Genomic DNA, 72,089 nt, shown 5'->3' on the forward strand with positions numbered 1-72,089 from the left:
AAATGCACGTTGCTCCTTTGGTATGTAGCGTGTCGCGCTATTTCTATATAATTGCTTAATTGGCTAATTAGTCAAGGATAATTAACCAACTTCTGAAGCAAGGAAGTTGCGAAGAAATTCCAATTAGAAAGTTGCAGAGCAGTTGGCAACACGTCCGAATAAACAGTTTCTGTCTTTTTATCTGTTAAGTATTAGTGTTTTTCAGCTTACTGCGGATGCTCGCAAAATACAAAAAGCACCACGTGACATGCCCGCCTGCGAGTCGTGATTGCACGGCTCCTAAGCCTTCTGCGCACAAACGAAAACTTACCATTTAACCGGTGAGAAAACACCCGTCTGCTTATCGCCATCATGAACCGCAGCGAGGGAAGCACGTCGCTGGCGTCAATACCACAGCCAACGCCTTCGTCACTGCCCTGTCGCCTTTTAAGCGGCAACACACCCTGCTCGATGGTATGCTCGTTTGAGAGCGCTGCAAGCACGGCGCGCAAGCGGGTATGTCAAGTGATATTTTTTGTATTTCTCGGGCATCCGCAGTAAGCTGAAAAACACTAACACTTAATAGATAGAAAGTTAGAAATTGCCTAATCGGACGTTTTGCAAAGTGCTCTAAAACTTTCTAATTGGAATTTTTCGCCTAACTTTGTTCATTCAGAATGGCTAATTTTCTTAACTAAATAACTATTAGGAAAAATACAATAGCGTGACACGTGCAAGAGTGAGCAACATGCATTTGGTCGCATCGTCTTATGGTGCATCGGCATATTTTGGCTGAAAGTTGGCTGAAACACGTGTATATACGTCTATGGTTCAAGTAACGTGAAACAACACCCTGTATATATGCAATGGTGATCAAGTGATCAGTAAAGCAACATATATGTGCAAAAGACGCACACATACATATGTGCGTGTGTTTTTCACATGTACTTCGAAACTCAATATTGCTCGTTACTCAGTGTTATTCAACAATAAGTTAACAGCATTTAGTCAACGACTTTATTGTTGGAAACTAGTCAACAATGGTTCAATACTCAATACTTTTTCAACAATATGTCAAGAGAATTTAGTCAACGACTTTATTGTTGAAAACTACTCAACATTGGCTCAATAATACTCAATACTATTCAACAATATATCAACAGAATTTAGTCAACGACTTTATTGTTGGAAACTACTCAACAATGGCTCAATAATACTCAATACTATTCAACAACATATTAAGAGAATTTAGTCAACGACTTTAGTGTTGAAAACTACTCAACAATGGCTCAATAATACTCAATACTATTCAACACTATACCAACAAAATTTAGTCAACGACTTTTTTGTTGTGAACTGCCCAACAACTTTACTGTTGAATTATTGCTCTATGGTTTCAATAATTGTTGAGGTATTGTTGAAAGGCTATTGAGTCAACAGTTCGTCAACAATATGCCAACAACATTTCAACAGTCATTTTCATAAGGGTACTACACGTACGTACATACTTGTACATACTACATGTACGAGCCGATTGCGAAGAGCCGGCCTCTCCAAGAAGAAAAAAATGCTGGTGCAAGCACTGCTTTCCACGCGAACGAAGGTGAAGTGTTAGCATCTCCTTGTGTTGAAAATGTTCTTTGGCCAGTAGGTTTTTTGCTAAGCTGCATTCAGCGTTCCAGTGAGTACGTTTCCGGGCAAACAACTGTAGTGTTATGTTCCTGCATGCCTCCTCGCAGAACGTAAGCGGTGATGCGATCTTCAGCATTTGTGCGCTGCCCCAAAGCTGTCGGCAATCTACACAGATGGTTTAAACGCGGGAAAAGTTTACCGGCTGTTGCAGCACGCGTAGTATAGAACCTTCATCAGCGCGCCATCCGCACGCTACTCGTAACCGGCGAATTCCGTCGGCTACGTGAAATGGTCGGTTTCTTATGTGTGCGAGAGAAGGGGGAGCGCAGCGTCTTGGCGCGAGCAGGCTTTCAAACACTTGCAAACTTTACGCTTGCACTGCGTTATGGTAGCTGCATGCAGGCTGTTTCACAACACACGTGCGAATAGAAAATTCGCGGCGCTTGGTGATGAAACCTGCGTGAAGGGTGGGCGATAAACATGCACCTTCCGTTCAGCGTGCTATTTTTTTAGGAGAACCTTAAGCACGCATTATTGATAAACTCCGGTAGTAATTGCAACGGAAGTGGTTAGAGCACAACACTGTTGTTCGTGAGCGCTTGAAGTTGTTTCGCTTCACAGCAGCCTCCAACTTAGCTGAAAGCTTCTTGTCTTGCAGGAACTAATGGAACATCGGAACATCGTCGCGGCCGCTGGTGTTCGTGCAAGCGTAGGCTGAACAGAACGCCGGCATGATCGGCCTACAAGTTCAATTCATGCTTCGCACGTCAACTACCACTCCTATATACACACAAATAAAGGAATGTAGGGTCGAGCAAAGCAGATTAGGACGGCACGTACGCAGAAATAAGCCCGGTCAGGCACGGTCGCGGAGACTGCGAAGGAGCGGAACACCAGTGTTGACGTCACTAAGCCGCGGTTTCCGGTCTCAGCTCGCGTCGTCAGCGTCAGCAGCAGCGCGCGGCGCTCGATGGGGGGGCGGAGCTACAGCGCAATTTTAACCGACGATTGCGTCGCTCCTAAGTGAAAAATCCCCCCCAAAATTTTACCTTCATGGTTTATAAGGTTCTCGCATCCGCATATGAGCGTCTTATTGAATTCGACAGACTGTTCAGCTTCGCTTTAACGTGTCCCAAAATAAAAAAGCGGGAGCATTTTTTATTTCTCCCCCGTCGAACTGCGGCTGCATTGGTCAAATCTGTGACCTTGAGCAATGTCATAGCCGCAAAGCTATCGCGGCGGGCGCAGAAGTTTTGATTTGACGTAGAACTGCTTGAGTTGTGTCGCCTAGACCTGCGGTGCGCTTTAATTAATGCAGCTCTGCTTCTGCATGCCCTGCGCAAGTTGTCCTCTAGACATATTTGCATGGTTTTATTCTTCAGAAATAAGAGAAATGCATCGTACCGTTAATTGAACTTGAGTTTATCTTGCGCTTCCTTGCCTTCTCACGTCACCATTTCCCTTCCCCCCCCCCTCGTTGTATTTGTAAGAGAACTGTGAGTGAAGAGTGGAAAGGCTGATACGCACTCGTTTCGCGACTGCGTCGGTTCTACTCATTCTCTGCCTCCTCTTCCATTCTTTCTAGCTTCCGTCTGAACATGCACGTTGGTAGATAGGTAAGCGCTTGCCGGGGGTCTTGGATAATTACAGCTGTCAAGACGTTAACGTGGAGGCTAGCCGGGAGCTCCAGAGGGTGTTGTGCACATTCGACGCGGCGCGGACCAAACTAGTTCCGCGTGTCGCTCGTTCCACGTATATACACGCTCTGAACCACGCACCGACGCACCGGAAAGCACGAGCCATCTTTTGAGGCAACGGACTTCTACTGCGCACACACACATATATATATATATATATATATATATATATATATATATATATATATACGTGCATAAGAGGAATGGGCCACACTGGATGGAATGAAACGTACACCCGACAACATAACAACATGGGTAAAGGCAAGCATTTAAAACTGAGCAATAGCCAACTAAATGATAACGCAAATTTTGAGAAGACATATGCATACATTTAGGCAAAAAAATAAAAATACTATTAAGTATCCTACGCTCGGAACCCTAGCAGCTTAAAGCCCCGTACGTTTCAATGAACTTGTGCAGAGCAGCAATCATGAACTGATTGGCTTGTGCCTAATTGACATGCACTACAGAGCAAAATTTTGGTGCTCTACTTGCTGAACCCAGGTTACCAGTTCGAAATATGAGGAACTTTCGGCGGAGAGAGGACAAGGGGCGGAAATAATTAAAGAAATGGTCAGTTAGTTGCGTGTTCACTACAAAAGTTCACCGACGATTACTGTACTGCCTAATGCGCAATTTGAGCGCAGCTAAGTACGTGTTTCCATTTAGCGATATATTGGCTGGCGCGGACAATCTGTCTCGTGCGGGACGTTGCTAACGGTGCGAAGCCTGACGTGACTGCCTCACTAATCTAGAGATCACAACAGACAACAACACGTGGGTGACCCGTGGACGCGATCCGCAGGAGCCGCCGCAGACGGACCTTCGGTCAAGCAGCGCGTTGTTTCTCCATATATGGGATCGTGCGATGCGCTCGCCGGACGCCGTCGGCGAATAGACGTCAGAGCGCTTCTCTGGCTTCCTGTCATTGCGGTTGTCGCAATTACTCAGCGGCCTTACGCTTTTCTTTTCACGCCTTCGCCACACTCTCCTCCGCTTGGTTCCGCTGCTCCCTCCTCTCCGATTTCCTCCTTGCGATTCCTCGCCCCCACCGATCTTTATATCGAAGCGGTATATAGCTACCGTCCGGCACTGGTCGATGTGCGTCCATTTACGCAACGCGTCGACACACACAAAAAATATTGCTCTCTAGTTTGTTGCGAATGCTCTGTGCCCCTCAATAAAATGTAGGTAGCTTGGAAAAACTCACACTCGAGTTTGCCGCTAAGACGACTCTATCGTTACGCCGAGTTTCATTTACTTGTAATAATTGTTTAGTTCACAGTGAAGTTATAAGCGTTACAGAATTCCCCTCTGCTGTCAATGGGAGAGACTATATGGTTACAGAAAAAGGCTGTAACTCTTGTTTTGTCCAAACTATCCCGCGACAAATTATATGACAATAAACCGCTAAGACGTCTTTAACATGTCGCCGAGTTTCATTTACTTCTCGTAATTAAGTGGTTTACAGTGGAGTGGTAAATATGGTGGAATTCCCGTCTACCATACAGCAGTACTTTCACACGTGACTACTTCATAAAATAATAAGAATAAATCAGCCCACATTCAAAAGATATATCCGTTGACTGGATCATTCAACAAGAACAACAACACTAATAATAACAATATATATATATATATATATATATATATATATATATATATATATATATATATATATATATATATATATATATATATATATATATATGTGTGTGTGTGTGTGTAAAATGTGTGTGGGTATCGATTGAGGTAAAACGCACTACAGCTTTGCCGCTCGTTCTTCTTCACTAGAGAAAAGGCTGATCACTATTTTATCCACCCCTCCACTTCGCTCCGCGTTCCTCCCCTCTTATGCTGGGCTCGTTCGCTCGGTTTCGCCGTAGAACAGCGCTGACCCTCGCAACAGTAACGGGCGCCTAAGAGCTGCGCGCTAAAAGAGCAGAGGTTAGTTATGGATTAAGCAGATCTACGGAGGTAAACTTTTGGTTGCAAAATCTACAGCGGAAGCTTGATAACGTCACTTCGCTGTGGCGTTTCACATGTCGGAAGTCATTCGCGGAAGGTGCGGATGATTCATTGCAATTTAGTAATGAACAGCGTTTAATTGTAGCTCCAGTTATTAAAGAGAAATCGGGAAGGAGGTTTGAGACCGGATCATTAAGTGGCGACGATGCGAGTGAGTCAGCTGACTCATTTAAAGAAATTCCACTATGGCCGGGGACCTAGATACAGCGGAGTTCAGAGAAATTGCGAGGTTAGCGCTTCTGTGGTGCGTCACTTTGTTCGCCTCATGTCTTTCCTGAACTATCACACTTTTACGAGATGTGCAACAGGGATCTCTGGGTACGTAATCACCATGAGCACTGGGGTAATGGGGTGTGCGCAACTGGGGTCAACAGGTACGAGACGATGATTGTGGTGATGAAGATAATGGCGATGAGGATTAGGATGATGATGATAACTAATTACAAAAGTTTGGAAGTCATTTTAACATCTACTTGACGTCAATGAAACGTTATCGCTCCATCGCCACTCTCACAATCAAAAATGCGATTCATGCAACGCGTTCCCACTAGCAGCGAGTTGGAGAGAACTGCCTCATCGACTTCGACGAATGGTTGAATCGCCGTAATTTTTTTTCCTTGAACGCAAATGTTTCTCTGCCTTGTGGCCATCCACATTGTGGGCTTCCAAATTTATTACTGGTTACTAAGGTCTGCTTTCGTACAACAAGAAAGAAGAAGACCATTAAATTGGATTGCGATGAGGATTATTGAGATTAATCAGGCAAGCAATTCGTTTGCTGAACCCCCGACATCCTGGGGAAGCGTACCCCGTGGTGTCGAAAGCGCTGCTATGGGCTTTGCGTTAAGTCAACTGCACCTAAAGCAGAATTTCGAGGTATCAAATTCAGTGTATCAAAACTGATAGGTTGCACTTTATCTGGTTAAACGAACAGGCTTCTCGAAAGCCTGTAGAAGCGATTCCTTCCGAATACTTGTTTACAACACTTAGTTCTTCAAGACTGATCCATCACAAGCCGCCAGCAGGTATCACGCCTCTTCCTCGTATTTCCTGATTACATCTGTTTGTAGCATGCTTAGCGAGGTGCTTCAGTTACATCATGCAAGAGACGCTCAGACAATAAAATTACCGGCCGTAGTTGCTACTACAAGCACCACCGAAAGCAATACAGGAAAACATTGCGCTAATGTCTCCGCATGTCATCAGCATTTAGCCTGCAATTGAATAATACTTAGAGCAACAAGTTGTCCAAACTTCATCATTTTGGCTTCGAGGAGTCTTGTGTAGTTTTTTTAACCCATTACAGCCCATGATAAAACTGCCAGTGCAATTTTCCTCAAATCTGTGAATAATGAAAGAATAACACTACTATCTCGTCTTCAAAGAATTATCAAGAAATAGTTAGTGGTTATTAAGTTACGATAGCGTACTACATTTAGTACACTGGGCGCATAGGATGTCAGCGACCACGGTACTAGTGCGCTCATACCCCTTGCTCGGAAATGTTTTAAGTACACATTCTCGAGGTACGAAGTGCCCTTGTACTTCTCACGTCTGCATGGTGCTCGGGCATGACAAGATGGACATTACAGCCATTCTCAGATGTTTTGTGGGGTAGTCATCGTGACCATCGGCCATGAATGTACAATCAAAGCACATAGTAACACCCAGCGAGCACGATAGCGGCAATGCTGACATCGCGACTACAGCTAAGCTGTCCTCAATAATGCTATGTGAATGAAACCATTCCGGTGGAATATTCTTGCAAGTTTGCTAACCTACCCTAGCCACAGACATTGTTCAAGGCGAAAGCATCGGCTGTTCTTGGTCTGAGCCCTTATCCACAGTGGGGGATTGGCCATGAATCGGGTGGGGAAATCAAGTGTAGAAAACAACAACTACGAGGGAGTTATCAATGTGAACGTTGCAGCTTAAAAAGTAACCTTTTTGTGTGTGGGGAAAAAAAACAATCGGAAGAAAACAGTGTATAAAAAGATCTAATAATAAATAAAAGAAAGCTGTGGTGGGGAAGGAGGACGATCACTCTAACATGGTTGCAATTAGAATTTTTGGATTGCCCAGCAAACATTTCTTTGTTTAAACCCAATAATGGAGGCTCCGAAAGATATGGTCAAATGCACTGATAAATTTAGGCCAATACTGCGAAGTGCGACTCCGAGTAGTCGTTTGCTTATAACAGAAAAAGGCCTGCAAGACAAGAAGAAATGGTCTGTTGTCTTCGCTTCGCCACATATTGAGCAAAATGGTGAGGGGACCAGACCAGACCTGTGTAGATAGAATTTCAAAGTAGGTATTCGGCAGCACAGCCTCATGATGGACACTTCAATTTTTCGTGCTTGACAAAAATCTCTGTGCCAATGGCATAGAAGATGGTAATCCACAGATTTCTTAGTTACGGAGTATGATTATGTCTGCATGATGACACTCCTGCGAACTCTAGCAGCAGTAACATGAGCAGTTAAAGCGCAATCCGCATACATTACTGCCTATTAATCTGGGGCACAACAACAAAAACAAATAAACATAGTATTCACAGGCTTTAAAAAAGAATCTTGCGTATAATCGAAAATGTTCCGCGCCGAATGCCTTCTCCTACACTTTTCCATAAACAGAGCATAGTAAAATTGAGAAATTATATTTTATAAAAAACTAGCGACCGTCATCTACAATCACATTAAATAGGACGCATATATATTTCAGGACACCTACTGGCGGAAAGCACACACGTATAATCTTAGGAAAACCACCTATTACAGTGAAAGGATTCGAACCAACTACGGCAAGCAAAAACTAACGCACCTTATTCCTTCAATTTTAAACTCTAACATGACGGCCATGAGCATAGTGAATAAAAGCCGATCAGTAGCAATTTAAAAAGAAAAGATACATGCTTATCTAATGGCGCTTCAAACATGACATTTTTTTTCTCTTTCTCTTCCGTGTAAGACTTGCTCATATTGTATACTTTCTTCCAGAACTGTATTGTGCCTCAAAATTCAGCCATGAAAATTTCTTGTCGATAAGCTGTTCATATCAGTTATGTTCTAGTTCACTTATTAAAACCACGGCTTAGTTCTTTTTTTCTCCTCTGATTTTATGTATTACATGATGTATTAGTGTTGCATTATGTGTCAGTATGTAGTATTATATTTATGTATTGTGTATTACAGGCTGAGTTTACTGCAATAATTTTGTCGTTCTTTTTTTTTTTCTTCCTCTTTTACTACATTGATGTATTAGAGTGACACGGTGAGTGTTGTGCAATATCATGGTCTGGGCGGGGATTGGCGCATTGTCAGGCATTCAGTTGCCTTTTCGCCCCCCTTTCCCGCTGTACCACTGGATATGTATGCTGAACTGATGGTGAAATAAGCTATTCATTGATTCAATAAGGGAGAATCGTGCCACTTATCGATGCCTTGGCTAGCGAATCAGCAATTTCATTTATAATTAGTCCTTTATGACGCGCACCCAAATGAAACGCACGCTTCTCAAGTACCCAGGTACGAATGAATGAAACGTCCTCATTAGGCGATATTCACGCGAAGCAATAAGGGATGAGCACAGTGATAACGAGTCAGTGATTATCCTGGCTGACGTAGTCAATGGTCCTAATTTGCGTAATGCCAGCACCACTGTCATGAATTCGGCTCAAAATATTGGTATGAAATCTGGCAGAGGAAGAGAAAATGCCCAATCAAGAATCGGGGAAAATATTCCTACATCTGACTTTCCTTCACATTGTGAAGCATCTGTCGCAGTTACAATGTTTGTTTGAAGGTTCTTAATTGATCTTGTAATATACTGTCTAAAATACGATGTGGAAGTAATTTTGCATTATTAAGAAAAATCTCATCGAACTGGATATCCATGGTAAGACTTCTGTCGGTAATCGGAAGTACATCGCATATGCACACGTCCAAGTAATCCAGTGACTTTGGCCCGGATGTAATTTGCAGAGTATGTAATCGCGGCCAGTTGACTCCCAAAAGCAACGGAGGCTCTGAAATAAATATGGTTTGGGGATGTCGGAGCGGTGATTCATAAATTCTCGAGAACTTCTGCACTGTCAAAAGCCGGAACCTGCACGAAAGAGGTGTTGTAATGGTCACACTCGTTTTCACTTGCATATTCAATGGTTTCCGGCACAGTCACACTATGAATTTCATAGTCTATGTTTCCGGAAACATTAATGCCTTCAGGTAGCTTGTGTGGGTTTATTCATCGGTTGCTTTCACCAAAAAAATCCCGTTCTTGTGACGCCTGCGGCAGAAAGCATGGTCCACATCCGCCGTGAATATCTGTAAGTCGTGGCGCTCACTAACACTTCCAGGGTTCTACTAGGAAACATAAATACCCAAGAAGGTGGATGGGCAAATGGCGCCGTGGTAGCTGAATTGGTAGAGCATCGCACGCGAAATGCGAAAGATGTGGGATCGTTCCCCACCTGCGGCAAGTTGCTTTTTCATCCTCTCCCATATCCATTTCTTTATCGTTTCTTTATTTCATTCATAAAACACTAGTAATTTCCCCTACGTTGTCATTGGTGTCAGTGTTTGTTGGCTTCTTCTATGAGTAGTAAAAATTGGGCCTCTCGGTTAACCCGCTTTCTTCTCGTTTATCGTCCATGTTTGCCGCACTCACAAATGCATCCAGAGCATCGAGCAAGAGATAAAACGGCTTACTTATGAAGAAAATCCCTGTGTCGATGCTGAAAGAGATTTGAAAAAGAAAGAGAGTAAGGGACACAAGTAAACTTATTTTCGGAAATGGTAATCTGGATCGGGGTCTGGTTCATCCTAACTGGCAGGATTCCTTATTTCAGGTAACCTCTGGCTTGTTGAAGCTTGGGCAAGCTGGTGTGACATTCATTTACAACAGTGACAAGGACTAGGACGAGACGAGTGGACATGCACAGCGCTGTGCATGTGCGCTCGTCTCGTCCTAGACCTTCCTCTGACTTGGGCTGCCTGCTTGGCCCAGGCGACGAGACTGCGTTGGTCGTCCAGGTGGTCAGAGGAAAGCTTGGCCTCCCACGTTTCAGTCGTGGTATAGACCTGCGGTGAGTTCGGGTGCTCTTCTTGTGCTTGTATTAGGCGTTATTCTTTGTAGTCGCTTTGCGGAGCTTGTGAGGTTGGTCCTGTGGATGTGTCACGCAGTGCGCAAGCCTGGACCATGTGTTGCTGGGTGCCTGGGACGTCGCAGTGGGTGCATGTGTACGACTAGTGCGTAGTATGGAGTGTGGTGCATGATTATTCCGTGTAAGTAAGTGTTCGTCTGTGTGCCGCGGAGGATGGCTTCTTCCTCGTTGCTCACATTCTTGTGTGGTGAAGGCTACGACATTCTGCTGAGTCGGTGTTGTTGCAGAAGCTCCGAGTACATTAGAGCGATGTCATCAACGTTGGGGGCCGGCCTGTTGCGGGATGACAGGAAAGCCCGGCTAGTATACTCACGGGTAGTGGCACGTGCCGCCTCATTTCCTGTCGTGCCCTGAAGGCCTGGAATCCAGTTGATGTGAGCTTGCAGCTCGCAGCATGCGCGCGCATGAGTTGCCGGAGCGCGCCGTATGTAAAAGGCAGCCGAGTTGGATGAAGATGGCCGCTACGTTTTCAGCAACAACGGCCTGGGTAGGGAATACTGCCACACCACGCATCGCTTTGAAATAATTCAAATAAGGTGAGCTATTACAAATATTAACTTCTGTTGTCTAAATAAAGACAGCAAAGTCGTAATCTGCCAAGGCGAGACGTGTGTGTGTGTGTGTGTGATAACTTTATTTGGAATCCGGCGATTGGGAGGCCCGGGCCTGGGGCCGCCTAGATGGCCACTGGGAGCTGCTGCTCCCGTGCGGCTTCCTTGGCTCGCTGGACGGCCCAAAGTTGGTCTTGGAGTTCTGAGCTGAGCAGCACGGCCGACCACCGCGCCCGTAGATTGTCTGGGGAGGCTGCCATTTTATTTTGGTATATTTCACATCCCCACAACATGTGTTGAAGGGTGGCTCTAACAGACTTGCATAGCTTGCACATATCGCTCTCGTATATATCGGGGTAGAAAGTTTTTAGCTGCACGGGACTCGTATAAGTTTCTGTTTGTAGTCGCCTCCAAGTAACGGACTCAGCTCTGTTCAGTTTAGTGTGAGGCGGTGGTAATACTCGCCTCCGATTTTGATAGAATTTGGTAATATCACTAAATCTTGTTAATATATCTTTTTCTCTCCAAATTTCCTCCTCCGCGTTCTCCTGACCGATGGAAGTCACTCTTTGCTCAGCTCGGCGAGTAAGACCTCGAGCTTCGCGGTGTGCTACCTCGTTGAGGTTGACTGCGGGAATGTCTGGAGTCGTATGCGCTGGGAACCAGAGCAATTGCCTGCCGTTCTTCTCTGCATCGGAGAACTTCGCTTCATTGACTCTGATGATGTGCCATGCCTCAGGAGAGATCCTACCTTTTGCATAATTTCTAATGGCCGCTTGAGAATCGCTTATGATGTATTGAGCATTCGTGGAGACCAATGCTAGTGCAATGGCTACCTCCTCTGCGGTCTCGGAATGTTTGGTATTAACTGATACACTTGTAAGGGGTTTTTGGGTGTGATCTACGATTACTGCTACATAGCTATTTCTGTCTGGGTATTCAGCCGCGTCTACGAAGATTGCTCTGTCGTCTGACCCAAAGCTTCGGATAATTTTCTCTGCCCTACTCTTGCGTCTGCCGTCGTTGTAACCTGGATGCATGTTCTTGGGTATATTTGGTACTAGGAGTTTGTCACGAATTTCTCTCGTTATCGTCCTCTTTTCCCCGTATAGATTGTGATAATTCATTCCTAGTTTGCTTAGTATATGCCGTCCCGTTTTGGTTTTGGTTAGTCTCTCTGCTTGAGATGTTTGTTGTGCTTCTATGAGTTCGTCCAGTGTGTTGTGGAGTCCTAACTTTAGCAAGAGATCCGTGCTCGTACTGATGGGAATCCCTAGAGCTAGTTTGTATGCTTTTTTTATCATGTTGTTAATTTTACGCTTTTCAGCTGCAAACCAATTGTGGAAGGCTGCTATGTATGTGATCTGACTGATTACGAATGATTGTATAAGCCGTATGATACTTTCTTCCTTCATACCTTGGTGCTTGTTAGTAATTCGTTTGATTAATCTCATGGTGTTTGTTACCTTTGTGTCTAATTTCTTTACGGTTTCCCTATTTGTGCCTTTGTTCTCGATTACCAGACCCAGCACTTTGAGCTGGTTGACTATTGGGATATTCCGCCCGTTCTTGGTGTGTAGCTTGATTTCCTCATGAGCCTTGTTTCTGTCGTATCCTTTGGGAGGCCTGCCTCTACGTGTGGGGCGGTACAATAGAAGTTCAGATTTCTCTGCAGAGCATGTGAGGCCTGTTCGTATGAGGTGTTCCTCTACTGCGTTAATTGCAGTTTGGAGTCGTTGTTCTATTGATCCGTCGCTGCCATCACAGGTCCAGATAGTAATATCGTCCGCGTAGATTGTGTGATTCAGGGACTCTATGTGATTTAATTTTTCGGGGAGTCCCATCAAGACGAGATTAAACAGCATCGGCGAAATGACAGCGCCTTGCGGCGTGCCGGCCCCGCCTATGTCGATCTCGGGCGACTTGAGCCCTCCGACGGAGATGACTGCTTTCCTGTCTGATAGGAAGCTCTTGATGTAGTTATACGTCCGTTGCCCTAGTCCTATTCGCTCGATGTTTTCCAATATGGTTGCGTGGTTGGCATTATCGAAAGCTTTTTTAAGATCAAGGCCCAAGATGGCCCTTGTCGAGCGCGTGTTATAATCGATTATCTGATGCTTAAGTTGGAGCATGGCATCTTGTGTCGAAAGATTTTTGCGAAATCCTATCATTGTATCTGGGTATATGTTATTATCCTCTAAGAAGTTGTCTACTCTGTTTAAAATGACATGTTCCATTAATTTTCCGACGCAGGATGTTAGGGAGATTGGTCTGAGGTTGTCAATCTCAAGCTTCTTACCAGGTTTTGGAATAAGCGTTATCGTCGCTTTCTTCCATTGAGCTGGCACTTCTCCCTTTACCCAACACTCGTTTATGTATTCTGTTAGTTTGGCTATCGATTCATCATCGATTGTTGGTAACGGTTTGCATAAATAATCTCCTGCAAGTGTTTGGCCGGTAACTTCGTTGTCTTCGCCACAGCCTTTCGTTTTTCAGCCCAAAGATTATCCCCACAAGTCACCATTTTCATCTAGGTATCTGTGGACTACAGGAACTTTTGTCGCCGCTCATAGTATTCCAAAGAAACTAACGTGGCACATCTTCGAATAGTGATTGCTTGAATCAAATGCTAAAAAGATAACACTGTTTTATTTGTATTCGAAGTTTCGAATATTCACACTCCCCTACACTACCATGAGGATTCAACAGGCTTTGGTAAAGTATGCGCCATCACAGGCAAGATAATAATGCTTTCTCGCGTCGAGTAAAACAGTTTAAGATTTAGAAATTCATAGATGCTTTGATGGCCTTTAGGCGTCACAGCGAAAGCTTCCCTTTATTATAACACCTTGGATTGGGTGAGTACCTAAATCTGAACATAGCATCGAACGTGGCTGACGTGCGCTGTCTTTTGATGCGAAATGTCTTTCAGATCAGTAAGCTTAGGGGCTCGCATGATAAAACCATATTTATTTATCTTTATTTACTTAAGTATACCTTACAAGCCCCTAGAGACGTGTAAGGCGGGAGAGGACACTCAAAGATTATACAATCATTAGAATACATATATGAATACATATACAAATATATTCTGTAAGAAATGCGCTATGCGCTAACATACAGTAATGTGGTGTTAGAATGATACAAAGGACAAACCACATTTTTTGAACGTAATACTTTTGTCACTCATATCTTTCCAACCGTAACATCCACGCGCTAGTCATAAGTATTGTTTTGTAGAAGAATAAAGCAATATCTCGATTATGCATCGTTCGCTTGCACAGATGGCGCTATCGTCACGCCACGCGCGACACAATCGGAGATAAGTTTAGCTTCTCGCTGGGGCCTTCAGGGTTCCACAGCTTGGCAGCACGTTTGTGGATCCGTGCAAGAGCGGCCGCTTTTGATAAAGCTCACTCAGCCATTGTAGGTAAAATCCATCAATCTCAAACTTTTGTTCAAGATGAGTTCAAAGGCCGACAAGAGGTGCAATGTCTTGTACCAATTTCCCGTGTGCTCAGTCATACCACACGTGCGTTCAACACGCAGGATACAGAAATAGCGTGGAGAGACTCCAGCAGCAAGACAGAGGGGATGTCCATTCGCGCCCACCGGCTTCGATCATGGTGGGTCAACTACGAGCACGATTGCCTGGTTAGAATCAGCGACCCCCTCCTACCTCCATTTGTATCATAAGTTTATCATGCAAGCTGTTCAATGAATTAGGTTGTGTAGTTTGTTGCATCATTTCTGTACCTCAGTGCGCAGACACCCTCCGAGCACGCAGAGCACGTTGCACCTACTCCACGGCGGCTCCAGCCCAATACAGCCTACCCAATATTCCTTGCTCTTTTTTTTTTCTGAAGAGCGCAGGAGCATCGCAGAACATTCAAACATGAATCATAGCTTTTTCGCCTGGCTTCAGCAACTGTGTTCTCCTTGTCGGCAAAAAGTGGGGAATTTAGCCATAGAAATGGTTCAAATTTCTTTTAATTTTGTTAATAACTTCGTTTGCTCACTTTAGCAGCATGGCAGTGAAGGTCACCCGACGACGCCAGTCATACCATCCCAGGCTGTGAGCATAGATAAGAACAGTGAACTAGGTAATCATATGTTTAACCTACAGTTCCTATATAGAACGAGCAGATGGCCGGATATATCAGCATGCAGACATTGCTTACGCTGCAGACAATGCTAGCCTAGCGAACCAGCTAATATAGCACGGAAGTTTGGTCCACAAAGCGGCGCCAGTTCTTTGTTCTTTCTCACTTATTCTGTTTATCTAAGGGCACATGGACCGATCAATTTAGGAGAGCTTGAAATTCAACTATTGGCGCAACATGCGTTGCCACAACCGTTGTTACGAACTGGGAAAAGGCACGAATGTTAGAGCACTTATCGATGACACACCTAAAATGTGCCGGCTCGTTTCTCGCCTTTATGTTTATTACTCTCTTTCCTTGATTCTGGGAAGCTGCCACAAGAAAACACAGTACTTGAAGAAAGGGACAGCACGAAGTGGTTGTTGTCTCTTTCTTGATCGCTTTATGGCTTGTTAAGTGCCTGCGACATTGTGGCTTGATGACAATTTTATGACTCTGTCCCCACATCTACTCTCACAAAAGGGTCAACGCGCCGCAGCGTCCCTAAGTACTTCTTGAGTACACTCGCGGGGCGGAGCTGGATTGACATCCTGGACAAAGCGACCTCTTCAGTGAGTGCGTACGTTACACAGGGCGTACGAACAACAGACGAAGGACGAAAGCAACACAGGACCGGCAATGCGTTGCTCGTACGTGCTGTTGTAAAACATACGCGATCATTGCAAACAAACAAGCGTGCAGTTTTTCTCAAGGGTATTTCTGCGTGGAGCATTTTCCTGCACCCACCTACCGAGCTTCACGATGAACGTCTCAAAGCCATCGGCATACGGGTGCCTACTTGGACGTGGCACTTGATAGTAAGTGCCTGTTCGCTCTCTCGTGCCTTCGAATGCGACTCGTACCGCTAGCAGGGACCTCATATGCATACTGTTGGGACTACGGAATTGCGCGTTGTACCATTTGCAACCAGCTATAGGTTTGTATGTATATCGTACCACGAGTAGTGTCTTGACTAGTTTTTCGTCCCTTTTTTTTGCTAAATGGATTTCTGAGATAAACCTTGTTACTGCGTATTGCCGTGTACGAAAGCTGGGTGAAGCAGCCGCCGTTGCCTGCGTGCAAACAATGGCTTAGCTCGTTATGGCGAGGTTGCTTTACGGGCTCTCACATCACTCGATCCTAGCATCACGTTGTGTTCTGGTGAACTTAAAGCACGTAAGTAAGTGTCATCGGTGGTCTCAACTGTTTAGGATGAGGCACATTTAAGTCGACATTGCGCATATTTTGGGGTTGCGTATGTGGATGTCATAGTTCCCAAAATATTTTGTATAATTTTATTCGGTATACCAAACTGGCGAGACCAAGATTCGGTGTCCTGTAGCAAGCCTCCGCAGCGCGTAATGAAGTAATTTCATGACACATTTGTTTGATGGGATATAGGTGGTACTCTGTTCGAAAAAAGTGCGTCTGCCTTAGGAAGATTGGATGTCTTGCTCTTGATTGCAGAATACGGATACTTAATATTCACAACGCCCCTTCTATGGATGTACTAAATCCATCCTAGTGATTGAAAATAGTTCGGTCACTGGAAGGGCGGCGGGTGGGGGTGGGGTTGAGGGAGGTGGTCTCAAGCTAGTTACAAAATGTTCTTACGCCAAAATTTTGCGTGAAAGCAGGCGTGAACCAATCGTGATGCCGGGCATACTGTTGCCGATGATAGTTGACAGTAAATGCGGCTCCAGCAGCCGACACCTAGAGTCGAAGACCGGACGTGGGCCTTAGTATAAGCTATGATCCCAAAAGGTACAATTAATGCACCTGGAAAGAACTGCTTTTTCTTGTAAAATGTATTTCGCATTCCGAACGCTATGTGGTGTTGCATACAGCGCAAGGAAAAAAAGGGAACATGCCAGAATTGTCTAAGCAGAGCCGAAGGCAGATTCTGCAGCTATTTTTATTAGAGTGAACCATCACACACTATGTAGGTTACTGGCTACCCCTATTCTGAGAACAATGAGCAATGCTGGGGATAAAAAAGCAAAAAAGAACAAGGAAAATCATGATTGTTCATTCTTTTTGTGACCACTTCTTCGAATACACCTATATGATTCTGAGACAGGAATCGTCATCATCATCAGCATGGTCACGCCCACTGCAGGACAGAGGCCTCTCCCATACTTCTCCAACTACTCCGGTGATGTACTAATTGTGGCTATGTCGTCCCTGCAAACTTCTTAATCTCGTCCGCCCACCTAACTATCTGCCGCCCCCTGCTACGCTTCCCTTCCTTTGGAATCCAGTCTGTAACCTTTAATGACCATCGGTTATCTTCCCTCCTCATTGCATGTCCTGCCCATGCCCATTTCTTTTTCTTGATTTCAAGTAAGATGTCATTACCTCGCGTTTGTTCCCTCGCCCAATCTGCTCTTTTCTTATCCCTTAACGAGGCACATATGTCATAGTGGGGAAATACCGTCTTTCCGGTGGTACGGATGCAGCGACAAATAACGGAGTTATGCGATGTACGCTTGCAACAGCTTATGTAGCTATCAGAAGTGCGCATCGAACCCTCGTTCATATCCTGAGGCGGGATGGGATTTGTTTCTCTTTCCAGGCTGGTGGCGGATTTTCATACGGAGGTAAAACACCATCGTGAAGATTTACGAGTTCGTTGGAGGCGCCTTTATTGTCTCTAAGAGCGACAAGAAAAGACCACTACAATCCCTTATTTCACTGAACTCTTTCTGTGGACACCAAGCCCTTGTTCTTAACGGACGAGCAGATCTGTGTCCCATCGCAGCCAGCAAAGACTAGCAGCTATGTTACCATCGCCTGCAAAGGGGCGCAGGCGAGGACAGCAGCCATCAGTTGCGAGTTCCATGTTCGCGACTATAGTCGCTTTGCTTCTTATTTTAACGCAAGGGACTAGAGCAGAGACGGAGCTGCCGACGGAAGTATACAATGACCAGGAGATGGCAGGCATGCTGTCGATAGGTACAACCACCGACAAGCCAAAGGAAGGAATTGAATACGCGCGACTGCTGCGAGACATGGTGGGCTGCGGCTTCTACAAGTTACCGCGGTCACTGCTGCGAAAGATGTTGCAAGCCGAGGTCCAACCAGAGTGCAGCTTGGCGCTGCTCCGGAGCTACAGAGCCATCCTAAACTTCGAGCCGTCGGCCCTGAGACGTGAGTACTTGGGCAATATAAGTGTTCCTTATGCCAGTTATGTACTGTCATCATTATTTTATTAATCAAAAGACTAGCGCAAATAACAGAGACACAGACGGAGGAAGCAACAGGACGAGCGCTAATCCATCCTGTCGCTTACTCCGACTGTGTCCCTGTTATTTGCGCTAGTCGTTTCATTAATGGTGTCACACCAACTAGCCCAGCTTCCTGCCTTGATAGCATTATTTCCATCGCGAAAAAATAGGAAATGACTGGACTGAGTCCTTGTGTTACCATGTTCACCTGCGATTGTAGAAGCGGCACAATTCAAGTTTGCAAACATACATTCCGGACGGCACCTGCTGTGGTTGCTTAGTGGCTTTGGCGTCGCTCTGCTAAACACCAGGTTGAACGATAAAATCCCGGCAGCGGCGCCCGCAATTCAATGGGGGCGAAATCGAAGAACGCCCGTGAACCATGCATTCGGCGCACTTTAGAGAACCCGAGGTGGTAGAAATTAATCAGCCTAACGCCGCTGATAGCGGACGTCCCGGACTCAATATACCAAATGCGCATGAAAGGGAGAAGGAAATGAGCGGGTAGGTAACAAATAATTTTTCTCTCATGAACCTTGCTCCACCTTGCGGGTGGCCGAAGAACTGATTTGCCACATTCAGTGTTCCTTCGACTTGAATTTGACCTCACGCTGCGATATGCTAGCCTCCTAATTAGCTCTGAAAGTAGCGCGACCACCTCGCAAAGGCGTTGGCCCCAGGTTGGAATCCAGGCTCAGGACGAATTTTTCTTCAACTGTAAAGCTTTCATTACGAGAGGCCTACCTGGGTTTTTTTGTGGCTTCGCGGCTACAATCGAGCGGTTGACAATTTTTCTAGTTCATGAACTATTCGCCACTTATAGCAGACTTCTACAGAACTGATTTCTCATAGAGAGCTTTTATAAGGGAGTCAATATGCATCAGTACGGGTCGGTAAGTTTCGCGTGTTTGTAAGAAAGAATAGTTGTCTTTACTTGGTTTCGTTTCATTGGCGTGCGGCTATTGTCAAACAACCTGACCACAACTACTACCTGTTGTTCGCGGCTGCTTTATTAACTGCGGCTCGGTCGCCGAGTTTATCGCTTTATGTAATTTTTGATTGACTGCGGAAAGAAAGCATTTGCCACTATCCAGAATGTGAGCGTTAGTGATATTCTCTATTATGCTTCGTTTCCTGCTAACTCGTGAACTTACACTGTCCGCACGCCGCAATTGGAGGCATAGCGGAAAGCTAGACTGTGTGCCTATCAGTAGGAAGGGCGTTAACTAAATTATGGTGTTTTACGTGCCAAAACCACAATCTGATTACGGGGCACGCCGTAGTGGAGAACTCGGGAAATTTTGACCACCTGGGGTTCTTTAATGTGCACCTAAATCTAAGTACACGGGTGTTTTCGCCTCCATTGAAATGCGGCCGCCATGGCCAGGATTTGATCCTGCGAATTTGTGCTCAGCAGCCCAACACCATAGCCACTGAGCAACCACGGTGGGTAGGAGGTGCGTTGATAAAGTTAGTATTCACGTTACCATGCATTTAGAACAGGCGTGGATGATAGATACCAAACTGAGGGAACGTCTATGTTGGTCTAGCGGATTAATAAACTTCTGTTCTGTGTACTACCAAAAAATACGGCTGGCACATCCAAACGAAAATAACAGCTTCCATCGGGAAAGTTGGTTTGAGTACGAGCACTGATTCGGCTTTCTCCATTTCAAGGGACACAATTCCCAAGAGATTTTTGCGGAGACCCTCACCGTATACCAACACCAGCTCCGCACGTACCCAAGGCAAGAGTGTGCCTTAGGCACAATAGTCGAAAGATAGCCGCACAAAGGCCTACCATCATCTAGCTTGATGGGACTCGTGGACACATGCGAAATGGTAAGGGAAATCACGTCTACCTGCGGCACCAAACTGAGAAGTTATCTAGTTATAGTTGACGACGCTCAGACTTCACAGAGTAGTTTTCGTGTTTGGTTTTTTCCTTACGTGAGATATTTGCTGCGAAACGCTGTGATTGTGATATTAATCAATGGCCCACAAAATGTTACAAATAAGTTTCGCTCTGCGTGCAGTGTTCGACGCGTCGGGGAAGTTCCCTACGGGGATGTTCCAGGGCACACACACGGACGCCGGCGCCTTCGACCAGTGTCTGGAGACGGTGATCCGCCGTGACAGCGGTGACGTGATTTCGCGGGGACAGTACTGCAATCTGCTAGCTTACTCCGAAAACGCCACTGCCCTGAAAGACACCATCCAGTCCTTCTCAAACAACTTGCACCCGAGGGTAAAGCGTTTGTCAACGCGGCAGCTGCGTTATGCTTCCGATCGAGTGTGCGAGTTTTCCGAGTGCATTCAATGTGTCTTGAAAACGAACGCGTGATATGCGTGATATGCGAGTGCATAACAAGGCTGGCGGTAAATTTATCCTTAAGCATGCTCCACGCTGCTTTGCTCTCGGCGCACCCAATTACAAGGACAAAGTGGTGAACGATTCGCGCCCGCACACAGTTTCACACATCTACGGCAGCGACCACAACGAATGCTAGATACAGGCAATTTCACCACTCCCGTTCACGACAACAAAATACTGCGTCAAATATGAAAGAACGACATAAGGACGCGTCGTGTAACTTGATTTACCACAAAGTTGCATGCCTTTATATGACAAAATATGACGTGTATATTAAGTGAAAGGTGTCAAAGATCTCAACCTATGGCGCACCGCTTGCGCTCGCGACGAGAACGTAGTACATCGAGTAAACTGTCACTATATATGTGCACAAATAATGCGTGATGTGACGTAACCTTACATTAACAACTTACGCTTGTAATGTATTAAATAACTGTTTTGCAGAAAGCATAGCGGATACGAACCAATTGCTGTGCGCAACGTGCATAGTCATTCTCAATAACCTCACTGGTTTTCTTCAGAAACGGTGCCTTCTAATTACATGAAACAGTGTAGAGGAACAAACGATCTGTTGTTTTTCTCGTGACTAAGCCCAGTCAGCTGCGGGAGGATGTAGTGCAGATGCTCCATTGAAGCTTCGCAACGTTTGTGGGTTTTTTTCCTATTTTTTGCGCAGCCCACTACATCCTGTGAATAAGGCCAGGGATGATCCTCCTAGGCCGCTTGTGTCTGTGCGGCTCCCGTCAATTACGAATTTTTCTTTATAAGGGAGTCATACACGGTGCTGTTGTGGTTATGATTACCGTTCTCACTGATGCTGCTCGTTGCAGATTCTTTTCTACAAGGATTACTTTTCGTCCGAAGATGCACCTATCCTTCGCGTGGGAATTTGCTTCACTGACGAATGCAGTCGCGACGATTTGCAAGCGTTGGTGAACGTAGGTATGGCAAGTTTCTGTAGAAGCTTAAACACCTGATTTTATTACGTAGTACATGTCTCCCATTGATGCGTACTGTGCGAAGGGTACAAGGCGTTAAAAAGTATATTTTGTGGGATCTTATTACCCCATACCACCGCGTAGCAGACCACACTAATGCATGACATGCCACTTTAAACGGAAAAGTATGAAAGAACCAAGTGGGGCGATACCACGTCCAGCAGGTGTCGGTTTAAGCGAAACTTTATAGGCTGTGAGTATGTAGCCACCATTTGCAAGCATTGAGCACACCGCCCGGTCGGCCACATTTTTGATCGGCAAACGCCTTGCTAAACGTAGATTTGTGTTCCAACATCTAATTCCGCGTATGACAATGCAGGAATGACGATGACGCTGTGATGATAATAGCGTGAAAACGACGGAATGACAACACTGGAGTGACTACGGCAGCATGGAGGTGACAGAATGAGACAAAGGTGTGACGATTACGGTATGACCATGCTGCAATTACCACGACTAAAGGATGAGCCTGTAACGACCACGATGGTAAACGACGACGGCTCGATGACATCGACGCAACAACGACGAGAACATGACGAAAACACAATGACGACAATGGTACAGTGGCAAATGCATGAAAACGACCGGCGACAACGTGACGACAAGGGATGACGACGATGTTGTGACGAGGATGGCGGGACCACGATGGCATGATGACAACGAAATTCTGACGCTGGAATGACGGCGACCACATGACAATGACGGCATGACGATGGCATGACATTTTGGGATGATGGAGCTGTTATGACGTCAACAAATACGTCAACAAAATGACGAAGCAGCGACCACGATGGCTTCGCCACAACGCTTACCACGAATGCACGACGGCGACTGTATGACAAAGACGGTATGACTATGGCACGGCGTCGTGAGATGATGAAGCTGAAATTACGACGATGGAACGAACAAGACTGCATCATGACTGCGGTATGACCCCGAAAGCATGATGATGACTGTATGGCGGTAACGCAGTGACAACGATGGCATGACAACAAGAAAGTGGGGGCGAGGGCAGGATGCTAATAGAATGACGACGGATGATTAAGGTAGTATGATGACGACAGGAGGTCGTCATCGTACAGGAGGAATACAACCAACACCTATAAAAAGTTTTTATTCATTAGGAGAACACGTTTGATTCAGTCAAAATCTCAGCAGTCATGCAGGCATTGCGGAATCAGGGTGTAGACGAGCCGTACGTAAAATACTGAAAGATATCTATAGTGGCTCCACAGCCACCGCAGTCCTCCATAAAGAAAGCAGCAAAATCCCAATAAAGAAGGGCGTCAGGCAGGGAGATACGATCTCTCCAATGCTATTCACAGCGCGTTTACAGGAGGTATTCAGAGACCTGGTTTGGGAAGAATTGGGTATAAGAGTTAATGGAGAATAGCTTAGAAACTGGCAATTCGCTGATGACATTGCCTTGCTTAGTAACTGCGGGGACCAATTGCAGTGCATGCTCACTGACCTGGACAGGCGAAGTAGAAGGGTGTATCTAAACATTAATCTGCAGAAAACTGAAGTAATGTTTAACAGTCTCGCAAGGGAACAGCAGCTTAGGATAGGTAGCGAGGCACTGGAAGTGGTAAGGGAATACATCTACTAGGGCAGGTAGGGAACGCAGATTCGGACCATGAGACTGAAATAATCAGAAGAATAAAAATGGACTGGGGTGCATCTGGCAGCGATTCTCACATCATGAACAGCAGGCTGCCATTATCGATACCTCAAGAGAAAAGTGTATAGCATCTGTGTCTTACCAGTACTCACTTACGGGGCAGAAACCCGGAGGCTTATGAAAAGGGTTCTACTTAAATTGAGGACGACGCAACGAGCTACGGAAAGAAGAATGATGGGTGTAACGTTAAGGGATAAGAAAAGAGCAGATTGGGTGAGGGAACAAACGTGACTTAATAAGATCCGAGTTGAAATCAAGAAAAAAGATGGGCATAAGCAGGGCATGTAATGAGGAGGGAAGATAATCGATGGTCATTAAGGGTTACGGACTGGGTTCCAAGGTAAGGGAAGCGTAGCAGGGGGTGGCAGAATTTTAGGTGAGCCGATGAGATTAATAAATTTGCAACGACCCCCCAATCACCAATTCAGGGTGCCTTTACGGTAATAAGGTGAAGTGAAGGCAATAAGGGACAACACGGCCACAATTAGCACATGACCGGGGTAGTTGGAGAAGTATAGGAGAGGCGTTTGCCCTGCAGTGGGTGTAGCTAGGCTGATGATGATGATGCTTATACTGCTGCTGATGATGATGACAGTATTATGACGGCAGTCTGAGGACAGTATTATAAATACATAACGATGACGACTGCATGATTACGGTAATGTAAGGACGACGGCGTGATGATGATGAAATGACGACAATTTAATCATGAAAACAGAATAAAGATGACGTAATTACAATGACAGTTTGGCGACGGAGGCGGAATGACAAAGAAATGACAACTCACTGGTGACGACAGAGTGAAGACGGTGGAAAAATGGCAACAGTTTCACAACGAAGTAATGATCACAATAGGGCGAATGCAATTAAATGAAAAATATGGCATGATGACGGCGGTATGAGGATGATGGCATGCTTCTGTGTGAGCTCAAGCATGCACCTACGTAGATCCCTCATTGGCTAATTGCGCAAGAGGGCAGCCAGTTTCGAGAACCTGAAAAACTGAATTTTTTTTAATTCTGATCCTTTATGCATATCCAGCGCACTTTAGGAGGTGAAGACACCTTAATTTGATAAAAGCAACAAGCCAATGTTAGTTGGCGTGTTGCTATTTTGCAACAAAGGCAATAATCACGCATTAGTGTTTCTGTGCTTGCCTAAACAATATTTCTCACATGGTGACGGTCTGTGTAAATAGTCTCGTTCTTCAAAAACAGACGTGGTACCTGCATAGGCTGAAATGTGCATCTTCTCTACTTTCAGTGAAGCCACCATTACTGCGCCTTGAGGTGTCGAACTGTGTGACGGCAGAGCCGCAACCTTGGGACAGAGCGCAGATAGCAATCGTGTAAGTTGTCTCCTATCATGTGTTGCGGCACCACAGATAGTTGAAAACATGCTGGGAGCTAGACAAACGATTAGTTATTGTTTATTTATTTATTTATTTATTTATTTATTTATTTATTTATTTTGAACTTCGCAGATAAACATACGCAGTCATTGACAGCAGTATCGACGCATGTGTGCATGAGTGGGGAAGAGAGACATAGCAAAGAAGGAAAAGCAGGGAGGTCAACCAGACGAGCGTCCGGTTTGCTACCTTACACTGGGGAAAGAGCAAGGGGAACAGAGAGAGGAAAGCGGGATAGAGGGAACACTGTGTGCATGCAACAAAGCACCTTGAGATCAGTCGAGTCCAAGCAAGGGCCCCACCGATACATTAGGCTGCAGTCATTCTGCTGCCTAATGTTGGTGCTTCCCCATATCTGGTGATGCACGTCGAAGTCACCTGTAAAGACCAAGGAGCCACTGGTCGTCAACAGTACGTTGCAAGTACATGGCAGTATATCGTTAAAGTAAAACCCAGCTTTTTTTAGTTCAGTGCGAATAGAGAAAATACTGACAAATCTATGCATATGCCGCGAGCATAACAACAAAGCATCAATACGTGAAAAAATGTAAGCACATAGTACCCCCTATAAAGCTAGAACAGATTAACCTTCATATTAACTGCAAGCACCGCGTAATAGACCACACTAGTGCATGGCATGCCACTCTAAACGGAAAAGTATGAAAGAGTTAAAATATGCCGAGAAGTAGGAGAACAGCAGAAAAGTAGGAGAACAAAGCTTAAGAATATGGGCTATTACCGTATTAAGTGTATCCGATAGATTGTATGAAATCGGACAAAAGGCAATGAGCGAAATCTAAACTTAAACATGTCAGTGGGTGCAAAGAAAGACGCAATAAAAAAGTATCGAGAACTTAGGTTATCGACAGTTGAGCAGAATGAATGTTGCTTCTATCGGAAAATTGACACAGTGAATGTACAAACGAAAGCAGTACTTTTAGTGACTGAGTGTGTCGTCTTTCGAAAAGTAATTCTTACATAGGCGAGCAAGAAATCGCCGTCCTAGCACCGACAAATGAATTTGAGGGTATTTCTTTAAAAAAATGGGTGGAGCAGACGGGGGCTCCTTCTACGGTATTCATATCGTCCTGCTTATTATGATTCCAAACTAGTGAAGCACGGTCCAATATGGAACGGAGCATTGTTTCATGATATGGTTTCGTGTCTGTACATTCGTACAATACCACAATAAAATAGCGCATAGTTATTTCAACTTAGTTTCGATGTTGTTAGGCTGAGGAGCTGTTTCCGGTGGGCCGGCTGACAGTAATATTTCTCGTGTGCACTTCTATCTTTTGCCTGTTTAAAGGGCCCCTCAACACGCCCCACAGAAAATTTTGTTTACACGCTGGAAGTTGCGACGTGCCCTCTGGGCAGCGTTCTGTCACAAACATTTTTCAAATCGGCTCATTAATAGGCGAGATGGAAATATTTCAGTGTCGCGAACCGACGATTTAAGGAGGCGAGCTTCTCCGCAAAAATATACGCTCTCCCCACTTGCCCCGTGTAGCTTCTGCAAGCGAAATTCCTGCCCTGCGTTATCCCATACCGGACCTCGCTAATCGCGTCACGCATACGCCACGGGCCCCGTCTTGATTTTTTTGCTCCCCCCTTTTTCGCAGCGCTGCGCACTTCCGCTGACGGCGACGCGTGCGAGCTGTTGCGACTGTCTCGTTTCGAGCGTCATATGATTTTGCGCAATGTGCATGATGGCACCTGACTAGCGGTATCAGTCTGTGCTGCAAGAATACTGAGGCAGACATGAGTGGATCACAGAGCATGATCCCGCGCTGGAACGTGGTAGAAAATGACATAGTGTCGGTGTATGCGCGCGTGACTGCACGACGTGGTAACAAGCAGACGAAATGGAAGCACATCTCTCTTGCTGCGGTGCGAAGTAAAACAAGGACGTGCCGACATTCGGTTTGTGTGTTTTATCATTTCTCTAAGCTTTAATTCGTCTATTCTAGCAACATATACTACTCTAGGAACACTAGCTTGGAGCGCGGTGGCAGCGAGGAGAAGGGAAAACGGCGTTCGGTTTGATATGCCAGATCTTTCCCCGGCGCGTAGCGATGTAGTACTTTGCAGACATGATCGTTATCGCGCATCCTATACTCTCCGCTTCTCAGCTCAAATGGGCCAGACCTAGTGAGAGCTTACGTGAGGGCTTTATGTAAGAACTTACATTTCTAATGAGGCGCAAAAGCCCGACACAGCAAAGGCAATGCACAAAGCGAGATAGTGAAATTAAAAGTGAAGGCAGGGATGTTGAGCAGAAAAGCGCATGGTTGCCTACCCTACGCTGGGGAAAAGGGAATCGAGAGACAGAAAGGAAGATTTGACGCTGTTATTGTATTCACGTGCGTGGACAGCACCACTTAGTCAAAATGCATTCGCACAGGGCAGTTCAAAAGCGAGAGAAATACGCAATGTGCACGTAGATCTTCATCGAGCAGCCGACTAGTCTAGAGCACTTGACGTCACCAGAGCGAAGGACTTGGAAGGGATGCAATAAAAGGAAGTACCGGATGGTACAAAAAAGGAAACGCACCAATATGCGGATTACATCTGGGGCCCGATTCACAGAGCTCTTTGTTTTTAAGTTCTGCTTGCCACTGGTCCGGCGAATTTGCTAATGATATATCCAACCTGATGATCGTATGGTATTTACTCTTACGAACACTCTCAAGGCAAGAACTTTTTTGCGTATATGGGACCGCATGTGTTGTGGAGCATACTTTTCGACAATAATGTTCCAATTATATTATGTTCCCTCCGTTTCGTACACATATTGGGGTATATATTGTACGCTATTTGCACTGACCCTCTTAGGGAGCATGCTTTATTTATGTGCTCATGGAAGGCTAAATTTTTAACTAAGACTAGGAACAGAATCTTTCGTCAGTTTAGACATATCCTTTAGGTGTTCTGTTTTCCACATTTTTTTTTTCATAAGGAAGAGACGCTGACGTTACGTCAACTGTATAGCAACGAAATGTTTCGCCGAAGAGAGTATGATCGCGAGCAGCATGAACTTGACGTATGCCAAAATTTGAAAATTATAGTAGGGGCAGTCCTGGCCTCGACTGAAGCAAGAACCTATACACTAAAGTATAGTCGGCTCACGCAAAAAAAAAAATACTCTCGTTTAGCTCTGCTAGACTGTGAACGCGTTGCACGAACTTACGAAGCTATCAATCCTGAACACATGAGGCCAATGCTAATTCCGTCCTTGTTGGATGGATAGAGTGGTTGCAAACTTGCACCCAAGGGAGAACTGTTATTGACTTTGTGCCATGGCCCGTCCGTTCCGGTAGCTTAGTAGCTATGACATTACGTTGCCGAGCTCGAGGTCCCGCTTGCAATCCCGGCTGTGGTCGGAGCGTTTAGATGGGGGCGAAATGCGAAAACACTCGTGTTTCAGGTTGAGCTGCTTGTCAAAGAATAACAGATGGCGAATTTTAACCGTAGTTCCCCACTAAGGTGCACCGTATATTGAGATAACAGTTCTGGCACGTAAGACTCCAAAATATGATCTAATTTTAAAAACCTTTATTTAACGAGGCCCCTTAAGTGCCAACCATGGTGGCTTGCACTGAGATGGATCATTTGAAAGCGTCCAGGCCACAATGAGGATACTTTTTGTGGTTGCATTTTTTCTGAAGGAAAGGCCTGCAAACTTGACATAAAAATTGTAACAGCGCAAACACATGCAACCACAAAGTACGAAGGACGAGACAAAAGCGCTGTTACAATTTTTATGTCAAGTATGCACCAACTCACCCAGAAAGAAGTTTTAGTGAAGGCCTGCAAACGTGGCAAACACTTCCAAATAGGGACGTCACCAGCGCCATCTATCAACAGAAAGGTCGCAGAGTTGCGTCTGACAGTACGCTAGGAAAGATGTGCGCGACAGTGCGGAGAAAAAAAAAGGCCGACCGAAATGCAAGAAACAGACGTTATGTAAAGCACGTCACCAAGTTCCCCGAACGCCATATCGGCGTATTTTGTTTATAAGGCTCAATATAGCGGCGGTCGTTTTTACGTAGGGCTGCCAAGTCTATCATCGATTCAGTGAGCCTAAACGTTTGTTTACCGGTGGAACACAGTCTAATATTTTTTACGCTGCCGCAATTTTAAGTGGACTCTGAAATTTGCAGAGAACACAGTTTCGTTAATTCACGTAAATGCAGAAGCGCGTCTTGTGGCCGGGGCCAACCCTGGTAGCTTAGAGGCTATGGCGTTGCTCTACTAAACTGCAGGCCGCGATTTTGGTTGTGGCCGAGGCGGACGCATTTTTCAAGGGGGAGAAATGCAAAGAAAAAGAACAAAACCGTCGTGTACTTAAATATAGGTGCCCGTTAAAGAAACCACAGGCAATCAGGTCACTTCGGCGCGCCTGATAATCAGATCGTGGTTTTGGCACGGGAGCGTCCAGAATGTCATTTAATTTTTTTTGTACTGCCAGTATATGACATTGTATTAATAGCGGTAGCGTGTGCGCAAGTAAGGCCAAATCTCTCTTCCGCATAAAGGAATTGTCGTACCTAACAGTTATTACCGAGTCCCTGCGCGGGTCATTAATTGACGGGCTAGCTCTGTTTTTTCTTCAGTATGCGCGGATAAGTCTTGTTTGTTCCTTCTTTACCGCCAGTGTGCGACCTTTCGTTGGTGGTGGACGTTTTGGCTGTCCGTTTCGTTCCTCTCCATTTGTCTGTGTTTGGGCATCTCCGTTTCAGTTACATGAAACACACCACCCTGTGTCTCACTATGTGTCGTTAATTTTCTGGTAAGTGAACCGAATTGCAGTTGAAATTTTAGTGATTTCTCTGCTTGTATTATTTGACCGTGATCATTAAAAAAGACTACATGCAATGCGAAGACGCCCTCATCAGCCATTGTCCCTCAATGTTGGTTCCCTCAACGAGGGTTGCTTTAAAACATGGTTGTTAGGTTCCGTAGTCGAAGATACACTAAGCCTATGGGATCGGAATGCACTGAGAATTGTTGTTTCTTAAGTTCCGTAACTGAAGTCAATCGCTGTCTTGTTCACTGACGAATCCACTGACCTAATGTGACTTTCGCCTGCAGGATTTTTTTTAGCGTGCTGCTAGTGATTATCTTCGGAGCTACATGCGTGGACGAAATATTGAAGAACAAACCAAAGGACAAGAAGGAAAGGAGTACGTGTTTTCTTCTACATTCAGTTTTCTACGGTTTTCTACACCCACATACATGTGCTGTCTTTGCCGAACACTTCATCGGCTTTGTGTATTTCCGAATTTCTTTAATGCCTACCTATTCGGCAATTCTAAATCGCGCGATCTTTCTTCGGCATTCATAAGGCTAACTCTCGCTCATACCGTCATGCAATACTGATTGCAATGAATAAATAAGCGGGTTGAAATGTTTTGGTATATTTCCACAAAAGACTAGAAAAGCATTAGGCCAGGCATGTCACCTGCAAAGAACTTTTTTTCAGGACATCACCGTAAATTCTTGTACAAACATTATGGAAAATAAAAGGATAACAAACTGGTTGAGAGTGCTTGGATGCCCAACACAAGTATTGGCTGTATTAGGGTAGGATACAATTTATACATGCACACACTAATGTACACATGTAGGCCTAGAAATACTTGTGCATTGTAGTGTTGAACCAAGAGATGAGGTGCAAATCAAAGCAGATTCCTGGTGTTAACATCGACTGCCTCAAGGCAGCAAATTAGTTCTTTCTATAAAACTTCCTGTACGTTAAACTTCAGTGTTAATTAAATTCTGGTGGTTGCTGTCGTTAGCGGTAGAAGTTAAAGATATTGTATTTCATTGTTAGTACAGTTCTTAAATACATGTCTTTATTCTGATTGACTGATATTATAGTTGGTGATAGTGTGCTTTTGTCTATATGGTATGCTGAGCCTCATGTCATATTTCCTAAAGCAAACTTCCATTCACGACAAAGGCTATGATGAGCCATCGAACAAAGCGAAATATGTTTTTCAAAGAGATTAACATTGTAAGAAAGACTCGGTCAAAAAACGCATTATAAATGAATAATTTGCTGTAGAAAAGCCTTTAGTTCAGTTCTTTAAATATTTTCCGTGTTCTTGACATTAAATTCGCATTTTATTGATTGATTGATTGAACCAGATCCAAGAACGATGATTGCAGAAATAAATAAAGAAAAAGATGTAATTACGTTGTATGATGTTCGCAGGTAAATGGAAAGAAAAAATTGGAAGCTTATCAAGGTTAAGCACAGGATAACCACTGGGCTTAACCTTAGCGTATCCTTAGCGTTTGGAGGCATCTTGACCGCATACACGCCCGGCGCAAAGACGCTGGCGCGGTTGCGGGCAGAGAGACTGACGCGACGGCGGGCGCGCGCCGCTTCATCCCTGGCGTGACGTCACATATCACGTGATGCAGCGATGGTGGCGCCGCCGCCGCGTCGCGCGCGACGGCGCGAACCGAAGCGTGGAGGCCTCCGCCGGGCGACGTCCGACGGCGCGATATGAGGCCCCATCTGCAGCTGGTGTGACGTCATCACGTGACGTCACATCATGTGATCTCACTTCAGGGTCAATGGTGGCCACCGCCGGGAGGCGACCGACGGCGCGATATGAGGCCCCATGTGCAGCCGGTGTGACGTCATCACGTGATGTCCTGTCACATGACCTACTTGAAGGTCAATCGTGTCACCGCCGGGAGGCGACCGACGGCGCGATATGAGGCCCCATCTGCAGCCTGTGTGACGTCATCACGTGACGTAATGTCACGTGACCCCACTTCAGGGTCAATGGTGGCCACCGCCGGGCGTCACGCGAAGGCCCAAAACCTACGTTAATATGCTTCGCATAATAACATGCTGTTCGATAGCTGTAATTGTCATGGAGAGCTTACAAACAATGAACTGGGTTGTTAAAGAAATCTGGTGCGACCTCTGACCCCTCCCCCCCCCCCTATAAAGTTGTCAGAACAAAGATATGACTGAGAGGAGGGAGAACGTACGTTTTCCTAGATTCCAAAACACGCTCTAAGGCAACGGTAATATTTGTTGAGATTTTTTGAGTGAAAAGGTTTTAAACGTTTCTTTGCGTGAAGTAGCCCTGACGTCACCTTTTTTTATAACGAATGACGTTTTGGCGCATTCATCACAGGCATCCTGCTGGAATTCGTCACGGCTTTCTCCATCACTTCGAACACGCGCCAATTGCTCAAGGTGGCTGACAAGATTGACGGCGTTGATTACCATCTCCAGTTCTTGCACGGCATGCGATTCTTCTGCTGTATCCACATCGTATTGGGACACTACTACACAAATCTGTCGGACACCTGGTGTGAGTCTTCAGCATAAGTTGTGTTGCACCTCTGTGCGTTCTTGTTTGAGCGTAAGTTGGATCGTGTAAACAGACGGCACGTAACGGAGTGGAAGTATGAGGCTTCCTCCATAAATGTGTCAATGTATGAAAGCTTAACATGCTTGAAAGTGTTGGTAGAATTATGTGCAAGAACCACGTGAATAATAATAACATCTTGAGGAACCAAAGCAATCATATGAATCGACTAAATCAATTACCTTCAGCGACGATATGTACGCTTGGACCGCACGGCAGCGTTGCATGAGTGTCCTGCACTGCACAAGGCCTTTACATTCCTGGAATACACTGACCTTAGCGATATATTGTGATTAGGCTTAAATGGGCCCGAGTATGTGTGTTGTAGTGGTGTTAGCGCGGTGTGTTCTGTGCCTCATACGTCATCACATGCACCTTCATTGGGATACTTGGCTAGCCGCTACACAAATCACTCCACATATCGTTAATGGCCGCCTTGAAGTTTAGAGTCCCGCAAATCTAGCCTGGTCGGACACGATCATAAAGAAAATAGAGCTAACGCTGATAAGGCAAAAAAAATGGCTGTGGCTTAGGTAAGGTTAAGCCCAGGATGCGAAGCATACTAGCCTTTATTTTAGTTGTTGAACCACTGTTTAGCCTGGTGAACTGCTGTTGCTTGGCTATATTTGGTTCGGCTAGACGAAGAAACAACTCATGCATTACTGCTTCGCCTTCAAGAGTGGAACGCGACAGCGTTCCCGTCGACCCGCCAAGGGGTGTAAGACAATGGGCTACAGGGCAGCGACTACGCGCCCCGCATTGGACGCGGTGAGCGTCGAGCAAAGCAGCGTTCGGCGCGGCAACGAAATGTGCGCCTGAGCAAGAGACGCACGCCTTAGAAACAACTCGTTTCCAAGGCAACACCGCATTCACTAGAGGCGCTTTTGTACCGCTTTGAAGCATCGTACTCGTGGCTCAGTGGTAGCGTCTCCGTCCCACACTCCGGAGACCCTGGTTCGATTCCCACCCAGCCCGTCTTGCAAGCGTTGAGCCAAAGTCACTTCTCCTCTGTCGTGACGTCACGGTGTCACGTGGTTTCAAGGCGACACCGCCGCGCCTGAGGAGCTGGGTTGAGCTCTCGCAATATGCTTCGCATAAAAACGATAAAAGTGTGCAACAACTTCTAAAGAAAAGCTTCTAAACTAATAAAGGCAATGAACATTTCTTTCAATTCGGTCGACGCCTGTTCCGTTTTCTTCGTGATTCTTCATTACTTTCTAACCTCTCTCTTTCTTTTTGTCAAGGCGAATAGACAACAGCAAGTTGGTATTGATATACATGAAGAAGAGGGCGTAACACAGAACAAAATAAATATACACAATGACCGTTGAAAGCTGATAGTGTCACTAACATGATGTGATCATGAGGCATTCAGCAGTGCGGAACTACGGAGTAATTGTGGTTGCCTGGAGTGTTAAACGTGCACCTAGTTTAAAGCACACAGGAATTTTTTTTTTTTCATTTCGCCCTCTTCGAAATGCGACCGATCCTGCTGGTATCGAACCCCGGGCCTCGAGCTATGATAGCTACGTAGCTACGATAAGCTACTGCGGTGGGCAGTGTTAAAAGTGAACACCTTCTTTCATCTTGTCTTCGTTATCGTGCTACTCTTCAGCCATGTAGCTCGGCGAAGAACGATTGATGTGTTGGTATTTCTATTACAATCAAAAGCTTTATACACGATGCAAAGGGGCTAGACTAATTGTGTTCGGTGCAGAGGTTCAAACGCGGGGATTTATTATTTGTCATTTGCGGTATGGTAAGCTATCCTTGACAACAGGGAGTTCGGAAATCATTGCGATGATCACCCATTATAAGTGTCACGCTGACTGATTCATACATTAGTCACCATCAAAATTGCGCATAACATTTATTTTCAGAGTACAGTAATAATGATGTTGCTTTTTGAACAAATACTCAATTTGTAGTCAGTATGCGCCCAACTTTCTCTTCCTAAAGGCAGTCATCTGCTCGGTGCTGCTATGAGCATATCGTAAACTACCTCTATCAACGATCGCCAGAAATCAGAGATCCACCACTTTCTTGAACTTGTCAAAAACCAACCTGTGCCTTTCTTCGGTAAGGCGTGCAATGGCACTCACATGAATCGCAATTTTCATATCTACGCTGTCACATGGGCAACCATCCGTGCCTGTGAGACGTGAAAAACCAAGGGAAGACCGAAAATATGAGGTAAAAAGCAGAAAGTGCCGCCATGTATATATATAGTGACCATCTCGTTGGCTACTCAGCACTGGCGGAAGAAGGTATATGGTAAATGCGATGAGAAAACGGAGTAGAATTGATGGGATGGACGACCTTGAAATGAACCTGTAGTTCTTGATCGCTGTTAGCCTAACAAGGGTGTTCAGTCATGGGTCTGCCGCCGTGGAAGAAGCGCCGACAACCGAGCAATTTGTATTTTAATTTGCTTTCGCAATCACATCGCTCGTTCACTGTAGCCGCACGTGGAGTACATTTTTGGCAGCGGATATGAGAAAATAGTCTGTTTACCGTGGCAAGTTGGGCACGCTCCTCGCCCATCTTTTCATCGTATTGAACAATTGAATGCAAAAGAAGCTGATGTGCTGAATTTTTACAGGCTACTGACTAGAAGTAAAGCACAGAAAATGTCGAAATATCCAAAGTGTGTAACTGTCAAACGGGGGACACTTGAAACAATTTGAAAGCGAAGAAGATTTTCCTTTCTCTATAATGGGGGTCTATAACTACCTGACCACATCCCCAACATTGCCCCCGGCCAGCTGGACATTCTCAAAATGTGTACTGTTAGGTTCACTAAATTCATGTAATGACGTAGTGAAATTGTTTCTCCTTTCTCCAGCACGTCTGCTGAACTTATTAATCGCTTCTGACCAGTGGCCGCAACTCATTGCAACGGCAATCTTCAACAGCGTGGACACGTTCTTCTTTCTCAGGTAAGTTACGATACTTGTAACCGAAGAGGTATGTGGAGGCTGCAATAAGTACAGTTAAGTTTATTTATGTGAGCTCTCAAAGGAACTCACGAGCACACAGGCAAGATCCGAAACTATATTTCAATTGAAGAAAACCACTCTGGTAAGGTGCGGAGTTTCCTACAAGCGCTATAGGACTTGTTGGGAGCTCGGTTTGACGGAGGCAAGGAATACATGTTTTGAGAGGTTGAGAACAGAGAGTAGGCGGGCTTTATTCAAAGGTATCATCGCCTTTCGGGTGAGAGAAGCTACCAGTTCTACCATTCTTCTGCCCCCTTCTCAATTTAAGGGTTATCAGAGGCCGTCGAAACGCCTATGTAGTTTACCTAGCCGAGCTTACGGCCGCCTGCGCACTTGAGATTCTGGAACTACGAGGTGAGAAGCGTATAGAAATCATTCTATATTGAGTTACCCGTTGCATCTAACACATTTAACGCGGATAAATTAAGGAAGTTTTTGCGCACGTAAGATCATCTGGGCTAAAATTCTCCTTCATAAGACAACCTCACACCCTGCAGGGTTATCTGACTGAGACAACTTGTATGCTCGGTTGTCGTAGTCAAAATTTCGAATCCGCGAGTTTTTTAAATTGGGAATGTGGTAATCCGGAATTCACCATATCTTGTCCTCAAACATCTCCAGGCTTGGAGTGGCGCCTGACATCGACTAAAACACCGAGAACCAGTGAGGCGGTACTAATTGAATTAGGAAGGCCCACTAAGCTTCAACAAAGTCACTCACTCACCAGCACAGGAATTGGCCTCCCTTGTGCAGTACTCGGCCACTACTTCCCTCGTGACTCCTACAATTAACCCATAGCCCTCAGTCCCCAGCAGCGGCGAAGCAACTGACCAAGGCGGCGGTCAGATTTGTAACGCAGCAGACGGTGCTATGAATCTCTGGACCCGGACAGGCAGCCAATGGAAACCGACCGTTGCAATCTTTAGCACTCGAACTATTTCGTGTGAGGCCAACTTAGCAGAACTCTTTGAGGAACTATCAGGCATTGTTTGGCATATCATTGGGCTTAGTGAGGTTAGAAGAACTGGTGAGGCTCATACAGTGCTGACTAACGGTCACGTCCTCTGTTATAGAGGACTCCCAGATAGGGAGTTATACGGGATAGGATTCCTAATACATAAGGACATAGCGGGCAACATTGACAAATTTGACAGCATTAGCGAGAGATTAGCAGTAATCGTAATAAAACTTAATTAGAGGTACCAAAAGGTAGATTAAAGGTGGTACAAACCCACGCTCCAATCTTTAGTCATGATGGTGATGAAGCAGATCAGTCCTATGAAGAAGGGAAGTTAGCCATGAGAAGAGCGCAAACTAAGTGTGCTGTAGTAATCGGCGACTTCAATGCAGAAGTGGAGAAAAAGTAGGCTGGTGAACAAGCGATTCGCAACTACGGTGTCGGCTCTAGAAACACAAGAGAGATGTTGGTAGAATTCAGCGGCAAAGGATAAGCAACGAATAATGATGACCTTCAGAAACCACAGCAACAAGTGGCCCTGTAACATAACTAATAGTCAAACAAGGAATGAAATCGATTTCATACTTTCTGCAGATCGCAGCATAGTGCAAGATGTAGAAGCGTTAGGTAGGGTTAAGTAGGTTAGTCAGGTCTATGATTCACTTGAATTTGAAGAAAGAAATAGCGAAATTGGTAAGGAAGAAAGAGGCCAGCCTAGACACAGTAGGCATAAAAGCTGACCAATTCAGACTGGTACTTGCAAACAAATATGCAGCTTTAGAACAGCGAGATGTAGATGACATACACGTAATGAATGAAACCGTAACTACGCTGGCTTCAGAAGTAGCCCTTGAAGTGGGAGGTGGTGCAGCAAGGCAACCAGAGCATAAGCTCTCCGAAGCAACGAAGGACCTAATAAATGAACGACAAAGAATGAAACAGTCCAACTCGAGAGATCAGATAGAATTCGCGGAATTATCAAAACTGATCAACAGGGAGAAAATAAAAGATATTGAAAATTATAACACAAGAAAGACTGAGGAAGCAGTAACAAATGGACGCAGCATGAAATCAGTGAAAAGAAAAGCTGGCATAGGGCAAGCCAAGATGCATGCACTGAAAGATAAGCAGGGCAATATCATCAGCAATTTCCAAGATATGCCAAATGCAGCCAAAGAATTCTACAATTACCTATGCAACACCCAGAGCAGCCGGCACACCTCCATTGAAAGTATTATTGAACAGGTTACACAGGCTCCTTCTATAATTTTTGATGAAGTTAGAAGGACCTTAGAAGACGTGAAATGAGCAAAGGCGGCAGGTTAAGATGGAATGACAGGTCGGTTTAATCATAGATAGAACAGACATCATGCTTGAAAAAATTGCAGCCCTTTATACGATATGTTTCACGCATTCAAGTGTTCCAGCGAACTGGAAGGATGCCAACATTACAGTAATCCACAAAAAGGGAGACGTCAAGCAACGGAAAAATAATAGGCCCATTAGCTTACTTCCAATATTATATCAAATATGCACGAATATAACTTCCAATAGAATAAGGGCAACACTTTTCATTCAACCAAGGGAGCAGGCTGGCTTCATATGCTGTAAAATTGATCACATCCATGTAATCAATCAGGTAATCGAGAAATCTGCACAGTACAGTCAACTCTCTAGATGCTTTTCATGATCTATGAAAAGCATCTAGAGAGTTGACTGTACTGTGCAGATTTCTCGATTACCTGATTGATTACATGGATGTGATCAATTTTACAGCATATGAAGCCAGCCTGCTCCCTTGGTTGAATGAAAAGTGTTGCCCTTATTCTATTGGAAGTTATATTCGTGCATATTTGATTCAGTAGAGATACCAGCAGTCATAGAGGCATTACCTAATCAAGGAGTACAGGCCACTTACGCAAATATCCTGGAAAATATCCACAGAGATTCCACAGCTGCCTCAATTTTACACAAGAAACGCAGGAAGATACCCATAGGGTCAGACAAGGAGACACAATCTGTGCAATGTTATTCATTGCGTGCTTGGATGAAGTACTTAAGCTATTGACACGGCTTAGGAGTAAGTATCAAAGGCAAAAATCTATGCAAACTTCGGTTTGCAGATGATATTGTCCTATTCAGATACAGTAGGGAAGAGTTACAACAAATGATTGAGGACCTTAACAGAGAGAGTAAGAGTTGGGTTGAAGATTAATATGCAGAAAACAAAACTAATCGTCAATAGCCTGACAAGGGAGTAAGCGCTCAGGACTGCCTGTCAGCCTCTAGATTATACGAATAAATACGTTTACCTAGGATAATTACGCATAGGGGACCCTGATCATGAGAAGGAAATTTAATTTACAGAATAAAGTTCGGTTGAAGCACATACAGCAGACACACTCAGATTCTTATTGTGAGATTGCCATTATCACGGAAAACATATGGGAACAATAAATCCATTCTAGCGGTGCTAACATATAGGGCAGAAATTCGGAGACTGGCAAAGAAGCTCGAAAACAAGTTAAGAACCACACACAGAGCGATGGAACGAAGAATGATAGGCGTAACGTTAAGAGACAGGAAGAGAGCGGTGTGGATAAGAGAGCAAACGGGCATAGCCGATATTCTAATCGACGTTAAGAGCAAGAAATGGAGCTGGGCAGTTCATGTAATGCGTAGGTTAGATAACCGGTGGACCGTTAGGGTTACAGATTGGGTGCCAAGAGAAGAGAAACGCAGTCGAGGACGGCAAAAGACTAGGTGGGGTGATGAAATTAAGAAATTCGCAGGCGCAAGTTGGAATCCGTTGGCGCAACACAGAGGTAACTGGAGATCAGAGGGATAGTCCTTTATCCTGCAGTGCACTTAAAATAGGTTAAGATGATTATTCAAAAGTAAAAGCACGTTTGCCTAGTGGCAGTGGTTGTGCCACAGGCGGACAGCCGCTTCGGTTCCAAGAAAAAGCAGGGGGCAATGACCCCCACGATGGGGACAATGAAGTGACGGACGGTCGCTACAGCCCCCCCTCTCCCCCCTCAGAATGACGAAGGCTTTGGTGTGAATTGCGCAAGGAATGAACAGTTAAGGTTCAAGATAGGCTGGCTTCCCGCGTTCGCAGGACGCTGTATCTCCTTCGCCGCGAACGCCAATCTTCAAGGTTACTACAGACCATTTTTTGAATGATAAAAATGTTCTCGTGACGTACTTCCGCCGAAAAAACCCCTCTACCCTCACCCGGCGGAAGTCTCTTATTTAAGCCGCTAATGTCCTTAATGTCCTTAGGGATGTCCTTGAAAATTTTCGGAAACTTATGGAGCACTTCGACAATTAATCATTCCGTTAACTATGTCTGTAGGCTCTTTTCAACGAGGTACAGGACGAAAGCGTTCTTTACGTGTTACGTTACGTAATTCTCCTCGTTCTGTCTTTACTTTTCAGAATATAGTTTGATCAAGGGGTCACCATAAAGTTTCACATTGCATTGACTCGCCAGAGTGTAATTTTCTGTGTTGTTGATTAATTCATGCGTTAATTTTCTCCTAGCTTAAAGTACAGTGAGAGAAGTGCAAGAACTCACTTAGTACTTCTCGTCATGAACCAGAAACAAACTGAGCCTTTCAGTCCATTGAAAAAAAAAAAAACGTTTCTAGTTGATATTTGAAGCGTGATACCCCTACTTTTTGCTCTTCTCAGCGTTGCCTTTTCGTCTGTCACGTTATATTTACTATGTGCACACACTTCTGCAGCGGTTTCTTCCTCTGCTTCACCATGAATAAACAGAAGAAAAACGGGCTGCTTGTATTCCTCACCAACGTTGTTAAGCGGCTGATCAGGTAAGCAACCTCGTAATTGCATTCTACTGGTTCTTCTATTGCAAATGAGAATACCCCTAAACAGAAATTGATGCGAGCCAGTACATAACGCTAACTGAAATTATTCGATCAGAAAACATGTCGATATATTTGAACCGAAGTGTTATGTGCGATCCGTCTTCAGCAGCATCGCTTAAGGCATCGACGAGCGAAAGACCACAAACATGAGCTGTTCATGTCGCTTCTCCCTGTATAAAGTGGTGCTGTTGAAGGTGGATCCTTACAAACTTGCCCAATTTGTAATCCCTAAAAACGGAAACGCCGAAAACGCTGCAATCAGGAAAGCAGGCGCTTCACGAGGCAGATAGGTGAGAAAAATATCCAGCTGTCACTGAAATGTAACGCTCGCCGAAGCATTTACCTAAAAGTAAGTGACGATCACGAGCATGTTTTCTGTGTAATATTTCTGCAGCCAGCAGATGATAACAAAAGACGTGAATTGCTGTTGTTTGAGTGTGAATTCAACGGAATAATTCCGCCGAACACTACAGTGCTGCCCCCTGCGCTCTATCTCTACTAAAACCTTATTCCGGAGAGACTGCGACGTTGAACATGGTTCATCTCTGCCGCAGCTTCACCAAAATAAGAAAGCGTAATTAGCTGGCAGCTACAAAAATTGTGCTTGACTTGCACAGTGGTGTACTTCCCATGTATAGCGTACAGCATTCTTAGGTTGGCAACGACTTTGTGCACAGCGCTTGTTTGTCTGGGTTCTTAATTCGATGTATTGTCTTTCTGTTATACATCAAGTTTATTAACTCTTCCAGGAGCCGTGTGCTCAGTTGTGCACGCCAAGATAGTGCATAAGCATTTAAAGTATCTTGTGTACATATCAAAATACTTAAATCTGGGCCTCTGCTGCAATCTCCGTAAGCTGTCGCAGTAAAATCAGTTAGAAGGTTAATGGCTGAGTGTTTCCTTTGGGTGTCAACATGTGGTGATGTAGCAGGTTAAAAATTCTTTTTCGCGATAGTTTACATGTCACATTTTTCAACTTCCTGGATAGGTGCTTTCCAAGTATCCCGGATGAGAAAATAGTTGCTCTTATACATGGTTATCGTTTAGAGAGTTGTCTTATGGAGTCTACTTTGGAAAAAGTTGAGAATATTCACTCATGAAGCGAAAGTTATTAATGTATCTGACAGTTGTACGCGTTTCGTGATTCCGAAGATGCATGAAATGTGGTTAAATAAAATTTTCCCGTCGGCATAATAATTGCCAACGAAAGGTGTTATCAAGAGAGATCACCCCGCCCCCCCCCCCCCCTGACCTATATCACCGAACAGATCTGGATTGGTCAGTGGTTCAACTTTACGTCTTTCTTCTGCGCAACGCCATTGAACACATTTTGGACAGATGTCGCCGAATTTAATGACAGAGAAGTACCATATGACCCAATGACGTAGGTGTCAGATCTTCCGCAATCGCTGCCCAGGAGTAATAATTTTTACAGCGAAGCTGTTAGCCTTTCAGTGGTCGGCATTTTTTCGTGCCTGTCCGCGAGGAAAATTATCAACAGCACCAATGGATCATAATCCTTTAAGCAACCAAAAATGCAATAGCTCATCCTTCTCGTAATGCAGAGGACACAAGCACTCAGCAAAGTGAAACCAACAGTGCATACATTCATTGAAATCACGCATACAACGTACAGAATAGCGTGCGTTTCAATAAAGAACAAGCTCAAAACAAGCCTCTCATCATCAGCAATGGCTCATACTCCTGTAAGCAAGCGAAAAATGCAATGGCTCATACCCTCGTAAGGCAGAGGCTACAAGTGCTCAGCAACGTGAATCGAACAAAGCATACATTAATTGAAATCACCCACACAAGAAAAAGAACAGAATACGTTTCAATAAAGAACGAGATCAAAACAAGCACTCGAACTATCACTAAAGCATTGCATACCCACCTCAACAGTTGTAGTGGTAGTTATGCAACAGCTTCGCTGGGCATCCGCTTTCGCAGGGCCGGGAAGGCGAGCCAGTTTTTCACCTTGTTTAGGCATTTTTAATACCTCCACCATTTCTTCCGCAGGTTTCTCTCTCCTCTGGTTTTCATCGTTATGTGCTTGTACCTGCTCCCGCACTTCGTTGATGGTCCCGACGTCAAGGCATTCTTTATAAAGTTATACGACGACATAGACATGCACTGGTGGCAATTTCTACTTCACATCAGAAATTTCTATGGAACCACTGCTAGGGTGAGTCTCACGGAAGCAAAGATATATCGCACGCATGAACATTTACGTAGTGAAGTTAACAAGGAAATGCTTTGCCTTCTTTACTGGGCTGCGCAATGGCATGAGGAAAGCATGTGTAAAACGCCGATTGGAAAGGTGGAATACGCTCTTTAAAAGCAGACGCATCCCCCGCAGCAAATGCATCACCTGGCAAAGCATTTTCCGGCGTTTGTGGACGCACATTGGACAAGCATTTGCTAAAATCTACGCCGGCAAGTCAACTAGGTTACTATTGAGGTGGTCTAAGTTATTACCTGACTGATGGTAGAGAGAAAGAAACGAAGAGGGTATGGTAGGGAGGTTAACCAATGACGTTTTCAGTCGGAAACCCTACCCTTGGAAAAGGGAAAAGGAGTAGAATAGATAAGAAAGAAAGAAGAAATATAATGAAGTTGACAGGGTGATGTTTTAGGTATGGCTTAGGGGTAAATATAAGTTAGTGTGAGGGAAGGAAATCCAAAATTTCCAACAGGAAAACTCCCTAAACAGTTTTCTATATTTGCGATGTAATTAGATGTCATTACTTCTGAAATATAAGCCCAGTTTTTATACATACCACAAATTGAACAAATAGCTTTTATTTGAGTCATCTAGAGTTCGCGGATGTCATTACTTAAGGAGGGCTCCTAAACAGCACTCTCACATTACGGCTGTGGCTTTGCAAATGAATTGTGTGCCAACAAGTTTACATGACATGATGTCCACGTTCCTTTGTGTTGAAGAAAACGAAGTTTCCAGGATGCAACGAAACAAATTTTGCTGGCGTGGATAGATTAAGTTAGGTGGTTTGTAGTGGTTATAATATTCTACTTGCATTCAGCCAGCGTTTTCTGGTCGAGATGACATAAAATAGCATTTTTATACCGATTCTTATGCTCCCAAGTGTTAATGCGAATGTCAATCACCTGAACGCGCTAGCTGCAGCGATTGAGAAATCGTAAAGCACACTATTTGGCGCGCGTTAGAAACCTGTAGGTATGGTGCAGTGGTTAGAGCATCCGGCTGCTGTATCCGGGGACGCGGCTCAAGACCACATCGTTGCACGCCTTGTTCTTTTTTTGATTGTCATTGCTGTTGACCGACAGCTTGTGTAAAAATCCTGCTGAGCCTACTTGGAAAGAGCTCTACAGACTCAGACCAAACCCAATAGATGTAGATGAAGAAAGCTTTGGTTTAGAAAACCCTGTCTCAACTTGCTCATGTACTTCAAGATCTCCCGTAGTTAAGTATTTCTACTTGCCAAGAGCTCTTCAACAACTCTCGAGATCTCACGGGGCATAAATCTGTTGATTATTCAACTAGGCTAAATATCTTTATTTTGAACATAACCAAGACTTGATCAACCGCTGTCATAAATCAATTAGTACGTCATTGGACGCGTCATGCAGAGGTAAGGGATTCGACTCTCACACCATCGGCGAAGTTGTCAATTTTGAAGGCACAAACATTGTACCTCGCACGAGGCAGAAAATCCGGTGCTATCAAGCGATGGTTGTAAATAATATGGGCGATGGCGCAAGGAGTTAAGGCACATGAATAAATGCTCGGATTGGCTGCACAATTCTCATTATGGTTCCTGTAAGCAAAGTAGCGCCTTTGAAAAGAAAATTTGTTATGTGTCGGTCTGAGTGGGAATTGAACCGGAGCATCCGAGACAAGCTGGCTTTTCCGCTTTCCCGCTGGCTCCATTGTTCTGGCTGACTAAAGGTGTGCCTAGTGCGTACGTCACTCCACGCGTGACGTCGTAGCCATCTGGCTGACTAAAGGCGTGGCCTAGTGAGTGCGTCACTGGGGACGTGATGGCACCGCCAATGGAGAGGAAGTGATGCTATGTCCTGAGTGTATAAAATGAGCGCGCTGCCTCTTGCGTGTCACTTACTCTTCGGATTTCATCGGTGTTATGTCTGTGTGATGGGCTCTCGACGCCACATCATGAGTCTCTAAATTGAGCCGGTCTGTGGCCAGCGTATGCGCAAACATATAAACAAGGTATCAGGAGAAACAAGTTTAATGGCTGTAGAAATTATCAACCTAAACATTTCATTAGAGGGACTATAATGCTTTCGCATTCGCGCACGTAAGCAATCGTTTGTCTGCTAAATTTCTTAATAAAACGCTGTTTTATGAATTGAAGTACAAGAGTACCAGGAACGCCCATGAATTTCGCGCAACATTTTGAGAAATAACATATAGAAACTGGTGTCGTCCTGGAGATTTATTTCATGGCAACACGTCTTGCAATCTCACCGGATAAAATTCGTAAATTGCAATATTGGTCATAAAATTATTGAGAAGTTAGTTTGTGAACTTTATTGATTAGGTGAATGTGCGCTTCGTTTTCTCGTGGTAGTAAATTCCCTCTCAGGATATTCCAGCGCAAGGATAAGAATTACGCTGTCTGCCACATGCCATTTTCAAAAATTCCGGAAATCCTAAATATGATCACCCCGTATAGTGCGCTCAATTTTCGGAAAGGTCATTCCACGTGAACTTCCGAAGCGCTTTAACTATTCTGGGAATGTTCACTACAATGTGAACCACTTAAACTTGGCCTGTTCAAGCAATGTGTAGGCCAGGACTCTAATACGTGAATAAATAAACGTCTTAGGGCCCATTATTGTAAGACAATTCTTATCTGTTTTCATTGCAATTTCCTGACGCCAAATTCACCTAACCAAAGACAAAAACATCGGGGATGAGCCACAGCATTGCTTGAAAATATGCGAGGGTACCTAAGCATTTCTTACAAGTTTTGAGTGCGAAACGATTGATGTTCAATTGAATGGCGCTGAGCGGCCTTTTGAGTTCTGCGCTGCGAGTAACGTACCATAGCGGTACGTGCCTCCTGATCTAGGAAGCAGCAGCAGGGTGCAGTGCCAACGCGGCATGCCCCCGACGCGGCGATGCATTCTCCGCAGACGCAACACCTGGCGCGCCAGCGCCACAGCGTGCGTTCCCTTTGGCCTGCTGTGCCAACGCCTCCTGGATAGCTGCAGGCCTGTGCACTTCGATCCATGTTATCATGCTGCCTTGCCGGACTGCCATAGGATCAAATGGGCGTGCTCCCGAGTAAGCCGCGATGATTTTGACGTCACCGCTTTCATCACGGCGGGCTTGGCGGTATAAATGTCTGTCCAAGCAGCATGACGTCATAAAGCGGAGTGTACAGGCCCGCCATTTACAAGGTGCTGGACCCACTCCTTCGAGGAGCGCTCGTGCCAAGAGCGAGGGCGAGGTGGCGTCGGTGCGATGCCCTCTGCCGTCGGGCAATACTTGGCGCAGTAGCGGGGCAGCTGGTGTTCACTTGCGCCCGCTCTGCTGCGTTACGGCGCAGCTCGTGACTTGGCGTCGCAGCCAATGGCAATGCGAGTTTCGGTGCCATTTCGCTGTGAAAAACGATAAGCGCCGGCTTTGTCGCTCGATGAGACATTTGACACTTTTGCATCAAAGTACATTCACACGCTCTGCTTGTTTATAGGAGGTCACGTCAGTTTGCATAAGTGGGCAAGTAAATTGCTGCCTTGCGAATGAAACACGCTTTCTGCAACCCCACAGTCAAGGCTTCAATCACCCAGTCAGCAAGCTGCATTGGATGTGGCCATAGATTTTGCTATATATATAATTCATTCAGTCACCATGGAAATCACGGGTAGTGCATGGATTCGTCTGTTCTTCGAGCTTGTGGCTTCAGACGGTCTTGTGGCCTTGCTTATGATGCTGTATCTGGGCTTAAGTTGGACTAAATATAAAAGCAATATACACTTTTGGGGCAAGCTGTCCTCACTCTGTGACTCCACCTTGCTTCTTTAGTGCAGAAGGTAATAAGACTCCGAAAGCACGCATAATCGCAGCAAACTGTAGCCGCCCCGTTTGTCTGTGAGTCTGTGGCGGAATTGTTTTAATATCGGGATTCTGTGATAGATCTCATGTGCTCGGATCCTATCATTGGATAATTTTAATTATGTGTATTTAGTTACTTAAAACACAGCACTTTTTTAAATATGATCGCCTTGCAATGTCATGTGGTGCCCATTATTCTCATGCTTTCTGAAATGCTTTGCTTAAAGCTCCACCAGCTCGTGTAGACGCTGGCGCCAGTTTCCTCTGGCAATTGTATCTCTCTGTGGCTGCCGCAATGACGCGAATGTGCGTACGGGAGCCACATGATGCCGCTTCCTAGGTCATAGTGCTAGCAGCACCGGTGCCACCTGTGGTAGCCCTCGAAGCCAATCACGCTCATGTTGCATTTCTTTGTTTGAATTTCAATTCTTTGTGCCGAGAACATGACTATGCACAATCTGCAAAGCTGTGAAACCCCACCCATGTCTTTCTTTTTTTATATCTCTATTTTATCACTTTAAGGATATGCGCGGAAAGGGAATCTCAGGTGGGGCACTTTCCGGCCTAGACAACCAAGTTAACCCTTCCCGTGGCTACATTGCGACACCACCAACACCGCCCTCACCGCTGGTGCACATGTGGTACCTATCAGCCGATTTCCAGCTCTTCCTGGTCTCTCTAGTGGTGTTGTCAATATTTAAAAGGTAAGCGGGTCTTACAGCATCATTGCAAATTTACAAAATGGCTACTGACGCATGTCTTCGAAGAATTGCTATAGTTTTTTGACCATCGTCTGCTAGAGTTAGGTTCCATGATAGTGTCATGTTCTATGGTTCTGATTTGTTGGCAATGCGAATTGACTGTGAAGTGCTTGTTACCTTGGATTTCAAATAATGTATAGTTGCATTACAGGTATGTTACTTCTGCGGCCGAAGGCTATGCATAAAAATGTACCGCGTCTGATATTTGGTTAAGTGTTTTACGCGGTTATATAGGGTGTACGGTGAACTTCATAACGAAGTGTGCACGTGATAACTGCGATGTGTATAAGACAAATAAAGTAGGTGCTTGCTCCCATTATATTCATATGGGAATTGGAAAGCCTACCTCTAGCTCAATGGGGCATGGCGATGATGATGATTTATTTGCATCCCCTTTAAGGCAGGCCGGTTACAAATAGTCACCTGGCCTGCTTGAATTAATCAGGTATGGTATACATGCTTCTCATCCTACCATTTCTATGTGTCTCCTTAATCTTTTTCTCTGCCTCAAGACCTCTGCCTACTTTGTACCGCAGCCTATGCCTGTAACGGATCCCGTCATCTCAATCTCTTCCCTGCTTTTTTTTACAAATTTTTTAGATGTATATTGCTATACTCGACTGCTGACCGGTTGATGCTTCATTCTAATTTGAACCCTAGCGCTTCTGGAATGTGTAAGTTACCGGTACGCTATGGCACCTTCATTGCACCTGTGTTATTGGTACTGTATCCCATAACCCCCACGGGGTATGCATGAAAACCCTACACCCTACACCGTACGCGATAACTGCGGGAGGCGTCCTAAGATAAAAAAACGCACACTAAGAATATATATTTTATTTTATAATCACGCTTAGCATTCCTAAGCAAGTGCCCTCAAAGCATAGTTGTTCAATGAGAGTTTACGCAAATGGTCAATGTGACAAAGTATATGACAGCAGACGTTTGTGTTGGGGTGCGGCCTGTCTATAGAGAAAACATTACGGCAGAACTCATCACCCGATGACTATCGACGCTAATGTGAATAGCATTCGAGCAAGGTTGCGACCAGCCGTATTCCTGGAGAGACGTTGATTTAACGCGTGTAGTGAAATTTCCGAGTCTTTCGTTCCTTCGACTATGCGCCACTTGCTCCAAATTACTCCGAGTTTGTCCCACTTTGCTTTAGCATACGCTTGCCGAGGCCACCCATCAGCATGGCGCCATGAGGCTGAATGTATGATACTGACACTGTGACGATGGCATGACGATGCAGGAATGACATCAATGCGAGGACAAATGTGGTGTAACGACCACAGCGTGATGTCGCCGCCGTCAGTGCAAAAGATGGCGATGATGGTAGGATGAAAACCGCACGAATACGCGGTAATGACGGCGATAACGCGACCATGGTGGCATGGCGACGAGAGTACGGCATGAAATTCATGATATCGTTTGTCTGACGATGACGCAATCGCAACGATTGCACGACAACACAGGCATAATGACGATTTGATAATGACGGAATGATTACGACAAATTCACGAACTAGAAATGACGTCGACAGATAAACGAAGGTGGTATGATGATGGCGAATTCACCACAATGGGATGACGTTATGAAGCGGTGACGATGGGGAAACGACTATGTGACGACGATGGTTCACGGCGACGGCATGATGAGAGCCGGATGTCGAATTTAGAATGACGGCAATGTAACGTCTGTGACGGCACAACGACTACGGTGTGACAACGAATGCAGGACGACGACTGTAAGACGACGCGTTGACGACGATGGCTTGACAAAGCCATGAGAACAATTGGATGGTGACGAGTGTATGATGACAAAGACGTAACGATCACTGTACGATGGAACCTGCATGAACCTGCTAGCGTGATGACGATGGCATGACGAGAGTCGGATAACGAAAATGGTGTGACGAGGATTGCGCGTCCGCGACGGCAAGACGACTGTCTGACAACAGATGCATGATAGTGACTGGATGACGAAAAGGGCACGACAAGGGTGGCATAATTACAATTGAATGACGACAGCACAAATACGATTGGCGTCGACAGAGTGACGAAGGCCGCATGACGATGATGGCGCGACGACAATGGAATAATATCACTTAAGTGATGACAGTGATAAAATGACAGAGTGAGGACGATGGCGTGATGACGATGACTTGACGAGAGTAAGATCACGAAGCAGCAATGACGACAATGGAACGAGCACGACGTCAGCAAGTTCAGGAGCATTTAAGCGGCCCAAACAAAGAGACTACTTGGTGAACATGGTCGACGTAAGAGGCTAGATGGATAGATAGATGGACGGACGGACGGACGGACGGACGGACGGACGGACGGACGGACGGACGGACGGACGGATAGATAGATAGATAGATAGATAGATAGATAGATAGATAGATAGATAGATAGATAGATAGATAGATAGATAGATAGATAGATAGATAGATAGATAGATAGATAGATAGATTCAATACGGCTGAAGTAGGCAAACACTGCTATTCGCATTAACAGCTTGGCTGCCAAATGTAGGGATGCATTTGGCATCCACGCACAAGGAGACTGACACTAAAAGTATTACGTTCAATGGAGTATACGTATGTTACTCTCTAAGAACACTATTTAGAATGTACAAAGCGTTGCTGGCAAAATCGCATCTGGATAAACTCCCGAGGAATAAAAATAGTATGCGGCTGCTGTCGTACTTTATCCTCACAGGGAAACATATTCCTACTATTGGAGTGACACGGTGCTCGTCCGTTAAATGCATGAATGAGTAATTAAAACAAAAAAACAAGAAACAATAAATAATAAAAACCCTCAGAAACCCTGAGTGGCGGGACTCGAACCGACAACGCTTGCATGCAATTTTTTGAGTGGTCATTCAACTATAGCAAAAAATAAAAAGAAATACGTCTGATTCTCAGAAAACCAACTACCGCTTTCGAGCACGAAAAAGCAAGTTGGTCCGATTCACCAAGTAAAAGCCGCTGCCATATTAACCGCGGTGTACGATGTTGTGCACGTTATTTTTTTACAGTCGGAGGACACTGGCCATAAGCATGTTTGTCCTTCTCGCTGGAATTTGCTGCTCCTTTGGAACGTGGGTCGTGGCGAGCTCTCATGTGCTTCCGTTCCTCATATTTCCTGGTCCCCGTTTAGAGTAAGTGCCAGAGATGATTAGTCGCAAGTATTGACAAAGTAATGACGAGAAGGAAAGTCTACTGCCTGCTTACTAACTAATAATAAGACCTGTAAATGATGTTGGCAGTGGTACACATTGAAAATAGCACTGATTTCCCGACTCCTTACATTTAGGTACCTCTTTTTTTTGCATACAGAGTTAAGCTGGCAGAAAGGGATGATGCTTGAATCGGAGCGTTTAAAACACCTCGAAGAAGGTTAGACGAGTGCAATGTTTTCACAACGTATGTGGTTAGAATTCTAGAAGTCATCTTGAAAGTATCAGTGATTATTGACTATGTTACTTGCTGCCTACTATGAGAACATACACTTGCTTAAGGTCACTGTTTTTCTTGTTTAACATAGAGTCATTTGTACTTCAGTTCAAACTACTGCTCGTGTTTCTAACACGCCTTCATCGTTTTTCATGGAGCCGGCTTTTGACGGCGCGCCTAAAACGCTCAAAAGCAAACGTTAGCGCCAAGCTCTTTATTGGCTTTTTTATAGCTTTGCCATTTTAGACTCTCAATAACGCTCCACCTACGTCTCAGCTATAAGTGAAAAACCTTCTCAAGTGTTTTCAAGTTGCCCAAATAAAATAGCGTTCCATGTAATTCTTTTTAGTTTCCTTAACGCTCAAATATATTTAACTGGAACTAAAGGGAAATTGAGAATGATCTACACATGTTTAATGTTTAACCGGTATACTGTTTTGCGCGCCTCTACCCTGAAACAACCTTAAAGTATGTCAGCATACGTAGCGCCCCCTGAAACATTGTTTCAACTACGTATGCGGGAAACAATGTCCAGTGCAATGGGTGCAAGTCTACAGAACACCGTTCAGGATAACAGTGGCTTTTTCACTGAAACACGGTTCTACACATTTGTTCTTAGGGGCATTTAATATCTACAAAAATACAATATCTGACACCCCCGAAGAGGTTTGTTTTAAAAGAAATAAACTGATGTGATGTGATCTGAAATTTTGTGATATTATGTGAAACGCCGTTTCATTAGTTAAGTGAAAAACATTCGCGAACATTTTCCCCTTATAGTGAAACCAGATTGCGATAAAGCAAAATTTCTCGCTTATTGAATGCCGTTGCGCAAGACGAACGAAAAATTTCAACAATGAGCAGTAGCCAATAATAAGCAAGGAAGGTAGGAAGGAAGGAATGCTTAAATATCCATCGATGGCTGAATTTTCTGCTGCTCTTTTGGGGTTCACATAATGAAACAAACAAAGGTGTGCCATTTAATAAACGTAACAATTTATGCACAAACACATACTAGTCTGGCTTTTGAGATGCACAGTTCAAAATTTTGAAGCATTTGCCGGAACCTTGCGCCTATGTATAACAAAATACTGTGGTCAGCCTCCTTTAGTGACATTGCCTTGCGTTTTGCTTCGTTACAGTACAATGACAAATACGCTCGAGAAATTCTATATGCACCCGTATTATCACGCTGTGTGCTACTTCAGTGGCTGCATAGCATTCTATCTCGTGGAAGGCTTCAGGCAGCGTAAGATTACCAAGGTAGGTCCAGGAATCCGTTCTTTTTTATTCGCCTGTCTATCCTTACAAACGCCACCCTGCTATGAAATGGAAAGGGGAAAGGAAAAGGGGAAGTGTAAAATCAGCACCGAGCTAAAAAAAGTCTTTGTTAATTCCTCAGAAAAGAAGCTTCGTACTGGAGAAATAGGCTACCTGTTCCGGTGATTGCATTGCGCAACACTGCTTTTTCTTGGGGCAATAATTTTAGCAGGGTAGCGAATGAGGGCCCCTATTCACAAAACCCTCTTACGCTAAATTTATACTTAAGACAAACTTTCAGGCTATCTTGATGCTGAACATATAGCGATTACTAACGCTAAATATCGCTTACTAACGAAATGCTTTGTCAATTTGGCCAGAAGACTCCGGCAGGTGGCCGAACGATTGCTAATTAAAGACCAGCTGATATCACTGGAACATGGAATAATCAAACCAACCATATGCCTCGTCGCCTATAGCTGTCTCTCGCAGCGAATGGAAACAAGCTAATTTGGGATGGACTAAGGCATTTATCAGAAAGTTCGTACCATTGACAAAGTAATCGCTCGGGATACTTACGTTCAGCATCAAGAGTCACGTGAATGGTTGCCCGTTGCTATGCTTCTTGACATCAGAGGATCATTTGGGAATGTTGCTCACGATGCCATACTTGATGCTCTTGAATCAGCTGCTCTTCAATGCTCTTGAATGTCGCCGCTGTCGCTACCAATTGGACATGAAATTTGTACACGCCGATTATGTTCCAATCTCTCAACACTGCTCATGCCATGGTTCCGAGGTGGTGCCCGTGAGCCTCATAATCCCCCCTGTACTCAGCGGTCTTGTAGGAGGCCTTCCAAAGACTGTCACATTATTGCTGTAATACGCGGATTACACTAGCGTCCGCACGAACATGCTTATATGCCTTTAGACTTGCGCGACTTTAGTACTGATATATGTTAGCGAAGAAGGTCTTGAATTGCTATGTTTGAAGCCATGTTTCAAACCATGTTTTGTCATGTTTTCTGCAATACTCTTGAGGAACTCGTATGTAATAGATTGGGAACCATATAAATTTATGAAAGGGAAAAGATTTTGACTAATATTTCGTACTTACCTCTATCTAAATAGTGCTTATTTATGTCACTTTTCGTTGTCTTGTGCGAGTTGTTCTATGGGTTCTATGTTTCTCGTTTTCCGTCTTTCCTTCCCCGCTCCCTTCCCCTAGAGCAGGGTAGCAAACTGGAAGCTTTAACTTATCTTAAGCTACCTGACTTTCTCTCACTGGCATCCCTCTCTCTCTCTCTCTCTCTCTAGCTCTGTCTCTCTCTATCTCTATGTTTCTTGTGTGAAAACGACTAACGGGCAACCTCTCTTGGTCCCAACATCTTACGTATTCCTGATAAAATAAACGAGAGAATATCAAATTTTATAAGAAGACGCGTGTCTATTCACGCCCCCACCTTGGTTAGCACAATATTCTTCCGCACGTTTTGTCCAGAGCATGCTGGTTGCGGGATGGTGCGTGTCGCTCAGCTGTGGCCTCGCCTCCGTGTTCGCTAAGCTTCCCTGGTACCGGAGTGCAAACCCGACCACGGAAGAAGTAACTCTGATTGCTTCATTCTTTGACCGCATCTTCTGGTCAGTCTTCCTGATCTGGATTACGCTGGCGTTTTCGTCTGGCAGAGGTGGTAAGGATCGTTCAACTTTATTTATTTATTTATTTATTTTCGCACAGGAAGAGAAACGGCCTAAAGGCTACGTAGCCTGACAAAAGCTTTTGCTCGAATACAGAGCGGCGTGCAGGTTAGCATGCCCACTTTTGTAACATTGTCTCATCTATTAACACATTTGAAAGTAACAAGAAGAAATGCCATAAAACATTATAAAAAGGATAATAAATAATTTGGCATGTCCGTGGGTATTTGAAAAAACGAGATAAGAAATAAACGCATATGCGTTGGCGAGCTCATTTACAGCCATGCGCACTTTGACAATACTACCTTTACACTATTCTGTAGAATCAGTTGTAAAGTTGCTAGAGCTGGCGCTTCATGCTTAATTCTAAGAAAGTGAAAAATGCGGAAAGGGCATGTAAAAGGAATTAAAATGATAGCGTAGTAGCGACACGAAGTAATTTTGTGCTGAATATCATTAAGGAAACGAATAGGCACTTTAAAAAATTAATGAGAATTCAACTTTATTAGAGATTGTCTTTAAAATTTGCACGAAGCACGCTGCACTTTACCTAGAAAAGTAGGTGCGTACCTCATGTGTAGTGTGTTCACATCCTTATATAGTACGAATTTTTGGAATCTTGCTAATATGGGTGTGGAAACGGTGCCGAGGATCTTAAAAAGTTCGCAGCGCACCTTGCGTTTTCGTGTCAGCCAGGTCTTGCGCAACCAATGCTACTTCTCTCGCCATGTGTCGCGAATACAGAATATTGAATGGTCGGCTAGCTACGTGGCGATGCTGTAGCGCCTGCAGGGCGTGTAGCCGTGAGAAGGCGGCATGCTCCAAACACGTCTCAGCGATGCCGACGTTGGTTAACGCAGCGGGGACTCGCGATGTTTGTGAAAACCGAAGCCTCCTTAAACGCATTTTCATGCATGCTTTTCTTTTTTGAAGTGTACTTAAATGAGATTCTAGCAGATATTTAGATGGCGCCGGTTACCCTTAGTCACTGAGAAAACGGGAATAGAAAGCAAAGCAGTCACCGAAAAGATCAGGCAGGTGCCGAAATCACCGTACGCACAAAATTCCGATCCAGTCACTGAACTAAGCATGATTAAATACAACGCACCTTTTCACTTGACCTGCAAGACCACTCAGTGGGGACGCTGATCTCATGCGAAGGGTTAAATGTTTTGCAAATTACAATACGACGAAAAATAAAACCATTGAAAGCATGTAGGGAAAGTTATTTGTTATACTCAATTAAAAAGTAGAAATAATAAGGGAAAGGGAAGTTAAAGTAGACGAATAGGCAGCTTTCTGCATTTGAGAGGTGAGCACACATCTTTTGCATTAGGTGTGCAGTCCTTCCTCAATTACGCCACCGCGTCCGTCATCCACCCTTGAACATGCTTTTGTACTTTTGCACTTGTGCGATATTGGCCTACAGAATGCTAGCTACCACCGATCACGGCCGTGGCAGCTATCACATCCAGGGATATATTCGCGTGGCTCAAGTTACAATACACAGCAGATTATGTTAAAGTCGTATTGTGTACGTGGTGTAATCTGGTGATCCTCTCTGCTTTTCTGTTCACTTGCCTCTTCCCCATGCATGGTGCCAACCAGAGCGACCTGCATGCATGTTTACACATAATCTCTATCTCTCTGGCGCACGTGGCAGCTTTGAGAGAAGCTCAGTATCTTGCCTTACGGTCTATGGTGTATATTGTCAACCGACTTTTCGGGTCATGAGTGGCAGGAGAACTTCAGGCACTTCAGGCCCCTGTCGCAATACTGTAATTGCAATCGTCACGCGCGCTAATGAACGCGGCAAGCGTGGGGCCAATCGTAATATGCACAGGCGCCTTCACAGCGTGATCACCAATTATGCGTGGCTAAAGGAAACAGAGCGTACTGTCACGGATTGCGCAATCATACGTCGCTAGAGCAAAAACTATGCTACAGCAAGGCCGCAGCATTGAGCGACGGCGAGAGTTCCATGAGTCGCTTTCAGCATCCCTTGTTTGAAGGTCACCAATTTTTGCAGGTCGCTAAGAAAACAAATAAAGTAAAGGCACCACATCTCATCGAAGACTTACAGCGTACATTGGAAGTGTTTATCTTTGCAGGGTTTTTGAGCAAGTTCCTGTCCTGGAATGCCTTTGTGCCTCTGAGCAAGCTGTCGTTTTGCGTCTACCTCATTCACTTCCCGTTTATCCAACTCATGCTGCACGCGTCAAGAGAACGCATATTCTGGTCTCATTTCAATATGGTAAGTTGACTCGCATTTACAACTGACTTTTTTCAGAATACCAGGTTGGTAGTCAAAGAAGCAAGGTGCAATTTCAGAAGCGTCGAAATGCTGCAATTACAAACAATGCTTACGTTAACGACTGAGGCCAGCGATTCCTTCGATACGTTTTAAGAGATGTCATGTTATGTAGATTGCGCCACTGGCACTGATATCCACAAGTTCATTGCAGCCCTCGCTGTCTTATTGTGCCATTTATTCTGCGGCTTCAGCGCTTGGCACATGCTCCAAACGTAGCCATTGCTACGATCTGCCGAGGTTACACGCCTATTTCTTTGGGGCTAGAGTATTCCACTGCCACGTTGCAAGGTATTTATGACACTGTAATTTTTATTTATACTTCAAACTTTAATAATCACGGTGACATAGATCGAAAGGAGAAAGCGGGGACTCCTTTCAACACTTGTATATGATCCACGTTCGGTAATGTTTCAACCAATGTGCTGAGTTGTAACAGGACTCCGCAAACACCGTAAGTGGTCCGCGAAAGTATGCGAAGCATTCTATAGGCGAATCTGACTGACTGTTGCTTAGGTATAGAAAATAAATGGCTCGGGCGACGGCATTTTGTGCAACTTAGATGCACTTTTAATGTACTTTCGCATAAGTTCCACTAAGTGTGAAAATTTTACAAATGTGCATGAATGATTTAATTCTGGTGTTTTACGTGCCCAAACAACAATTTCATTATCAGGTACGCGGTAGTGGTGTACTCCGGATTAATTTGCAGCACAAAGATATTGTTATCGTGCTCCCAATGCACGGGACATGGAATTTTGCAAATTTGTTCCGCTTACTTTATGGAATGTATTTGTGGAAAGAGATTACGAAAGATGTATAGTAGCAGAGGCTAGAAGCTCCCCACTAGGAAGACCCAATGCTAAACGTAACTTCTTCAACACCCTGTACCCATGTAGTAAGTGGATAATTCCTTTCGATTATGTTTCGACCAGTTAGTAGGACCTATGTAGAACTACAGATTAGGATATCTACTAATTGTGCGTATGATATAGGACTACATAGATAAAGCTGTGAGAATCCATAAGAACTGTCTTGGTTTTGTGATTTCGGCAAGGCACCTAAAGTTTTAACAATAGCAAGCAGTTATTTTACAAATTTTGTCATGAACGTGCGTATGCCAGTACATTTGTTCATCCACGTATATTCTAGGGAATTTGTTGTTTGCGACTCTTTCAAGTGCCACATTATCAAAGAACAAGGTTCTCGTTCTTTGTGTTCTTAGTATTTGTTTTAGTGTTCGTGTTACAAATCAGTTTTTTCCAACTGCCAGCATGGAGCCTGCCGCACTTCAGTCAAGATGAATGTTTATTTACCAGGTCATTACCATTAGCACGCAGAGATGCTTCGTTCACTGCTATAATTATTCTCATGTTTCTGCTCTTTATCTGGCTTCGGTTTTTTAATATTCATATATACACCGGTGGGCACGCAATCAGCTTTATCGCAAACGGTGCGACATCTTCGCTTGTTTTGTTGTAAATGTATTTGGTATTGCAAGCGTGCTATGTCAAGCATGCGTTTCGAGTCCCCGGTCTGTCCTAAACGCTTCGGTGTTAAGAGTTTGTCACTTGTTTTGCAGGTCACGCTGTGGTTCGCGACGCTGGTTTGGAGTTTCCTTCTCGCCTATGTTGCATTCTTGGCATGCGAAGCACCGTCAACGATTCTGTGTAGCCTCATCTTCGGCAAACTTATTGGGAGGCGAAGTGCGTCTAAGCGGTCGCCTCCAAAAGAACCCGTAGAGTGCGACGCTAAGCAACCGAAAACAATGGAAGGCGCCATTTCTTCTCGCTGCTAACCGTGCGAAGCACTTCAAGCTCCCCGACAAATGCAAACGTCGGTGTAAGAGAGGACGGGAATTGCCGACCCACTAAATGTTGCTCGCCCTAGCGCACGCACTGTCACTTGCTCGTCATTACTTTTTCATCGTACAGCTAAAGACTGGAACGGCCTTCTCCACCACGTCGCTGCCATTGCCACCTCATTTGCCTTTGTGGAAGAAGTAACAACTGCTCTCTCTGTAAAATAACATTGTGGGCAACCTCCTGTATTTTTGTATACCCCCCCCCCCCACCCACCTGATGTAATACACCGCAAGGTGTCTTTAAGGTAATAAAATGAAAATGAAAATGAAATGACGGCTCAAGACCCGCGAAGCCAATGCCTCACACGTCTACTGGATGGAACACCATCGCCTTGCACCAAAGCCGACGAAAGTGTACGCAACAACGTGGCCCGCACGGAATCTACGACGTTCCTGCCAGACATGTCGACCAATACTACTTAATATTGCCGCGGTCACCGATACAGTCGAGTGCTTCATCCCATGAAGACGAAACGGCATTCCTCGGGGTTCTTGACACGACCGCCGTTGTTCGAGCAACTGTTTGAGGCGCTTGAGCAACTATAATTGTGCGATGCTCACACTCAGCTACATGAGAGGCATGTTCCATTCCTAACAGAGCTGATGCCTCCTCAGCTTGGGGCACCAGCTGGAGGAGAACTAGCTCTCTACCAGTCGCCGTACATGGATACGCAAATGATTGTGTGTCCTCTACTTGCTGCCACGGAGAAATAAATAAAGGACCTGTAACTGGCAGCGCAAGCAATTTCGAATGTAATGCTTTTATGTCGGGCAGACGGCCCTGGTTCAATAATTGGTCATATTGCTGAGTGTGTTATCCATCAGAGTGCACACATTCCATACAGACTGTGCTGCTCAACTTGCTTATATAGTATCTAATGGCGAATTCGGGAAATAGCACCCGTGCGCTCCGGGGTGCCCTGGGGCAATGATTATTGGATAAATAGATGCATTGGGACCGAACAGGCGTATTTTCTGAATCCGCCATAACTTATACGCAACCACATAGGCTCACGAGCATTTCAAGGACCGCGTGCAACGTGCAAAAACATTGATAATCATCTTGATTGTACTAACCTCCATCGAGCTGTGCTAAGAGTATAGTGCGATCGTAATAACAAAGCAGTATAAAAATGCAGCTCTAAGTACGGCGGTAGCACGTGGCATAATCATGTCGCTCGTCTTTAAAGGAAAGAAAACAGGGCCGGTATTTTGTAGCGATGCCTTTTCCGATTCTATGCTTTTTCAGGCTTTTCGCGCTTGGCGAGTGGTCAGAGCGACGGTCTGCCCACATTATCAACGGGATCAGGAGGCCGTGTGTGGTGGATGATAAGAATAGCATAGAATAAGGCATAAGGCATCGCTACAAAATAGCGGCCCAGAAAGCAAGTACAGGGGGGCTATGACGTAAAACTATTCCAAAGTTTTCTACTCCAATTCTGCAATAAGTCCTCCGCGATTGGTCAAAAACTTTTTTGGACCATCCCCACTTTACCTTTCCATCACGCGACGTCACGAAAACCGCTATGGTTCTCCATCTGATATGACGCGTACACACTGATTATCCATCGTTGAATCGAACAAAAGAAAAATAGTTATTTCTGATTCGACGCCTTTTCGCCATTAGCCCTCGGCTATCGGTCAAAAGTGTTCGGGCTGCACCCACTTCACCTGCCTGTCACGCGAAGTCACAAAAGCACAGAAGCTCACCGCGTCAAAGTGACGTGTATGCGTTAAGGATGCATTGATATGCCGAACAAAACTGAATTTTCTACTTAATACCCGCAGGCTGCCCCGTTCCGAAAAGAATAAAAGATTGCTGCCGCCGATCGCTCAGACACTCGCTACTCGCACCTGCCAAAGCGCATGGGTTTATTTCTGTTTTGACACCTCAAGCTGGGGGAGTTGGTGATTGAACGTGTTCCTTTGGGTGGGCAGCGGAACCCGGACGAAAGACAAGAGGAAGTATACAATACGAACGCAGATTAAGAATTGGTTTATTTTTTCAAACAAGGGACTAAAATATACAGAAACTGTAAACACGTGTAGAGTTACGCCTACAAGTGACGCTTATTTCTGTATAATAAAACTTTTTGCGTGGCCGTGTAACGTTTTCGAGCAGTTTGAGAACGTTTACGACCATGTTCCGCCAATTCTTCTTTGCTGAGGATCCGTTTTATATATCTATAACGTCTTTCTTAAGTTTCCGTTCCATGCCGCCGTGATTTTCGACCAGCCACCGCAAGCTAAGTAAGGGAAGCGGACCAATCGCTGAAGCCACCACTTCCCTCTTCATCCGGTTACCGATTTTCAGTGCAGTGGCTCGACCCCATCGAATCCCTCTCCACTTGAGCGTGCTCCTCGCCTCTCGTCAGCCGATTAGATATGACAAGCCGCTCAGTGTAGGCAATGTTTTTTTGTTTTTCAAACAAACAAAAATGACCTCCTATGAACGAGGAGAGTGTTTGATTGGTCTGTTCAGACAGCCCTGCGTGTGACGACCCGATGCTTGCGTCGGCGGTTACACAAATTTGACGTCAGGTGATGGGAATAAAACATATTGGAATAGTTTTACGCTGTAGGGCCCCAGCTTACTTGATGTCATATGGTCTCTTCAGACAGTGCCTCAGGCCGCCAGAGAAAAACGTATTTAGATCCGTGGAACACATGGAAGAAAAGTCTGGCCAACAGCACTAAGTTGAATCTGCAGTGAAGCAGGCAACGTTGCTGTTGCGCTGAAGAAAACAACACTGCAGGGTACTGAGGTTAAACAATTTCGGTGGTATAATTCTGTCATCTGAAATGTGATCGTGTTACAAGAGACGTACCTACCAGGCTCCAGAGACAAGACGGCTGCAGCGCTTTCGGAAACTGCCATCGCAGATCACTAACCACCGCAAACACGCTGCGGCCCGTTGTCGCCCGCGCCGTAACAGCAGTGCCGGGGCAGCGTTCACACCCTCGTTATCATCGTAATAAACATACGATGGGGGCCATCTACAGGTGCTGCAAATGCTGATGCATGCACATGTCTTATTATTATTGCACTACTTGTTTTAAATGACCGGCTGCGGTCCATATCAATGGCCTCGTGTTAAAAGGGCAAATAACCTGCGAGCTCTTGAAAAGGTATCTGTGGCCGAATCTATACCAATGCTTTTTGTTTGGAACTGACGTTTGCCATCGAAAGGCCACCTTCGTTCATAATATGCCCAGATTACCGCATTTTGCTTTTCCTATAAAAGCGGCTTTGATGAAGCTAAATGCATTTCCCTTTGTTTTGAAAGCTAGGGACACGCTGAGGTAAATATGGCCTTTTTATACAATGGACTTGATGAATTCAACTTAGCCAGAAACGATTGAGCAATTTTAGCACGGTGCAATACTGGTTATGTGTGTAGATTTCATTGCGATATACAATAAGAAACCATGTAATTTAGTCATCCATCAATCCTGAAAACATTCGCAGATACTTCATCAACAAAGTGTGCACTTTCAGAAAATCTCGCGGTTTAGCGGCATCTACAGTTGAATACTTTGATGAAACGAGAATGATTAAGTTACCCCGCCGGAAATATTTCAGTGCCAGAAACACTAGATGAAAAGCCATAAGTCAATAATATGTCGTTAACACTACAAGAAGGCAAATTCGTTGAATTGACTTCCAAACGCTTAAATTTATAGACTTTGTCCCTAAATTACTAACACTTGTGCGTATTACTTGGCTTTCTATACAGGTTGCCTGTTCGATACGCGGTTATTTCTTATTTGCTCTGTCTGAAGTTCGATACATAACATTTTTTCGCCAACACACCTCTGCGAACGCATTACGAGAGTCCATACAACCGGTGTGAGATGAGACAAGTGCTTGTCACGCTCGATATTTCGTGACAGTTGACACCAACAAAGAGCGTACCTTTCGAACGTCGAGTCAGTTTTCTAAGCAAGCAAGTGAAACATGTTTCGACACCAGTGACATGCAAAGACTGTCGTCGCTGGCTCATTAAAGCCCTCATAGAAGTAGACGTGTGAACTAAATAATCTAAGCACTCATAGCAGCTTCGAAAACATGGCACGTGCGAAAGAGTCCTGTGACGACTGACCACACATTTCAAAACGCGAGCCCTCGGACCACGGAAACACGTGGCATTTTGCCAGAAACCAAGTCGGAACACTCACAAAAGGAAGGCTTCGCGTCATAGATGAAGGGGGAAAGTAATGTGGAAGGTCATCGGTTCCCCTCAGCATGCACTGTTTCTTTCTTGGTCAATTACTGGGTCGCCGAGTACACGCGAACTGGCGGCTTCATTACGGAAGAAGCGGCTTCGTATACTCACGTGTGGCCATACGCTAGTGGCACTGTTCCGGTGCCAAGATGTCGCAAGACTCCCTTCCTCCTCGTCGCGAAGCATAAGTTGCCAAGCCACTTGCCTGTGCCATCTAGTCATTCTCATGCGGGAGGACACGCAGCGCTCAATCAGGAACACCTGCCCAAACATGGTTCTAGAAAATGTGTTTCTTTTTATCCTCCTTCCGCCTTCCTTCCTCACTTTTTTTGCCTGATGCTTCATGCTTCACATTTATGATACGGTCTTAACTGGCTCACGGTTGCTTGTCGAGCGCATCGTTGAGGGTCCTGGTTTGTGCGCTCGGTCGCCTTCGACCCGCTTAAAGCTTGAATTCGCACGCAAGTGGTGGTCTTCTCGCGATCAGTGTCCTTGCAGTTCTGGATTTCTGCGAGAAGCCTCACTATTGTGCATCGTCGTTTTCAAGAGGTGGGTAAGTCAGGCATGCAAGCAATCACTTTTGTCTAAAACGGTGAAGTACCTCGGACCACTGTCGCATCCCTGGAACCTGAAATCGCACTGTGTTCCGAGCACAATGTTGTGGTTAGGCAAACTAAGTCGCCACCTCCCTGTAACCACTTCAGATGACATACTTACACCGATTTTGAATGTTGACAGGGATGCTAACTTGACTGATAATGCTCACCAAAATGTTCAAATTATTTTATTCAATATCAAACTAGATCATTCCCCAAACCATGTACTACAGTAAACATCTTTAGCAAGCGCTAACACACTTTTAGCATATGAACGTAGAATAGAGCTGCAATCGAAGCAGTGCCATCAGTAACCAAAAATGTTGCAACGCGGATATTCTATGGGACGTTGGCAGGATACCATCTTGCCTTAAATGCTTCTGAAGCTAATCGAGTGGCTATGACGCGATGCCTTCTTTTTAAACGCTAGTTATCTTTATCATTCAAATGCGTGCTTAAATCCTAAAGCGGGATGAAATTTTCTTTTTATTTTCAGAAAGGTGAAACATCATCGTGAAGATTTGCGAGCACATTGGAGAGGTTCATACCAAAGCTGTCACCGTAAGAGAGACAAGTGGGCGACTAGTATCACTGACTTCATATCAGAAGCACACAGCTAAAGTCACCAGCGCACGAGCCAAGCCGGGCCCAACCACAGTTAGCAAAGGCCAATGGCAATGCTTCCGCTGCCTTCCCAAGGGCGAAGAGTAAGACGGCATGCATCAGTGGCCGAGTTTGCACTCGCGGCTACACTTGTGCTGTTTCTAATTTGGATGCCAGGGGCGCGAGCACAGAGCGCGTCGACGGACACGCCTAATGCCCGAGAAGCGGCAGCGATGTCAGCGGTTCAGGCGACCGCCATGGACGAAATCGACTACGCGGAATTGCTGCGAGATGTGGTGGACTACGGCGTCTCCAAGTTGCCGCCATCATTGTTGCGAAAGTTCCTGCGGGCCCGCTTACAACCGCAGTGCAGCATGGCGTTGATTCGAACCCTGAAAGGCATCTTAGACTTCGAGCCATGGGCGCTTAGACGTGAGTACATGAAGATCAGTTACGCTCATCACAGAGCTACGTGTGGAAGGGCGAGGGGGCAGGGTTGGGAGGAGAGGGTTAGGAAGCTGTGTACGATGGTATCATCTGTGGATACAGTTAAGTACAGAAAAGAAAAAAGCAGCTAGCCTGTTTCAAGAATTGTCAGCAGCTCCTCGCGCGACTTGTCACCTCAAATGGTCAAACGTCGATTTTGTTTAGCCGTAACTCCTGGTAAACAAATTGGCTTAGGATCGTGATTGTGGTGATGATAATAATGATTTTCCATTGTTGTTGTTGCTGCTGCTCTTGTTCCCAGTGATCATAGCACCCATTGAATCCCGCATATTGGCACATGCCGGGGGATTGGCCAAGAAGCGGGAAGTTCGAAAATGAAATTATAAGGATAGTAAAGTCAGAACAGTATTTTGTATGAATAGCTACTTTAAAATCTAGGAATACTACGAAGCATGTGATGTTTAATCGTCCCTCTACTAGGCAAACAAAGAAGGAATTTAAAGCTAGAAAAGCAAGAGGTTGGAAAAGAAGTTATGCAAATGAGACACCGTGTAGCAATCGGTGTACGCGAGGCTTTCGTGAGCCACCAAGGCAAATTGGCCACTAATACGCGAGCCACGTGGCAGAGTTCCGTGAAGAGCGCGCTTCTCAGCCACTATGGTGGACCTTGCAGAGAAAATTGAAGTTCACTCAGCGTCAAAACGTCTTTAATCACAAGACACGGTGTTCTTATCCCTTGTGGAAACGCGCCAATACGATGAGAGGCGCACAGCAAATTTCGGCGTAGAAAGCATCCCTTAACGCCATCAGACACATGGTGCGCGCTCTCACTTTTTATAAGTAAAGTGTTGTTATGCGACGCGCCTAACGCCCTAAGCGTTTTAAAGCACTGGCTTGCCCGAGGGAATTCGTAAAGTTTATTTATTATCGATCAATCAGCTTCATTAAATACCGTATTCCGAACAAAAGTGTCAAAGAGAAAATTCTCGGCCATATTGAAGAATTTCTGATCCAGCTTGCTGTTGCTCAGTAGCTGCCACACAAAGGTTTTTATCACGCTGGAAAGAAGCCCGCGACCGCCTGCACTTTTATGCGTTTTCGAGGGCTTTCTTTCAGGCTTTGAAAAGACTTCTATGTTTCAGGCATTGAGCGAAAGGAAGTTGGTTCCGAAGTTTTTTAGGATCGGCTACAATCTTTATGGACACTTTTGCTCACAATTATTTTATTTAATTAGGTTGCTTAATAATAACTATTGGCCAAGTACGCAAATAACGTCGGGCTTGCCTCAAGCCACGGCAGTAAACATTACCTTAGTTTGTCCAACTACATGGCCCTTGGATTTCTTCTTTTTAATTTGGCGCAAGTTACATAGGACACATGGTGCCGCCACATGTCAAGGTCACTCTCAAGGCCGCATACACGGCCCGACAGAAACACCGATACAATCCGCAAATTACCATAATTGCCGACGAAAGCTATCGCTAAAGCAAGTGAAGGTAATCACGTCCGCAATAATTGACCCCAATATCTGGGCACTTATTTTGTCTCGTCCACGCACCCCTTCTTTGTAAACACACCGCACACGATGCCTAAAATCGCAAACGGTCCATGTTTACTCGATAACCACAGAGAGAAACGCAAGAGGCAAGGTAAGGCAGGACGTGGCTTCCTGCCAACGTATGCTATATTGCACAACTGAATCTGTAAACTTCACAGCAAGAAATGTTCGCCTAAGTATTCCCGGAAGTGTTTTTTGAATACTTCACGCAAGCGCAGTTACATCTTGAGCAATAAGACTCATAAATGTTGCATTGAGGAAACGATTAGATGATCGCTTCGCAATGGGAATTATGGTACGGATGAGATTGTCGAATTACTTCTTTCTAATGCGATCGAGAATTACCTCCGGGCTTAATGTTTTGCACGTAATATACGTATAGTATATTGCTTGTGTCGATCCTTAGATTGTTTTAGCGCAATAGCAACCCTATATTTTTCATATTATATCTGTGCGGGAGAGTTTACCAACATTTTTGATGCCAGTTTAGTCAAACAGCACATATGTTAAACATAAATGTAAGTAAATGTCACATGGCGCCCACGAGTGCATTGCGCACATGAAGTTCAAGTGAGTACATCGTACATCGCAACAAACACATATAGCATAGCAAGAACTCAGCGCAAGCTCAAGTAAGGGAACTGCACGCCACAACAAGCGAATAGAGCACAATAGCTAATGACAGATATTCAAAAGTGAAATGAAAGTAATGTTTAAGCACAGTGAGCAGCAGTTCACATTAAGTTCATTTTGTATTAAGGGGGGATATGCACTCTAAACACACGGGCAACAGAATAGTGGACAAGACGCGCACAGTTCATCAACTGACACTTGCACACCAGATTTTGACGTGGCATTTCTGTAGGCAAGATCGTGATGGCTGCGCTTTTGGATGGCCTATGAATATGACGAAGCCTTTTTGATCATTGTATGCATGTCATCCGTCACCAAGAAAATTTGCATGCGTCCTGCCCACTTCTACTTCTCTTGTCGCTGTATTTATAGTGCAGTACATCCCTTATTACAAGGTGAACTTCCGCTAAGTAGCCTAACCTGCAGCTTTGCCATAGTAACTTCGAGTAAGCACAATGTCTGCGCCATAGTGGGCCCGCATTTATGGTTCGTGAGTATCACGCAACACGCTATAATCAAGAATAGGGCTGGAAGATGGCGTAGCACATTGTGGTACAAAGGTTAAAAAAGGGATAAGGTGCTTCAGAGAGCTGCCCAACGTAAGGTAGGTCCTCCTATGGAAACGTTGGCCATCATTTTAGAGGCACTTTATCCGTGTATATCACCTTTATACGACATCACGCTATAGTAATTTTCAGTAATCCTTGTTCGTTCCGTGAATTATATTTAAGAGCTAAATTCCCTCTTTTGAAATTGAATTATTGTCAATAGATATAACATGGTTACGCCAATGAGAATAGTTTTTGACCAAAGCAGGCAATTTTCATTTTTGTGTTATGAGCACAATTAGGGCAGTGCAACAAAACACTCAAAGTCATATTTGAGTGCTTTGAATTAAAACGCATCACTCTTGCCTGGGCCTATTAATTGCAGAAAAGACATTGAACACGCAGTTCTTAGGTGCAGCCGGTCTATTACACTTTCAATTGATCGGCTCCCATTGAGTGAAATGTTCAGTTGAATTTTCAGAAATAGGATACCGTTCTGACCACCATTTTTTTTAACTACGCATCCTTGATGTTTGCTACCGCCGTGGCTATTCAGTGGCTATGGTGTTAGGCTGCTGACCGCGAGGTCGCGGGATCGAATCCCGACCATGGCGGCTGCATTTCGACGGGGCGAAATGCGAAAACACCCATGTACCTAGATTTAGTTGCAGGGTGAAGAAGCCCAGGTGGTCGAAATTTCCGGCGTCCTCCACTACGGCGTGCCTCATAATCAGAATGGCGTTTTGGCACGTAAAACCCCATTATTTCATTTAATTTGATATTTGCTCAGACAGTTGACACAAGCGCTTGTGCGAACCGCTTTGTTTGGATTGATCAGACATGGTTTATAATCAGTGTCCGCTACTTACGCTAAGTTGTGCACGAGAGCGTAACCCTTCATGACACAGTGACCAGGAAACCATTCAAAGTAAATTTCTTGGTGAAAGTAAATCACACTTGTGCTCGTTTTCTGCACTTTGTATATTGCAGCACTATCAGTTTTCATTAAAAAAGTGATCATATTTGTGCGTAGTTAGGCACGGAATGTTCAGTAGTGATACTTCACAGTAGCTTCGGATAACCGATTTAATGGACTACTTGTGAGCGCGTGGTGCTTAAAGCGGTCATTCAAGCCCGGAGTTTTTTACAATGCTCTGAAAGGTATCGGCAGCTAGTGAATATGAGATGCGAATTACCTACGAAAACAGTTAAACTACTTCGCAGGACTTGTCAAACATACATTAGATTTACCTGCTATGGGCGCGGTAAAGGATGTCGCTTAGAGAAATGCGATGCCGGCTTATGAGTCAGGTTAACGATGTTTTAAAGTTTGGTGCAATTGGTTTTATCCACCTCACCGTATTCCGACGTGTTGAGCTACAAATGTGGACAGTCTAGTTAACCTCCCTGCCTTTTATAGCTGTTTTCTCGAGGGAATAATGGTGAGGAGCGGTAGAGGCCTTTTTTTCATAGGCGCCACCTTATCTCGGAGCCAGTGGAGCCGTCTAAGAGCTGACAGCTTTCGCCGCCATGCTGGCCCGGGAAAACGCTGTGTATCGTGGAATAATACTGGCGTGGGCTAGCTTCAATGCATGGTTTCCTCGAAAGAGGCATTTTCTTTGTTTGTTCATCTATTTTTCCAGTCACAGCGGCTACATGACATTACATTGAGCAAGAATACAGTAGGTAGAAAACATAGTAGCAGAGGTAAGTAGTACAAGTAATATAAAATAGGTCGCAGGCAAAAATGATGAACGGAAGAAATAAATAAGAAAAAAGAAAAGGAAAGGAACAGCAGGAAGCACGAAAAAACATCTTCAGGAATGTGGGAACAACAATCAAGATGATCCTGGCTACTTCTTACAAAAAAGAACGATGAAAGCACATCCGAGTAAAGAAATTGTAAGATTACGCTCGCATGCATACAAACACCGAAGAAGGCAGGAAAAAATTTTTAGATAGTTTGATGAGACGAAGGAAGGCCGTTACAGGTTTAAATCAGCATAAACACGTAGAATGCTAACTATCATAGCACATTTTGTGTCAATACGTTGCCTACATCTTAAAAGAGAAGAATGTTTTAGGATATTCGATGGCTACAATGGTCGAAAGCAGTCAATTCCAGTTACAAATTGTTTTCGGTAGAAAAGTGCTACTGAGGGTGGCAGTCCTTCATTTATATTCATCATTTTCTTACAATGGTCAACGCTTGAGGAAGTATACTGGGGAAGAAAAAATACGACTCGTGCAAAATACCAATGTCTGAATAACATCTCCCATGCAATAACTTTAAACGAAGCGCTGCTTTGTGGTTCCCTAATGCCTGCAAACCCAACACTGCTCTGCAGTTAGTTGCCCTGCAACTCGTGTCTTTATAACAAGCCTCAAACGTTACATCCTACAGAGGGCAGCTTACCTTTGCCTATGGTGGTTGGAGGGTCTTCCTTGGTACAAGCGTAATCAATGATCGATCTTATATTCAAGCTATTTTGAACCACGAGAAAATGAGCGTGTGTTTCTACGTAGAAAAAAATTCACCGACGATTGCTATACCCCCTAATGCGAAATTTCACCACAGCCCTGTTTCAGCGCAACAGCTGTCCCGTGCGGCAAGTTGCAAACGGAGCGAACTGTTGTGAGACTGCCTCTATAATAAGGAGAGGACGAGAGGTGACGCGTAGGTGACGCGTGCGCTCGATTCACAGCAGCCGCTGCAGACGGACCTGCGCTCATGCAGCGCTTTGTTTCCATACAGACGACGCGCGCTACTCTGGCGCCATCTCGCAGCCATCGTTGCCGCAAAGCCCGTTTTGCGCGGCACTATGCTTTTCTTCTCACGCTTTCATCATACCACCCTCCTCCGTTTTCCGCCTCATGGTTCCGCTACACCCTTCTCCGCTTTTGTGCTCGCCCTCACTTCGCTATCGGCGTCTTTCAACGACCGCTGCGCTCCACGTAAGCTTTCATCCTTCACTGTGCTCGTTTGCTCGGTTACGAGGGACAGCCTTGGCGCTGGCCGCAGGAACGCCCGTCTAAGAAATGTGCTCTAAGACTAGGGATTTATACAGTTTATCGGCCGTATAATCGACGCATCGTTGCAAGGATAAAGAGGAAGTATAAGGGTCACCCAGATACTTGCATTCTGATACCTCTTTTATGGGAACACCATTTCGGGTGTAAGCGCAGTGATGTTTTTTCTTGAAAAGCTAACACGTACTGCTTTGTTCCATTTTAGTGTCATTCTCGGTTTTTACTCCATTCTTGTACCATCTTCAGATCATTTTGAATTTCCGAGCAGTCATTACCAGAACATATTTTATTATAAAGTATACAATCTTCGCCAAATATCCTCATATTCTCATTTCTTGTTTTGGACTCCAAGGACCTGATATAACAACAATTACATCGCTTAGTATTGACTCAAGCTTTCTATAATTTATTTCTTTTGGAGACGACTTATAAGAACGATAACCTATTTGGCTCTTCCGGGTAAGTCTCAGATTCCTGAACCACAGTTTACTTTTATTTCTTCTTGTAGTTATCACGCAGGAAGGAACAAAGCAGTCTCTTAGTTCAAAGAATTTCTTTTTGAAAATGAAGCAGAAATTCGCCACCGAGTACGATTCTCCAAGAGTCTGAAAAACAAGAAAGTAACAATTTAACCCAGAAATAATTGCAAGTATATCAACATTGCCCTAAATATAAACGCGTCAGTTTGTTTTGTAAGTCGTTTCATGAGCCATATTAAGTTTGCAGAGCACGTCACAGAGATCTGTTATACCTTGCATGGCCACTGTCGAGAGAGTAAAGTTTGGTGTGTTTGTCCGAAAAAGATCGAGAATGTGGTCTCCTCTTTTAGGCTACACCATTGTCTTGGTCAGAGATAAATAATTCACAGAATGCGGACGTGGAACTTCCATTTTTAATGAGCCATCTCTGTAAACTGAATGCGATCCGTGAATGTAAAGTTGCTTTGACTCAGCGTGAATGTATGCGATGTGACTCGGATATGACCAGTTTCACGGCAATTTGAGGTAGGTCTTTAACGAAAGATGTCTGGTTCAAACTTCTGGCATGGAGAACACCCACGGTGATACTCACTTTCTGCTGACCAAAGCTAATTCTGTGGAACAATAACTGAGCTATATTTTTTTGGTTGAATGTATCTATGCAGCTGCTCGATTATTAAGCGCATGAAAGAGCGGGACATCATCAAGCTGTGTTGCTTGGCAGAAGCATTGGTGGCGCGTCTAGAAAAATTTCGATGCCCGAAAGAAAGTTTGGCAGTCCTCTGCTATTTCTCAAGCGGACTTTGCTGCACGTGATATTCCGAGACATTAATAGGCTTCTTACCTCAAGGCGGTCAAGAACTTTCTCCATGGACAGGGAGAGATCATGAGGGGCACAGCCAGAATATGTTGTTCTCTTCTTCATGATTACGCCGTACGCATGAAGCAGGGTGCTGTTGAACGGCCACACTTCGTTCATGATACGCTACGCAATACATTTCTCACCTCGTTAACCGTCTTTTCCGTAAATTCGACTTGGTTGGTTGACTAAATAACGGTATTTTGAACTGCGCCTACTCTTGCAATTTTTCGTATGTCCGATGTAGCATACAGTATCGGAGCCGCCGGGACACACGGTACTCTTATTGTCCCTTATATTGAGCAGGATTCTACGTACTCAAACGTGAGCAACAGCGCAGGTAAGAGAAGAGCACAGCGTCTGAGAACTTATTCCGTCTGACCTGATTCAGTGGTTTGTAATCTATCACCAGACTAAACTTTCAGACACTTCCTTTTGAGCCGGGGTACAGAAGCTTTTTTTTTCATTCCTGAAAAACGCGTTGATGGCATCTAGGCTATATTAAGGGTCTTGCTGTAAAACATCAATACTTCAACCTGAAATGCATGTGCAGCTGTCATCTGCATGAACCCACCGAGGTAGCTTATGCATGGCTATGGCATAGAGCTACTGATCTCAAAGGTGGCGGGTTCTATACAGGCCTATGGGGACGCATTTGGATAAGGGAGAAATGCAAGAACGTGCGTGTACTTGGATTTATGTGCACTATAACGTGACCCCAGGTGGTCTAAATTAATCTAGAGTCTCGCACTACTGCGTTGCGCGTAACCACATAGTGATTTTAGCACGTTAAATTACAGTATATTAATTACCTATAGGTAAAACAAAAGCGAGCTAATTCTGTGTCAACCGCGCCAATCAAAGGAGACCTAGTTTGATAAGAATACATGTTCAAAAGGTATTAACGCGAACATATCAGGGATTCAGATAAGACACCGGTAAATTGCGATCTAACAATAATAGGAGCTGACTTAATATAGTTCTTTGGTAGTACCGCTTTTCGCTGGGCACACGTACTGAATATTAGCAACATGTTTTGCTGGCAACAGTTGATGGCAGCACTCATTGCGTAGCGCTCCATCGGCGAGTATGGAACAGCTGTGTCTGAATTTGTCCTGCTGAATGCACCATCGACAAGAACATGTGTTCACTGTGAGAACATGTGAAAAATCGCCGTCACTCAGAGCCAAGAGAATACAGCAGAGCACAGCAATGTGTCCCCTCATTCTGCCATGAGTAATAGTCGAACAAGCAATGTAGCTCAAGCCTTGTTCCTTGCTCAACTGCTACTCATCACTCAAGCCTCCATCTTTCTGTCAACTTCTGTCTCGCTTTGTCTGTGTCAGACATCACGTGCCCCTCCTGCACAGTATATACCATGAATTAGTCAAGACAAATTCTTCCCATTGTTCGCCATCGTAGTTGATCGACATGTGCGTGACGGCTGCTCAAGCGCAGCTTTTGGCTTGAGAATGATGACCGCCTGGCTACGGCGTGAAGTCATATCGCGCTCACCAGGGGTCTATCCTTAGTGGCGTTTCACAGTGCTACACTC

At 44.8% G+C, this 72,089-nt stretch overlaps 1 protein-coding gene and 1 long non-coding RNA gene across 2 annotated transcripts; both read left to right on the top strand.

The window, feature by feature from the left end:
* Nucleotides 1–18,123: 18,123 nt before the first annotated feature.
* On the top strand, nt 18,124–45,345 carry LOC139055767 (nose resistant to fluoxetine protein 6-like). The gene is made up of 10 exons (XM_070533299.1): nt 18,124–18,340; nt 20,454–20,665; nt 21,622–21,733; nt 24,734–24,818; nt 29,976–30,067; nt 32,045–32,224; nt 35,127–35,220; nt 39,988–40,074; nt 42,151–42,316; nt 45,274–45,345. The coding sequence occupies exons 1-10, from the start codon at nt 18,124–18,126 to the stop codon at nt 45,343–45,345; spliced, it is 1,317 nt and encodes a 438-aa protein (XP_070389400.1).
* Nucleotides 45,346–46,783: 1,438 nt separating this feature from the next.
* On the top strand, nt 46,784–51,670 carry LOC139055511 (uncharacterized). Its single transcript, XR_011511820.1, has 3 exons — nt 46,784–46,899; nt 50,005–50,127; nt 51,565–51,670. It is a non-coding gene; the product is annotated as an uncharacterized lncRNA (long non-coding RNA).
* Nucleotides 51,671–72,089: the final 20,419 nt, after the last annotated feature.

Source organism: Dermacentor albipictus, chromosome 2 (genome assembly GCF_038994185.2).
Source record: "Dermacentor albipictus isolate Rhodes 1998 colony chromosome 2, USDA_Dalb.pri_finalv2, whole genome shotgun sequence".
NCBI lineage: Eukaryota > Metazoa > Arthropoda > Arachnida > Ixodida > Ixodidae > Dermacentor > Dermacentor albipictus.

What these genes read in the sequence shown, in the direction of transcription:
- LOC139055767 (XM_070533299.1), top strand. Translation starts at nt 18,124, where the DNA reads ATGGCAGGCATGCTGTCGATAGGTACAACCACCGACAAGCCAAAGGAA. An exon ending in CAAACAACTTGCACCCGAGG is followed by an intron (nt 20,666 to 21,621) that starts GTAAAGCGTTTG and finishes TGCTCGTTGCAG; the next exon opens with ATTCTTTTCTACAAGGATTA. An exon ending in AGAGCGCAGATAGCAATCGT is followed by an intron (nt 24,819 to 29,975) that starts GTAAGTTGTCTC and finishes TTTCGCCTGCAG; the next exon opens with GATTTTTTTTAGCGTGCTGC.